Source organism: Colossoma macropomum, unplaced genomic scaffold, assembly GCF_904425465.1.
Source record: "Colossoma macropomum unplaced genomic scaffold, Colossoma_macropomum, whole genome shotgun sequence".
Taxonomy (NCBI): Eukaryota; Metazoa; Chordata; class Actinopteri; order Characiformes; family Serrasalmidae; genus Colossoma; species Colossoma macropomum.
The window spans coordinates 1,109,670-1,181,758 of record NW_023494810.1 but is presented as its reverse complement, the minus strand read 5'-3'; the positions used below and the strand labels follow the sequence as shown (position 1 = coordinate 1,181,758).

General features: G+C 38.3%; 1 protein-coding gene across 1 annotated transcript; it reads right to left on the bottom strand.

The window, feature by feature from the left end:
* Positions 1-12,894: 12,894 nt before the first annotated feature.
* lrrc38b (leucine rich repeat containing 38b) lies at positions 12,895-66,175 on the bottom strand. Its single transcript, XM_036559631.1, has 2 exons — positions 65,539-66,175; positions 12,895-13,455 (listed from the first exon to the last, which is right to left on the bottom strand). Exons 1-2 carry the CDS (start codon positions 66,164-66,166, stop codon positions 13,208-13,210), a joined length of 876 nt encoding a protein of 291 aa, XP_036415524.1. The 5' UTR covers positions 66,167-66,175; the 3' UTR covers positions 12,895-13,207.
* Between the last annotated feature and the right edge of the window lie 5,914 nt (positions 66,176-72,089).

Sequence of the window (72,089 nt, the reverse complement as noted above, 5' to 3'; positions counted from 1 at the left end):
TTTGCCAATGCTTAGCTGAATTAGCCTTGCAGCTCCAGTGCAAAACGAAATAACCAAACTTCACACCCAAACATGTCTTAGCTGATCAAGTACATTTGGGGTAAAGGGGGGAGGGGGGTGGTTGTTATTTTTGGTGAACTATCACTTTAAGCCCTAGAGGATGTAGTACTGTAACCTGAGTGTCCTACATCACCTCAAATCCTGCCTGGCGCTCATAGATCTCTCCTGAGGTGTCAGCTCGCTCCCTCTCCAGCCCTCAGAGGGGTTTCTGGGTCACAGCTTACTTACAATTCACTCGCTCGCGCTGAGCCACAGGAAGAGGCCAGACGAGACGAGGAGGGAGAAAATGTAGAGTACATTCGGCTCGGTCTCATTTCACTCGGTTTAGTTTCCCTCCAGAGATCTGCAGGTGATTATTGAATATGTCATGTTCTCTGGTCATGTCACTATTTACATTCTATAATAAGCAACTAAATTGGACCGTTGCTCTTTTTTTTATTATTCTTTCCTTTTTTTTTGTGAAGCAGCCTGGGTTTGAGAAATACGTGCTATTTATTCTTATCCTCATTGTCTCATTTGTTTTGTAAATGATATAAAAGCTCCTATTTGGGATCTATATAATGGATATTTTAACATTATATAGATGGATATTTGAACTTGATGGTAAAGTCCATCAATAGCATGTACAGATTTTATTGAGGGCTTACATGTCTCAAAAGAGCATTTGGTGGTTCTGTAGAGTTCATATCAAGATTTTATCAGTATATGAAAATATTATTTCACATAAAGTTATTCTAATATTGTGGTATTCAGAATGGAGATCAGATTTTAATTATTCAAATGTGTATTTAATTCCACTTTCCTTGTTGCAAGAACCATAGACAGACCTAGTCATAATAAATGTCTTAATTACAGTGAAAATGTAATATTTTTCAAACTCTTTATGAAGAATTAGAGGGATGTTCAAATAGGTTTTTCCCACTTGGAGGTCAGAAACTACCCAGTATCAACTTGGTCTGAACGCAACACAATGCATGACGTACTGATGTCTATAAAAATGTATTAAAGTATGTGGCCCATCTATAAACAGGACTAACGGCTGTCTTGACACCCTAATTTTGTTCAGTAACAGTCAAACTGTCATAAACCACATCAGCAAGTCTATTTAAGATTACTTCACAACTTGGCACAGTTTGAGGCCAGAATGTGACGGCAAAGTCCTTCAGGCAGTTTACAGAATGCTAATTATTAGGGTGCTCCATTGCTTAGCTGAGTTAGCCTTGCAGCTGCAGTGCAGAATGAAAGAAGCAAACTTCACACAAACGTGTCTTAGCTGATCAACTATGTGTCACTGTTTTCATTCCATGTAATTTGTTTGTTTATTCTCTTCTTGTTACTCTTTTCTTGAGTGCCCTGCTGTCCCTCCGCTGTAGCACTGTGAATTTTCCCATTGGGGGACAAAAAAAGGATTTTATGTTATGATACTCATGTTTCACTCATCAGCAAAATAAATTATTATTATTATTATTATTATTATTATTATTATTATTAAAATGAAAAAAAAGCAATGTGTTTTGACTTTTCTTGATGGATTGATATCACAATGTAAAGAATCTTAACAGTTTAACATCCCTGCTGAAAAAAAATACCATTTCAACCATTAGGATTAAAACCTGATGGTTTTACTTCCTAATGGGAATTGGCTTAATGGTTACCATTAAAGACCACTAGTTTCCTGTTGGTCACCTTTAGATCCCATTAAGAAACAAATATATCTGAACACCTTTTACACCATAAGAATCATTTACACCGTGATATCAACCCATAAGGAAACCACTAAATACCATTAGTGATTACTGGACACCACCAGGAACCAGCAGTAACTTGTAATGACCTCTATGATTTTTTTCAGCAAGGATGTGACCCGTGACTAATTCCAGATGACATTTGATGGGTCTCTAATAAGATTTAAAGGTGTTCTAAAGGGAACCAGTGGTCTATAATGGTAACTATTAAGCCAATCCCTGGTAGGAAACAAAACCTCATAATAGTTCATTTTTGTTTTTTCAGCAGGGCACTCAACCGTCTTCTTTTCCATCTGATTTTTGCAGCCAGGTTGTAAAAGAAGCTGGCAACTCAACCGTCAATATCAAAACTTTCTCAATAAACCTAAATATATGTGTTAAATTTGAAAAGTCAGATTTAAAAAATATTCAAATGCACCTAACAGCTATATAAACTCTAGCACTTTTTTCAATTTGTCTTTTGAGCTTTTATTTTCTGGTACAGGTGAATTTTAAATCAATGTATTGCAGAAGCAATTTGTTCAGCCAGCAGTGAATATGGTAACTTTGGTGATAAATGTGTTTGTGAAGTAGAAATTTGGCCATCAAAATGAACATTTTCACAGTATAGCACTGTGGCTATGACAGACAAAAAATCTTGTTGGGGTCTATTCTTGGCAGTCTGTGAAATCATGCACATATGACAAAAATATACTGCAAAGCTGCTCACTGAACACCGGGATAATAAAATATGATCAATATGTTTGGCTCCTCTTTTGTATCTTTGTGTGTTTTGTAACAGTGAAAGAGTGGAGGAGAGAGAAAAGAGAACGAAGAGAAAGAGAAATGGAGGCCACAACCTCATGACAGTTTAATCTGAGGTGACTGCTGCTCTCTAATGCCTTTACAATGGACATCAGCTAATGAAAGAAGACTAAACGGACCTAGTACTGAGCTCTGAGGAACGCCTCTGACCTCTCAGCTCTTCCATCACCCTCTCCCACACCAGGCAGCGCTAAATGGCAGATTAGATGAGTGTTTCTTCAGCTCAGTCAGTGAGGTCCACCAGTTGGAACACATTTTTACTCCTAACACACTCGGTCCTGACCCCCAGCATTTGCCCTCCCTGGAATTTGTGCTTTTGGGGTTTCTTGAAGCGCTCAATTGATCTCCATTTATTTATGGTCATCTATGACAAAAATAATAAAAGTCATAAAGGTAATTCTGATCCAGTTTAGATATAAATATTGTCCTATACTAGAGCAGTTTTTCTTAATCCTGCTCTTTGGGAACTACTGTTCACTATTCCCTCCCTCACTACACCTAACGGAGCACATTTGTGTGGTTTCTGTGTTCTAATACACCCATAACCCTCAAGATGGGCTCATTAATTAGTTGATTAGGTGTGTTGGGAGCAAGGAAGACACTAATACTCCAGGACCGAGGCTGGGAACTACTGAGGATTGGTTTTCAACAGTGGAGGGTCTAGAAAATTTTACCAGGGGTGGCAGAGAGCCGGAGGGGCTTGGGGTTAGGTTGGAGAGAGGTTGGACAGTTGTTCCACAGATCACCGATAACTAAACAGTTCTCCTCTTAAAAGCGCAAACACCCGCACCACAGCGAGGTGGAAGCCAATGATGTGGCAGGAATTTTGGGGTGGCATCCAGGGTGGCCAATCAGATTTCAGGAAGGTAACTGGCCACCCCTGCTACCGCTATAAAACCATGCATGGTTCTCAACCTTTTGAGCCATAAACCTGCTTTAGCTTATAATGACATGATATCACTGGTTGTGGGGGGATTTATAGAAAAGTCACTCTCAATAAAATACAGCCTATGTGCATCTTTTTCAAGCAACAACCTCAAAACCCTCAAAAAGATCTCACGACTTCCCAGGGGGTTATGACCCCCAGGTTCAGAACCACTGGGCTGGAGCACGTGCCACAGTGTGCGTCTTCCAGAATGCCAGCTCAGTTTAGCGTGAGTGGGCTGGCCTGGCCCATGCCCTCCCTCTTCCTCTTCCCTTCTCTCTCTCTCTTTCTCTCTATCCACACGCTCACGCCTCGGCATCTCAGAGCGCCAGCCTCCAGGCCTGTTCCCATGGCAACCTAATGAGGTAAATGGATGCAGGAGGATCCTCATTTCTGCTCTCTGTGTCTAGGAGTTCTCTATTTAGGCTTTTTTTTGTTGGCTATAAGTGAGTAGATAATGGAATCTACACTAATATTTCTTTAGTGAGAGATGACTGATCAGTACAGTCACCTCCTGGTCTATATTTTATTCCCCACAGGTGTCCTGTTATGTCTTGTGATCTTCATGTTTGCAGTAATCAAAATACAGCAGCATAATAAGAAGCAGAAGAAAACCCTTTTATTTATTTCTGTTTAAATATGTTGGTTTTTTTTCCTTTGAATAATTTTGCTTCACTGAAAGGTTCAGTGTCTGTCAAATTCCAGGGTAAAAAGAAGCTAATAAAAACATTTTTTCCAGCATCTTTTTGCTCATATTTATTTTTAGTGTAGTGTTTGTGTGTATTGTTTTATACCTGCTATTTAAAGTGCATATTTACCAAGGGTGTGAATAACTATAGAGGGTGTTTTAGATAAAATCAGGATAGTAATGGTTGACCAAGATCATGTCATACCCACAAAATTGCCCTAAGGTAATTAGGTAAAGTCGAAGATCACCCATTATTGGTTTCATTTCCTGCAAAAGTGGCCAATAAGTGCAAATTATTCATTTTTCAGGGCCATATTTAACAGAAAATATAACATTTAACAACTATTTTAAGTGCTATATTTACCAAGCTTCCATTCTTTTCAGGAAAGTTGCTTTGTTTTCTGCTAGGATATTTTTCCACACCCCCACAGTTCAGTCTTAGAAGTTGGTTGCATTTTCTGCTTCTTACAATCCAAGAAATCCTAAACACATTCAATAATATTGAGGTCTGGACTCTGGGGTGGTCACTCCATTGTTCTGAGATCTTTGTTTGATCTGCAATTTTTATGTTTCTTTAAGTACTGTTCATATCAAGGTGATAGTTTTGGTGTCGACCAGGTCTTGCATGGTTGTTAGGAGTCCCATTTTCCCTATAACTACTTGTTTCTCTATTAACTTCCTTACGCAATTGGATTCTCTTTTATCTAATCTCAGAAATATCTCCTGAAATTTAATAACCTGTACTATTCTGACTGGAAATTGAATAAATGAAAGGTGGTCTCTGACTTTTACACAGCACTGTGTAGCTCATAGGTGAGTGAGAATCTTAGACGGCCTTAAATTTTCACCTTCATCACATTCAGAATTAGGTTATTGCTTATTTTGTAACTATTTATATTTTGTTGGTTTTGTATTTTGCTTCCTGCTGTTAAGCAAATTACCCTTTAATGCAGCAGCTATTACACACCAATTGACTTCAATTACCAGATATGTCGGCAGCAAGGAGTAGAGGCGATGAGTGGAGTGGAATGAGAGACAGACTTGTTTAGACCTTTCCTGCCTCTGCTTGTCATTTAGTCGATGCATTAGCATAGTGCTACTGAGATAACACTGTTTACCTAGCAAACAAACAGCCCTGTCTAAACACACGGCTAGATTATTACTGAAGGGCTAAAGCCGATGAGTGGGAAAAAGCCCTTTTTTTGTCTCGACAGATAACAGAAATTGACCTTCTGGTTAATTATCACCTATAGAGGTACTTCATGAATGCTGATGGTGCTCTGTAAGTAAACACACTGTAATGGAGGCTGAGAGGTCTCGAGCTTTTTCATGTCACGTCTGATTAATAGCTCCTAATAGCAGTGTACTTGCATTACACTAAGCACTTTGATGAGCACAATAGATAAACTATCACTCTTATTTTAGCTGGAGAAGCATGATTTTAGTTATAGTACTGCGCAAAAGTCAGAGACCACCCTTTATTCATTTAATGCTTAGTCCTAATGGCCACTAAGTACAAGTTATTTATTTTTTCAGAGTCTAAAAGTAGGAGATAAACAGATAAAAACCCATATAATAATAACATAAAATTACACAGCAGCCTCAACAACTAAATATCAGAAATGTCAGTGTTAGTTCCCTCCTTTTGCCTTTATTACAACTTCCACTGTTTTCAGGAGACTTTTCAAAGAAATCTGTAGGGATGTTTTTTCCACACCTCCAAAAGTTCAGTCTAACAAGTTGGTTGCATTTTCTTCTTCTAACAATCCACATAATCCAAAAACACATTCAGTGATGTTGAGGTCTGGACTCTGGGGTGGTCAGTCCATTGTTCTGAGAACAGCAACAGCTTTTTCATTTGATTTGCAGGTGTTTTTCACTTTCTGTTTCACAGTAATGACTTCTTGACAGCTCCTTTCAGACCCACAGCGCTGAGTCGTCTTCTCACAGTGGAAGGATGGACAGAAACACCTGTGGATGTTTTCAGATCTGAAGCTGCTTGATTTTCTCAAGTGCTGTTTATCTGATGGGGGTCTTGCATGGTTGTTAGGAGCCCCATTTTCTCTGTATTTTGGAATAACTTTCTTAAGTCCAGTTTTGGATACTCCTGTATTTTCATTGATTTTCCTTTCACATTCCTCTCTTTTATTTCTCCAAAGCAAATGGATGATCTTCTGTCTAATCTCTTGTCTAAATGGCCATTTTAATGAGCAATTTAATAAATGAATGATGGTCTCTGACAGTAGAGCACATCATTGAAGCACTTCAGACTGTGGTTTCTGGGAATGTGATCTTTGTCAGGTTAACTACTACAATACAGCTTGTTTTGAAACTATATCTACTGATATTGGTTACAAATGAGCTGTATTGTAAATGTTGTGATATTGATATTTTTTTCTTTTTTTATGTATTTACTATTTATTTTATCATTTTATCAGATATTTTTCCTCACCTCCAAAGTTCAGTCTAACATGTTGGTTACATTTTCTGCTTCTCATGATCCAAGAAGTTTTCAGATCTGAAGCAAGAGTGGAGCTTGATTGTCTCTCAAAGTTAAAAGCTTCACGCTCTCTTTATCTGATGGGGACTCTTTTGGTGGTCTGCCAGGTCTTGCACCACTGGCCCAACTTGATACACTGTGAGAAAGAAAAGTTAGGTCAACTTTTTTGGCCACTTACTTCACAGCTTTTTTAAGTGAGCTCAACTTGAGGGCTTTGGTGAACTCCTATGTGCTGAAGTTAACTCAAAAAGTTGTGAAGTGAGGTTCCTTAAAATTTGACCCACCTTTTTTTCAACAGTGTAATAATTATTTGACCTCCAGTTTTGTAAATATTTGCTTTTTCAAACTTCTCCTTCTTAAACCTTATACCCTCGATATCTCCTGGAAAATAAATTACTTCTACTTAATGACTGTTTTGATTGCAATTAAATGCATGAAAGAGTGGTCTCTGCATTGTCTTTATTTTTACCCAGTTTTTGCTTCCTCCATCATACATGATGCTGCCAAGTTGGGAGGGTGAAGGCTAGCATGTGCTTCCTCTGAGTCACCACATCTTTTCAAACTTCTGCTAATGCAATGTCATTGGACTGCTCAACACGCTTGGAGACGGCTAACTGCCAACTCTGTTACATCAGACTGCTCTTACTAGCCTTGTTCTGAGTGAAGAGATGGGAGGGAGCGCCAAATACGGATGGCTGTGGCATCGCTGGGGTTTGATTTCCCGACAATAGAGCAAATGCCTCGAAGGCCGCACCACTCGAGAGCCCCAGAGAACCACCCTTTTCAACAAAATGTAGGAATGTATAATAAATAGTGATGAAAAGATTAACTCAAGAATGTTGTGTCTTTAATAAATTTTCCTTATCAATGTACTGTTCAATGAAAAAAGAAAGAAAATTTGAGTAACGTTCCCTAAGATTATGCAGGGAAAACAAAAAACAACCCAAAAATAGCAAAATAATGGTTATTTTGTTTTTTCATTTTACTGTAACTACATAGTAGTTGGATATCTACTGGTATACATGGTGGTCAATTATGATTGAGGACAAACATTTTTAACTCCATGTTATCATAGCGTTACACACGTACTACTTTACACTTTAGTGTAACAGCAATGGTACGGTACAAGATACATATGACAAAAAACACTCCTTTCTACTACCTTCAAAAGACACAATTACTGAATTCAGAGACAGGCAATAGAATATGCATATACTGTGTTTGCTTTGTTTAGATAAGCACAGAAGCCGCGAAACTAGCTAGGTGAAGCATTTCTGTAGGATTAGAATTGTAATCTAAATGCAGCCCAACAGATGCTTATTTTTTTAGGTTTGGACTGCACGCAAGCACGATTCATAAATATTGCATTCATAATTCACTGCATAGAAAGCATCAAGAAGCATCATCCTTCATCAGTTGTTTCCAAAGGAGAAAAGCATTAGGTTCTGAAATCCTTATGATTTGTCATCACGCCACCTTTGCTTTGTGCCTTGAACGTTACGTCCAGCATATTAACATCTATGGTCCGTCTCTGAACACCCATCGTGACGTTTCCACACCTCTGAGAATTTGAGAATTTATAACAGCGATGGAAGTGCCAAGCACAGATTTCATTAACATTATGAAAGATTTAGCGTGGGAGGTGATGCCACATTTCACTTTGCTAATACTCAATAGTATACACTGAATATAGTTAGACATATTGAGTATAATAAGGAATATTAGGGTATATATTTATCATGTAAGTCTTAACTCAAGTCCAACTCATCTGGAAATGGATGATTTTAGGCCTCTGTGCTTCTGTAGGCCTGAAATTAGCAGACTGTTCAAAATACAAAAGGCAGGGGAAATCTCTGACATGTAACACTGAACACTCATGAAACACAGTGTAAATGGAGTAATTTCATGTAATAAAATAGTACCAGTGGTGTTGATCTTCAGAAAAAATGAGGAGTATTTTCCTTTTTGTCGGGGAACTCAAGTTTTCTTTTTCATGCTGCTTGGATATTTTCAAAGCTGACAAACCATATGCTTCATTTCTGAGACCCAGTAAATTATTCATGCATTAATAAAACGTGGCTCTGTTTCCTGTCTACCAAAAAAATAAAAAAAAAAAATAAAAAATAATAATAATAATAATAATAATACAGAACTGCCCAGAGATGGGAATAACGCACTAAAGCATCTGCCCATGAACATCAAATCTGGGAACAGAGGACACCGACATGTAAACAATTCCTGGGTGTGTTCATCTGCTGAAAGGTTTAAAGGAAAAATGTGCAAAAAGGAAAAAAATAAATAAATAATAACATTTGAATAAACATGTAACTCTTTAGAAGATGCCATGACCTCCATGCTGAAAAAAAAAATATATCCTTTTATGCTAGACAGTCATGCAGAGACCAAAATAAAGCCCTTTGTTAGTGAATATGTAAATAAAGGGTAAAAGAGCATCATAAAACATGAAGTAAGGAAAAAAAGAAAGAATTCAGTTGCTTCCTCTCACTGGCACATTCTCAAATATACCTTCCCTTGCATAAGAGCATTGTTTATTCAATAAAACTAACAGATCTTCAACACAACTAACAGACCTTTCCTCATGTCATGTGTTGTGTGTATGTATACACATATATATATATATATACACCGATCAGGCATATCCTTGTTTCTAGACTTATTGTCCATTTTATCAGCTCCACTTACTATATAGGTGCACTTTGTAGTTCTACAGTTACAGACTGTAGTCCATCTGTTTCTCTGATACTTTGTTAGCCCCCTTTTACCCTGTTCTTCAGTGGTCAGCACCCCCTTGGACCCTCACAGAGCAGGTACTATTTGGGTGGTGGATCATTCTCAGCACTGCAGTAACACTGACGTGGTGGTGGTGTGTTAGTGTGTGTTGTGCTGGTCTGAGTGGATCAGACTCAGCAGTGCTGCTGGAGTTTTTAAACATCTCAGTGTCACTGCTGGACTGAGAATAGTCCACCAACCAAAAATATCCAGCCAACAGCGTCCTGTGACCACTGATGAAGGACTAGAGGATGACCAACACAAACTGTGCAGCAGCAGATGAGCTATCGTCTCTGACTTTACATCTACAAGGTGGACTGACAAGGTAGGAGTGTCTAATAGAGTGGACAGTGACTGGACACAGTGTTTAAAAACTCCAGCAGCACTACTGTGTCTGATCCACTCGTACCAGCGCAACACACACTAACACACCACCACGTCAGTGTTACTGCAGTGCTGAGAATGATCCACCACCCAAATAGTACCTGCTCTGTGAGGGTCCAAGGGGGTGCTGACCACTGAAGAACAGGGTAAAAGGGGGCTAACAAAGTATCAGAGAAACAGATGGACTACAGTCTGTAACTGTAGAACTACAAAGTGCACCTATATAGTAAGTGGAGCTGATAAAATGGACAATGAGCGTAGAAACAAGGAGGTGGTCATAGTGTTATGCCTGATCGGTGTGTGTATATATATATATATATATATATATATATATATATATATATATATATATAAATATAAATGTACACACACACATTCACACTATATGGCCAAAAGTATGTAGATACCTCTTTTAATTCATTGTTGAGTTCACCTGCTTCAGCCACACTAATTGCTGACAGGCGTATAAAATCAAGCACTTAATCTCCGTAGACAAACAGTGACAGTAGAATGGACTGTACTGAAGAGACGCCACATACTGGAATACATAGTGCCAAAAGTAAAGTTTGGTAGAGGGGGGATAATGGGCTCGGGCTGTTTTGGGCCCCTTAGTTCCAGTGAAGGATAATGTCGGGGAAGAATGTTTCCTGTTCCAGCATGGCTGAGCCCCTGTGCCCAAAGTGTGCTCCATTAAAACATGGTTTGACAAGTGTGGAGGAACTCCAGTGGCCTGCACAGAGCCCTGACCTCAACCCCACTGAACATGTTTGTGATGAATTGTAATGCTGATTGCAGACCAGGCCTTGTTGTCCAACATCAGTGCCTGACTTCACAAATGTACTTTTGACTGAATGGGCACAAACTCTCACAGACACACTCCAAAATCTTGTGGAAAGTGTTTCCAGATGAGTGGGGGCTGTTATGTCATATATAACTCCATATTAATGCCCATGGTTTTGGAATGGTATGTTCAACAAGCTCATATAGATGTCATGTCCACATACTTTTGGCCATATAGTGTAAATGCAATGTATACACAATCACACATACATATTTGTATATATTAAGGATGTGCACTGGTACTCAAGTACTCGGTGAACCATTCTTGGTTTGTGTAATTGCTATTTGAGTATGTGTAACATCATCATGGATAGACAGAAAATTAAATATAGGTGTTATATTACCCAACTGCCTGCGAGATGCCAAGGATGTGTTTAAGACGCAACTAAGAAGGCAGAGATAGCACACCTGTGTCGCAAACAATGCTAACTACTTGGGCTCATCTCAGTTCAGTCTAGAAACAATGAAAAGGTTCCTCTCTGATAAACTAACAGGTTAGCACATTGTCCACCGAGGAGAAAAGACCTCACCACGAGTCCTCACCAGCTCTCTTATTGGCTCATCTGAAGGGGCAACACAAACACCTTCCAATTTCCTTTTATTTTGAACAATAAAATATGTTTTCTAATGTATTCCTCAGTGAGTTACTGTGTAACTTTTTGGGCTACCAGCATTTTCAGCATCCTAACACCAGTGATATCAGTAACTGTACAGTCCTACGTTCATCTCAGCCAAGGTCCATTACTCTCCCTTCCCTGTGGTTAACTTAACCCTTTTGTTGCCATATGAGGGCTAAAGCAGAGCGCTAATAGAAGGTTTTACAGTGATCTGGCTGTGTGTTTGTGCTGTATTTCTGGGTTGTGGGATGTTAAAGCTGGTTCCTCTCACTCTGGCTAGTGATGGCAGGTTCCTCTGAGTGTTCTGATGTGTGAATCATGTCGCTAGTGTTAACCTTTTGTTTGTAATATGAAGGCTAAAAAGCAGAGATGTAGTGTAACAGTAGCGAGTGGGTTTGGGTGATTTTGGAGCTGGATTTCTGGCTGATAGACGGTCACAGGTGGATGAAATCACTCTGGATGGTGAAGCAGAGTCTGATGAGTGATCTGATGTGTGAATCATGTCACTGTTTTAACCCTTTGTTGGAATATGAAGGTCAATAATCAGACCAATAGTATCAGGATTTTAGGTGTTTTTCTGAGCCGAATTGCTCACTGATGCTGATGTCACAGCTCGATGACATCACACGAACAAGTTAGGGGCGGGTCTGCTGAATGTCCTTGTATGTGGATCTGTAGCTTAAACCGCTGTGAAGTTATGAAGACTAGAAGTGACTTCTTGTTTTGCCCGCAAATTGCGGTGTTCGGGTTTAAAATGAATCAGAATGCACATCTCTAATATATGTCATAATACAGTATGTGTGTATACATACATATCAAATACAGTAAATATATGCTGTGTATATATATATATATATATATATATATATATTTCATATTCATTTGTCACAGTAAAGATGGGCATCATGTACATCAGTACTCCATGTTCCTATCAGTTCATACAGGACAACACTTAACAGATACATGAAGTTATACCAATATTTCTTTTTGAGTAAGACATGAGCAACGATATAACGATGCATGAAAGGAAGCTCTGTTTTTTTCTGTGTCTTTTTTCTCAACGTCATCCTCTGGAAGCAAAAAATGTGAAATCACACTCAGGTAAATATGCAATATCACAATTACATTGAGTATGTAATTTGATTATACATCAGACTCTTCGAAAGCAAAAATAAATTTCTATTTCAAACACATTAGACTCTCTGTCACTGTCCCTCGTTCCTAAACATCATCTTTGGCAGGGAAAACAGTCACCACGTTAAAGTGCAGTATTTGACACAGCTACTCACTTAAACTAGAAATCTCGCCACTTTAAAGTTTGCATGATTATTTCAGAATTTAATATAAGAATCTACTGGATCTACCCAGGAAAACGACTTCAATCTTACTGCAATGGCCAAATAATGTCGAGATATTATTATAATCTTTCTTTCATGCACTTTTTCTTACGTATGTCAGCCATAATCTCTATCAACTTGCTTCAAACAAGGACTGAAGCTGCTTATTTGTGCTAATTTGGCAGAATAAAACAGTGGCATGGTTATTTTTAGGTGATTTAAAATTTTATTTTGACTATTGTTATCATTATTCAGTGAAATACTTTACTAAAGACACCGAATTGTAACACTGAATGGCAGGATAAACATAATAATGCACATAGAAATTTGAATACTATGGCTAGTTTCCATAATACCTGTCCAATGGTGATCAACCATTCTTTGTAATACCGTTGTGTTGCTTTTATCAACCAAAGATGCCACATCCTCCTTCCTTTATCCAGCATCTCAGCTCTAACTGTAGAGCTGATCATTCAGATTATCCTAACTTTAGTAGAGTTTCAGTCACAGTTCCTCTTCACTCCTCGTTCTCCTCGTCCTCTCCTTTGGTGCCTTTGCTCCAGCGCTGGAAGCAGTGGACGGTGGAGGCCAGGAAGAAGCTAGCCATGATGGCCGCCACCGACACGGAGATGCCGGAGAAAATGATAATGAGGAAGTCAGTGAGGGTCAGCGTGACTTGACACTCCCGAAAACTGTCCTGGGAGAGCTGACTGAGAGGCACGCGACGGCCGTCCATCGGTAAGGAGCACTCCATGCTCTCTATACCTGTGAGAGAAGAACACAAGTCATTGACGCTATTTGTTATATTCAGTAGTCGTGCAATGTTTCGACCGAACTGATAATCTTTTTTCTAAATGGTTCTTTGCACAGATGTACAGTCCTAGGAAAAAAATGAACTGGTACAGAACCTTTACATTATGTATTGGTTCTCCAGCCTTTTAAAGGTTCTTTACGCATCTTATTTACATTGAAACATTCGTTAGAACCTCAAAATCCTTACTTGCACTTTAACTTCTAAGATGGTACATTCTTCATAATCCTGAAGTCTTCTAAAGGTACTTCAATCAATCAGTCAACCTTTATTTAAACTCTGAATACATTAAGAGAGACCCTCATTGACAATGTAGCTGAGTAATACAGGAATCAGGGATTGAGAAGTTGTACAGTAAAAAAAATAAATCAAATGCTATAATTAAATAATAAGAATCATAAAAGTAAAATAGGGCGGCACGGTGGTGCAGTGGGTAGCGCTGTCGCCTCACAGCAAGAACGGCCTGGATTCAATTCCCGGCCGGGTGACCAGGGTCATTTCTGTGTGGAGTTTGCCTGTTCTCCCCGTGTCTGCGTGGGTTTCCTCCGGGTACTCCGGTTTCCTCCCACAGTCCAAAAACATGCAGTCAGGCCGATTGGACATGCTGAATTGCCCCTAGGTGTGAATCTGTCTGTCTGTCTGCCCTGCGATGGACTGGCGACCTGTCCAGGGTGTATCCTGCCTTCCGCCCAATGACAGCTGGGATAGGCTCAGGCACCCCACCGTGACCCAGAAGGATAAGCGGTTTAGATGATGTATGTATGTATAAAAGTAAAATTTAATAATAAGAAAGTACCAATAAACTGTTAAATCAATAAACGATTAAAATTACAATATAGTAACTAATCAAGTAAGCAGATAAGGATAAAATAAATAAAAACATGAGTTAATGAAATAAAAGAAATAGATGTTAGACAATAAATTGACAATAATAAAATAAGTTTGTACTCATTGACTCTCTCTTGTCAGATCCCTTCATGGTTGTGATTTTAAAAGTGCTAAAATCAATGTTAGAGGCTCTGGAAAACAACGTAAATTTAGTTTTCTCAACATTTAAAACTAGTTTATGGTTGTAAAAAGCTGACTGTGCTTAAATGCTTGAAATGTGCTGATGAAATCATTTTAAATGGTGAAGTTCAATTGGAAAATAGTTGCCCTCAGTTAGGTTAGACTCACTGAGTGAATTAGTTAGATATGCAAATCTGTAATGCGAAATGGTTTTTGAGAAGAAATCTGAACATAACTCTACTAAACACAAAACAACTATCCATGTAAATATCTCTCTTTTTGTTGATGCTAGCTGAGTAGCCTTTAGCTTGCTAACTAGCAAGCTAGCAGAGCACTGAAGTTGTATCAGCAGTCATGAATAACAGATGGACTAATTTGCTACTTAAATCCAAGAGCAAATATAATCTTAAAGTTTTAAAATATTAGGTCTTTTAAAATATTTTATTGTTGTTGCTCATAAAACTTGGCCCACCATTTTTAGGCGTTTGGAATCCAAACTGTCAGATCACAATGATTTTTCTGCAAGCTCTGCTGCCAAAGTCGATACTTGTGTTCACTCGATCCTTTGCCCCTCTGAAAGCTTATCTGACGAACTTCACTTGAGCTACGAAAGTAAGGGAGAGACCCTTAAGACGGCACTGGAAATTCCTCCAAAGGTAAACAGTGAGCCCTATTTGACGAGGGCATGGTAAAATGAGTATTGAAATGGGTAAAACGGGCAGCTGGGGGCCTAATTAGCCCTATTAGGAAGAAGGTTGATATTTCTGATGGAGTAATTCTTAATTTGTTGCACATATAATAGTTTTGATGCCTCAACAACAAATAAAAAAAAAAATTAAAAATTACAAAATAATACAAATAAAGAGGAAAAACCTTCCAAGAGTAGGTTTTCCCAAACTTGTGCCTGTTTTTTGCAGACTGGTACTGTGATTAGTCAGGTTTAAGCCGTTTCAGACAAAAAAATGTCATGCTATTTTTTTCTTCCTGCAAATCAACAACTGAAACTAAATTGAATGAATTATACATCTTCGTAACCTTGTCGGTGCATTTCCAGCTTGTGTGATGATGCTGCCAGCACCCTGATTAGATTTCATCAGCCAGAAATAAAAACACCAGGCTCATCATTTGCATTATTATAGAGGGGAAAAGATGTCAGAACCCAGAAATAGCCCAATTTTATGGCATTGCTAGTGGGAAACACCTTGATCAGTCATTGTATAGGGCAGAAACGTGATAAATCTGTCAGTGAGCAGGTCCTTCAGAATTTTAATTGGCTGTAAAACTAATGCAGTGACATCTTTCGTTGGAGGATCCAAAGTATAAAAGACTGTTGTTGCATGTGAATAAAGATGGGAATCAAGGTCATTAAGACTGGGGTAAATCTACAGAGATCCTCAGGGGGGAGATGGAAATCACTGGTGTAAAACGTGTAACATGGTACAATCAGGGAAAGGAAACAGCTGAGTATCATGAACAAACTGGTGTTTTGTGTACAAAGATCGTTATATAATAAATGGACTGTCCTGCCATTTATCTTCTATACACCGATCAGGCATTTTGTATGGCTGTTCCACATCATCCCATTTAATTAGCACTGCTTTTCCATAGAGATAATACAAGCTGAACACTGGTGTCAGCAATTGATCCACTTAAAAGTAGCTGAATTCACTAATTAGAATGGTTGTCTGGGTACTTTTGGACATGAAGTGTATGAAACCAACTGACCTGTATACTGTTCTTAAAAAAGCAAAATAACAGAAAATGTTTGTCTTCTGTCAGACATTAGATTAAGGCTAAGTGACCCTTATTAATCCCACAATGGGGAAATTACTCCTCCGCATTTAACCCATCTGTGTAGTGAAACACCACATACACACTAGTGAACACACACACTAGAGGAGTGAGCACACTTGCCGGAGTGCTGGGCAGCCCTATCCACAGCGCCCGGGGAGCAGTTGGGGGTTAGGTGTCTTGCTCAAGGGCACTTCAGTCACGTACTGTCGGCTCAGGGGATCGAACTGGCGAGCTTCCGATCACAAGGCTGGTTCCCTAACCTCCAGCCCACGACTAATGTCAATCTAGACAACTCATGAATCTCCATGTTTTAAATTAGTAAGGTTTTTTAAATCAAAATCCACTGATGACAGCAGTTTCAATGTTTTAAAGCAGAAAACTAAGCTGAAACAGAACAAGGTATCACTTGTTTAGCACAACTGACCAGCTAGGAGACCCTTTCTATTTTCCACTCATTTAACTTTATTTCACAATGCTTGGGCGATAAAAGCTCATGCTGCAAGTCTTATATGTTCATCTTGTAGCAGAAAGTGTCCAGAGGCGGAAATCCAGAAAAAGATCTTTAACAGCAGCTCTGGTTAATGCTAATAAGGTTAGCTATAGCAGCAGTATAAGCATTTCTCTGTAAGGCCACTATATGAAGGACTAAACGCCTGTAGCTCCATCAGAACTTCAGTGTATTATAATAGCGATGAGTGCAAACTACTAACGTTGATGGCTCAGCAGAGCGTCTCTGGTGTCAAGGTCTGATATGATTGGCTGACAGCTTACAAGGTCTGATATGATTGGCTGACAATTTACAAGGTCAGATTTAATTGACTGAACAGGGCTTTACACTTCCCCCCAGTGCAAAACAGCAAAGGACTGCCATCACCCTTTATGTTCGAAAATCTGTCTACATCATCATTTTGTCACCGAAGATGCAAATCGGAGAATCTGATCATTGACGTTGAAATGTAACTTCCAAATGAAAAAAAATTGAAAACTTCGATTGGCTCAGTCAAGTGGAAAGAGATAAAACCCAGCATTTGAACAAGGAAGGAAAAATAATAATAATAATAATAATAACAACAACAACAAATATAGTAAAAAAATAAGATAAATTAAATAAAAGGAAATAAATAAAAAGATAAATAGTAATCAGTGTTAGAATGATTACTGTATTTATTCTTCATATAAATAATATTTAAAAAAATAACTGAACATGTAGTTTATCAGTTTTTTATGATATTCTGCTTTGTGTTGTGCCTTAACCTTAGTAAAATCACTGGAATGCACAGCCTTAAATAGGTTGTGTTTTTAATAAAAAAACACCAGAGTGTCGTGACTGTTTAAAGAGATATTTTTTCTATCATGGTTGTTTATCTAGAGGTCGGATTCTAACTCATGTGAAGGCTGTGATGGAAAATGTGGAAGAATATGAGATCTTAATCTCTCTTTCTCAGAGATAAATATTCCTCAAGGTTGACAGCTTAACCTTGTAATGATACATCTCATAGGATTCTGCCATGCTGCAACCTCCGCCTGAGTCAAACAACATTTCCAGACACCTTTTTGGAAAAACAGTGCAATCAGAGCAGGTGGCACAATATGAAAAAGTCTACTGACTGAAATGATAAATTACTCGCAAACAGTCAACAACATTACCAGCACATTCTAACAGACACAGGCTTTAATACTGAATACATATTGTACCTTCTGTTGGGATGAAGTGGAGGAAAACAGTTGTTGTGGGGATATTAGTGATGGTCATTTAAATGCCCTAAAGACTGATTATGTAATTGCTGAAAGTGATAATCCTATCTAAACAAGCAGATGGGCAAATGGAGGGATGGAGAGATTGTAAGACTGTATGTTGTCTCATTATAGCTGTGCATATTTCAAGCAATGTCCGTCTGATACAGACAGGCAGGTAAGGTAAGTAGGTAGATTATATGGCCAAAAGTATGTGGACATACGACCATCACACCTATGTCAGCTTGTTGGACATCCCACTCCAAAACCATGGGCATTAATATGGAATTGACCCTTCTGCCATCCAATCCTCTGGGAAAGCTTTCTACAGCATTTTTGGGGCGATTGTGAGGTCAGGCATTGGCGCTGGACGAGAATGCCTGGTTCACAATCAATGTTCCAATTCTACCCAAATGTTTGTTTGGAAGGGTCAGGGCTCTGTGCAGGCCACTGGACTTCCTCCACAACAAACTCCATGCCTTTATGGACCAACATGGTGTTCAGAGGCACAGTCCCAGTAGAATTAACATCACCCTTCACTGGAACTAAGGGCTCAAGCCCAAACCCTGAAAAACCCTAGATCATTATCCCTCCTCCACCAAACTCTACTGTTGGGACTATGCATTCCAGTAGGTATCGCTATCCTGGCATCCTGCAGAGTCCAGCGGAGGTGTGCTTTACACCACTCGCTTCCCATATGTGAAAAAATATATGGACATATAATTTTATATATTTGAAATACATGTCAAATAAATCGCAATGCATGCTGAAATACATTCCAAACACTGAAATATATTTCACAATATATTACCATATAAACCAAATATATTTTATAATGCATTTAGTTTTAAATGTATGGGGAAATATTATACATAGAAATGTACTACAGAAAAATAACTGTATGTAAATGTGTTTATGAAATCCATTTGAAAATGTATGAAAATACCCAAAATCCTGTCTGACCCTCTTCACTGTCTGATACGTTTAGAAATGAATTTGTGTTCCAGTCTCTTCATTTTAAATATGATCAAATGATCCTTTACCATGACAGAAGCGAAAGTTGTGGGTATTGATACTCTGTGAAAATGCAGTTATGATCTGATATCTTGTTTATGTGAAGTACATTGTGTGTGAGAGTCTGACTGCAGACGTACATGGTTAATGTAAAGTACAGTGCGGATCACAGAAGTCAGAACGTTTAGTTACATCTGGAACCTTCATTACAGCAACTGAACACAGATAATAACTAATACAAACAGATATATTTTAACATTATATTTAACAAATACATTTTTGCCATTTTCATACATTGCAAATACATATTTGATAAATACATTTGGAATATATTTTCCATATGGTTTGGCATTCTCGAAGTGATCTAAGGCTTGTGTGCAGCTGCTCAGCCACAGAAACCCTTTTCATGAAGCTTCCAACACAGAGGTCTTATGCTGATGTCGCTTCCAGAGACTTTGGAACAGCCAGAGTGATAAAACAGAGGATGAGCGATTTTTGTGCACTACATACTTCATCACTTGGTGTCCTCGCTCTGAGAGTTTGTGTGATCTACTGCTTTGTGGCTGAGTTGTTGGTGCTTCTAGATGCTACCCTATGACAGTGTCATGTTTAAAGTCACTGAGCATCTTCTTATGTTAACAATAAGTGTAGAGTGCAACACCTGAACTCAGTAATTAGGAGGGGTGTCCACATACTTCTGCCCATACAGTACGTATAGACAGATAAACAGATTCTTCCAATGGAATGGAAATTACTTCAGAGATTATAAATTAACAGATAGAAAGATCAAATGCTCTTCTCTGTAACATTGTTAGCAGAATAGCTAATACACTGTTGGCTCTCTGTATGTAAAATATATAGACTCTGTGTTGAGCTGCTAGCGAGCAATGAGAAATGAAAGGGTTGGTTGGGAACCCACAATGTCTGATGACAACTAATGTAAGTAGATGCACCAAAGAAAATGGTCAACATAGCGGAGGTATTATGCCACAGACATATGTACATCACACCACAGGCATACGTCTACGCGTCCTCCATGTTGGAGCAATAAACAATCTGCTTGTAAACAAATACATGTGTATTGAGATATGATGAGCTCCCATAATAAATCAGCTGTAACACTGATGACTGGGAACTTCAACATCCAATTTACATGGTGCTAAATTTGTGATTAGTTACCAGCTGACTATACATGAACTGTTTAAAATAAAATATAGAAGCTGATAACAGACATAAGAAGGACGGGATTAAGGTATGTTAAGGTACGTTAAGGTATGTTAAATTTGTGGTGCCTTTTTTCCTAACTAATTTACACAGTGTAAATAAAACTATAGCTAACTACAGTTTGCATCAAGTTAGAATACCCTGTGTAGGTTAAAAAATGAAATAAACTATATAAAACCAGAGCAAAAAACAAATACACCAATCAGACCAGTTTTCTGTGCTTAATCAAACACAGAGTCATATCTATACATCACACAAACATGAGTGTTAATCACTACAATATGTCCTTTATATTATCCTATACAACTTTCTGAGTTCTTTATATAGTATCATCAGTACTGATTGCCTCAAGATAGCAGCACTGTTGACATGGTTGGCATGGCATCTACACCAATCAGGCATAACATTATGACCACCTCCTTGTTTCTATGCTCATTGTCCATTTTATCAGCTCCACTTACTATATAGGTGCACTTTGTAGTTCTACAGTTACAGACTGTAGTCCATCTGTTTCTCTGATACTTTGTTAGCCCCCTTTTACCCTGTTCTTCAGTGGTCAGGACCCCCTTGGACCCTCACAGAGCAGTTACTATTTGGGTGGTGGATCATTCTCAGCACTGCAGTAAGACTGACGACGTGGTGGTGTGTTAGTGTGTGTTGTGCTGGTCTGAGTGGATCAGACACAGCAGTGCTGCTGGAGTTTTTAAACACTGTGTCCACTCACTGTCCACTCTATTAGACACTCCTACCTTGTCAGTCCACCTTGTAGATGTAAAGTCAGAGACGATAGCTCATCTGCTGCTGCACAGTTTGTGTTGGTCATCCTCTAGTCCTTCATCAGTGGTCACAGGACGCTGCCCACAGGACACTGTTGGCTGGATATTTTTGGTTGGTGGACTATTCTCAGTCCAGAAGTGACACTGAGGTGTTTAAAAACTCCAGCAGCACTGCTGTGTCTGATCCACTCAGACCAACTAACACACCACCACCACATCAGTGTTACTGCAGTGCTGAGAATGATCCACCACCCAAATAGTACCTGCTCTGTGAGGGTCCATGGGGGTCCTGACCACCGAAGAACAGGGTAAAAGGGGGCTAACAAAGTATCAGAGAAACAGATGGACTACAGTCTGTAACTGTAGAACTACAAAGTGCACCTATATAGTAAGTGGAGCTGATTAAATGGACAATGAGCGTAGAAACAAGGAGGTGGTCAGAATGTTATGCCTGTATGGTGTATGTATGTATACCTACGTACATGTAGTAGGTGGGAAAACCTGATCAGGATATTAATGAACCCATTAAAGTTCTGTAGCACAGATCACAAGGCAGATTTGAAGTTTCTTCATCCATCATAGAGCTGGAAATGCTGTTTCTCTCTAAAACTACTATCCAAGGGCACACAGCTCAGGACTCATTCCAAGAAAGACAGTAGCTGTTTCTCATTTATTTCAAAGGTAGGCTCTGCTCCATGGCTGCCCAGCCACGCTCCTGGAGATATACGTCCTGCAGTTTTCAGTTCTAAACTAACACTGATTCAGTCAAAGGGGAATGCCACTGGTTTTTCACATTTGAGGCATACTTGAACATGGTAGGAACCAGTGGTTGTAATGTCTATGCAAAAGTGTAGTCATTTTATTTGTTTTCCAAAATGCTCAGTGAACCTAACACACCTTCTGAGTTGTTAAATGTATTGTTGATAACAGTAAAATGGTGGAGAGTCTGAAAAAATAGATTTTCTCTGGGTATTTTGTGGCTTATCATGCCCTGCATGCATCACTCCACCACAATTGGATTTAAAACAAGACTAGGCAAGCCTAATTTTGCTGCCATCACCTGCATTTGTTCACCACTTATTACTACTAAATCAATTGCTATGACTAAATTACTAAATACTAAATTATACAACCACTACTGTAACCACACATAAAGCTGCTTTCCTTATTCTGTAGTCTGTTTAGATAAGAGTTGCAAAACCTGGAAGAAGCGTACTACGGCCATAGTGTTGACATTCCTTCAGCATAATGTGTATGAGCAGTTAATGCTGGCTATGGCTTAGATATTAAAGAAAAAGTCAGTTTGTTTAGAGTTATTGATCCATACCAAATCAATAAGTTATCTTTGAGTCCTAAATATGCATTATCGCCAGCGAGAACATATCCAAACTTCTATAATTGTCTTGTAAATACTGTAACAGCATACACCTCATAGGAGCAAAATGCACACAAATCACTAGATAATCATAAAATTATATAGTCTTGGGAAGAATCAGTGATATTGTCTTTGTACCATAAACTACACCATCAAATGTGATTGTGATCACAAAAGTATTAGCTGCATATCTATGTTTGATGGGGTTAATCAGTGTTAGCTTGACATCAGCTTAAATTACGTGAACCCTTATATTATTCTGGCATTAACTACCTCCATTCTCTGGCTAAAAGCACAAGAGATCTAGACTTAAACAATTCGATTCCAAAAGTCAATCATCAATGTCAGCTGTCAATCATGAACAACACTCAACACTCAAAAATGATCAAAAGTAAAACTAAAGAATTTATCCTGCACCTGTTTACCTGTGAGCAAATTCTGGTGGAGGGAGATGGTTTAAAGTGTTTCCTCTTTATTCTTACTGTTCAAAGATTGAAAATACCTGTTGTCCTTTGCATTGTGTGTGTCATGATGAATGGACTAAAGGAAATGACCCAAAATGTCTTGGAAAAAAGTCTGGTTCCACTGACTTACATTAAAACTAAAGTATGTTTTTTCCATCTCCTGTAAAGTTACCATTTTGGAGATATGAGGTTTTCTTCCAACAACAGCGATATGCAAAAAAAGGCAAGTTCCACTGCAATGAGTTCCAGTGAAATGGAAGCAGTCTATGGGCATTTTCTTATCCATCCACAGAACATCAGATGGAAGCATAGCCACAGGTTTCCACTTACAATTTTACGTGGACTTTGGACGAATGTTTTTATTGGGCATTGTGTCCAGCGGGATTTTAATTTATCGGTCTTGCAGAGTTTTTATTGGCCAAACTCTGGTATTTACCAGCTAATGGTATGTATTTATTTATGTTTGTATGTATGCATGTACGAATCTAACTATCTATCTATTAGGGGTCTAACGATACACATATGAGGGTCAAAATGCGCTGTTAATCAAATACAGTGTATGTATGTACAGATATGCAAAATCCGAAATTATTTCTTAGTCCAATTTAATACAATCCATGATATTCCTGAAAATGTTTCTGCTCTCAGAACTGGAAAAACACTGGTGTGTTTAGCCATCCTTGGACAAAGCTAGTTATCTTCTTATTCACCAGCTTTGAATTTTCCATTCTGCTTCAAATGGTGCAGCAGTTACTGTCTGGCGCCCATGTAAAATTCATAGGTCTACCTTGGATGGTTGATTAGCCAAGCTGTTTAAATTTGTGAATGGAGAGAGTTTTAGCTGGAAGAAATGATGTGCAAAGAGTGGTAGACTGAAGGGTCATAGTGCGCCAACACTGCACAAAACTAACTCCTAAACTACGCTAACTCATTCGGAAACTCAATGAAACTCAATCACTCAAGTGTGTCAGTTCCCAAAAAGAAAATGTAGCCATGGCAAACACCAAGGGCCAATTCTGAACAGACGAAACAAAACTTGACAGGCATGTTTATAAATTCCGATAGCCATTCGGTTGTTGAGTCCTGGATTCTGCAGTTTGCTAAGAGGGATTGAGCCACGTTTGAAAATCCTCTTTCATTCTCAATCCACCCAGCAGACAAGAGACTATGCTTTATATACAGGGAGATTCACTTGAAAGAGGCCCCAGATATTCTGTAATAACCAAACGAAACAACGTGCAATGAGCTCCTCAGTATATGGAGCTTCGAACAAGCCAGGACGCCCCTGCGTGGAGCGATGAGGTAGGCGCCGGACAGCTGTCGCGACGTTTAACCTCTGTTTGCAACTTCTGGGTGCATACTCCTGTACCCCTTCATGGTTTTGCCGGAAAACTGAGATCACTTCCAGCATCGCATGTAATGCAATCGATTACACATGCCTCAAGGTATGTAGTGCATTTTTTCGTTCAGATTGCTTCATCCTAACGGGAGTTACAGCAGAATATTCGGGGCCTCTTTCGAGTGAATCTCCCTGTAGGAACACAAGATCTGACTGTGAAAGCTCAGTTTGTTTATTTTTGAGATGCAGCCCTCTAGTCCACATTTTTTATTTACTTTTATTATGAGCTGCAATAACATGTTTGCCAGACACACATATGCAACATGTAATATACACCTTGCACTTTTATTTATTTAACATTGTCTAAGAAAATAACTTGTGCCAGTTAGTCCTTCAAAAAGCATGGTTGCCTTTTTGGGGAATTATCAAAAAATAAGTAAACAAATTCAAAGGTTATGTCAGCATTTCTTATACTGTATCGAAAACGCAAAAACAGCAAAACATATTGTGGAATTTGTGTATCATCGCACCCCTTCTATCTATCTGATACACCTGAATACACCGAGCTTACAGGCTCTGCTTGAAACACTGTTCGCTCTTGCTGTCTTTTACAGTCAGTGTTTCTGATGCGCAGGAGCATGAGAGTTAGCGAGAGGGCTGTGCTGGAGCTATATTCAGCTCTAGCCTGCAGTTTGTGTGGGATCGCTGCTTACTAGCACGAATGAAGTGTGAATCTTCTCATATGCTGCTGTTGCTCACTATTACAGTGCATAATTCGTACGTTGCATCTGCTCTCCATGAAAGCATGTTACACACATTTCATGTAACATTTTAAGATGCATAAATCATCAGAGGGCCCATTCAAGCTGAGGATAAAGTCTCTCAGGCATCGCTCACTCATTCTCAATTGCTCTTATAATGACTTCCGGCCTGCAAACTCCCTAACGTCACCATGGCGGTTCATGTGTCACCAGCTTTCTACATCTGGTCATAGGCCACGTCACCTTCTACGTGATGAATGTAAACGATGTTGACATTCATCTGCACTTCATATTTATTATTATACTGCACTGTCTTTAAATAGAAATACTCCTTTTCAGATATGTGCAATACCATAGCTGCTACATTCTTTTACATCCAAACTCTTTATTTGGTAACACTTTACTGTAGGGTTCTGGTCATAAGGCTTTATGACACCTACATAAGCTTGTCATGACAACTGACCTACCCTACATAGATGTTTATAAATGCTTACTCCAATAGGCGTAATTTGCTTTACAGGTTACATTTGCTAGTTTTGATCAAAGTCAGCTAAAGTAGTCTTTATGACAGATGATGCCTGTTGAAATAAGCAATTTATAAACATTTATGTAGGGTTATGTCAGTTGTCATGACAAGCCTGTGTAGGTGTCATGTAGCCTTATGAACAGCACCCTACAGTAAAGTGTTACCCATTATTTTACTTATTTTACTTTTGTAAGTTTATTTTTAATTTTATAAAATAATTTTAAATTATATAGTCTTTCTTTTCATATCTTGCATCATCTTTTTTGTTTATGCACTGTTAGGATTGCTACCCGATATCATTGTAACCTGTGCAATGACAATAAAGAATCTTGAATGACTTACAAACATGCCTCTTTGTTTAAGCCCCACATTGCTCAGCAAAAACACATTCAATTCACATAAGACCAAACCTGAATAAATCTCCTCCACTTTTGAAGACATGAAGGTGAAACACATTGATAGAAATGTTAACTTGCAGGTTTGCCCACAGAGACGAAGCTCGGTTCAGAGTGGGTGGGTGGATGGTTGCAGTAGCCACATATAACAGAGACTAATGGAGAAAATGGAGAGTGTTCCAAATATTCCTTAGATGGATAATAAAGAGTGGAGTACATGTATAAACGCAATTTAATGACTGAGTATAATTTTATTACTATTGGAAAAGTTAAACAGCTGCCAGCAGTTGTAATTGTGGTTGTAAAGCAAAGATTTCATAAATATATCAGGGCCTGACTACAAGGGTGCAAACAGGGGCCATGCAGCATCGTCACTGTCCAAAGAAAAACAAGCATCTCCAAAATAGCAACTTCACAGGAAAAGGCAAAAACGCTCTTAACTTTTATTGTAAGTTAACCCTTGGGACTGAGAGAACAGTAGGTCATTTCTAGCCTTCATAACTTGAATGGTTTAACATACAAACATGATTCACACATCAGGATATTCAGCAGACCCGCCCCTAACTAGCAAGCATGATGTCATTGAGCTGTGATGTCAGCATCAGTGAGTAATTCGGCTCAGAAAAACACCCAAAATCCTGATATTATTGCTCTGATGTTTGACCTTCATATTCCAACAAAGGGTTAAAACAACATGATTCACACATCACACTCTGCTTGTCCATCCAGAGTGATTTCATCCACCTGTGACCGTCCATCAGCCAGAAATCCAGCTCCAAAATCACCCAAACCAACTCACTACTGTTACACTACGTCTTTTAGCCTTCATATTATAAACAAAGGGCTTTCAGTTTACATTGATTTTGAGTATTAAAAATATCTGATATTAAATATGTAACTCAATTTGTAATTAAAAATAAAGCCTGTCTATCAGAGTTTTAGGTCTCAGTCTGAATCCAAGAGGACAGAAAATCAATAAAAACCATGTCCGCCTTATGCTAATTGTTTATTTTTACTCATAATAACCAACAGAATTAATCACCATCAAAATTATTGCACTTTCAGCTTACAGACACTCCAGAACAGCAGTCTCTGAAAAGATAACTACAACTGCACTTGTTTTCAAGATCTCTATAACTAAAAAATTATGTATGTTTTATTACTAAAAAAATGTAATTGACCCAAAATACATCCCCAAAATTTTAGGTTTCTAAGGGTTAAAAGTGTAAAGTGATTTTATTCCAAGCAATTTCATGCAAGAGCATTTCTCCTGGTTCATTTATGACTAAATCTTCACACAATGTAAAGTGAAGTTGCTGAGTTCAAATTATGCAGAAAACTAAAAATCACAAAAAAAAAAAAAAATAATAATAATAAGATACCTTGCCAATGGTATGTGATGTAGAGCCAAACCAGCTGGTTTCAATGAAGAGAAGTTCAATAAATAAATAAAATAGACAGTTCATAAATAACTCTTAAATACTGATAAATGAAAGGAAGGATAAATATAAATAGTTAAACTTCACTGTAGGGCAGTGTTCATAGGACTACAGGACACTAGGGCTGCAACTAACAACGGTTTCCATAATTAATTGATCAGTTCATTATGTCTTTGTTTAATCAAGCAATCAGGAAAAGAGTAAATGTAACCAGTAGTCTGTCAATAATAAATATTTCATATCATACTCAACGGGCCTCATTTTTTAATATGTTCCTAAGTTTGTTCTTAAGTGTGTTCTTGAGAAAGGTCCCAAGAATAAGACTCTATCAGGCTCATGACGTGTTCTTAAAGCGCAGAACTTCTTACCTAAGAACAAATCCCAAACAAGAAAACATTGGTGAGTCAGAGTCTTGGTAAAACTGTGTAAGTGGGTTTTAAGAAGAACATTCTTCTTAAGAATGGCTGGTGAATGAGGCCCAAAGTTTCGTTAAACAATTTTTCCTTATTTTTGTGCAATGCTCTTTCAAACACTAAACACTTACCCTGTCTTCTAAATCATACTTTAATGAAGGCCAAAAATGCCACAAGATGCTTTCTGCATTGCCCTCAAAAGGAAAAACGCATGAAAACATCTCACACGGCAGCTCATGGCAGAATTATTAAGAAGATAATTTGATTTTTACAAGAACTTTGCACTGATATTCAACTTATTTCTCCCCTAATGATAAAACTAAGATGCGGTTGGTAACATCATGTAAACAAACCTGTTTATACTGAGCACCTAGAAGCAGCCATGTCGGACATGCATGACCATAAAGCATGTTCACCACTCAACAAACAGCGGTAAGTGTGTGATGTCAACATTTTGAATAATATCCATCCATGAAAGCACATTTTTAAAATCTCCACACCGTTTCTATGGGGGTGGGAGGCCAAAAACGCAGGACATGAAAAAATACCCATATCTGTGTGGACAAGCAGGTCTATGTCCATCAGCACACGTGCAACAAATATGAATAGGTATAATTTAGACATGCAGTTTAGACAGAAATGCAGCTCATCTCTTCAGCCAACAGTGTTTATTTTGCTAAACCAAAACAAAGCTGAAAAGCAGACAACGACATGCTGACTGCAGTTTTACTGTGATTTATTCACCGTGCTGAGCTTTTGTCATTTCCTGCTGGGAGTACAGTACTGAAGAAGAATGTGAGGTATTTTATACATGAAAAAAAGTCACTAAGTGGATTTTTTCTTCATTTTACCTTTTGGGGCTTCTGTACGATTGTGACGTTAATGAAAAATGTTGCCTCCTGGAATAAGTGTTAGTAAATATTCATGTAGGTTTATGCCAGTTGTCATGATGAGCTTATGTAGCCTTATGAACACTGCCCAACAGTAAAGTGTTACCTTATAAGTTTAAAAGCTGTTTATTTCATCACTGTTATTTTCTTCTTTATTGACTTTGGTGAATCAGATGGCAAAAACGCCAACAACAGAAAAGATTTACTGATCAACATGACTGAGCACGTGAACTGCAATTTTAAGTCCATTTCTCGCTGCTTGCCATGAGCAATATGTTCCTTTAACCCTTGTGTGGCGTTGGGGTCTGTAGGACCCATTTTCAATGTTTAACCAAATAAAAAATGATGCGATTTAATATAATTTCAACCTCAGATTCTTGTCCTTTGCTCATTTTCTGTGAAGAACATATAAAATAACCCATTTTCAGTGTCTTCACTCTGTTCACCCCCCACACATTTATATTACACATGTGGTGTTGGGCTGAACCCGCGGGGAGTAAAAAGTGTGGAGATGCTGTGTCCTTCACTCTGTTCTCCTCCTACATGGCCTGCTGGTAGTGTGTGTGTGTGTCTGTGTGTGTCTGTGTTTGTATATGTGTGTGTATGTGTGTGTGTGACAACATGGACAGGCTGCTGACTGGCTACAGCTGCTAAAGTAGAACCCTATGCTGGCCACTTGAGATATTTTAAATATCTGGTATTTTTTACATAAATTGTTATGGCTGTATTGATTTAAAAAACAATAATGTGGTGGGTCCACTAGACCACTGAGTAACAAACATATCAACGCCATACAAGAGTTTAAAAAATCCTCAAAAATCTGGCCAAAATTACACACAACCATGTCTACATGAAATGATAAAGGGCTCAGATGGTGATTACAAGTCGCTAAATGTCAGTAGAAGCTAGATTATCAGCAAAAGCCATAATGAGGTCTACAGGGAGCGCCAACCACCCTGTTTCCCTTCTATTTTGAAGACGCTGCTTTGCAATCGCTAAGTATGGTCTTAAAGATTTCCTCCACACGTTTTAAGAAGAGTGTTAGGGAAGCAGCGCTCGTGTGATGGTCTACACTTAAGTGTCATCCAAACTCACAGGAGGCAAAAAAGATAAATGGTTTCTATTTATATTCACAGAGCTCTCTCCAGTGCAAGCTCATCCCCTTTACTAGGCTCAGGCAGAGGCCTCTGGGCCCTTCTGGGGCTGTTTGGTCTGTCCATGTGTCTCAAACCTGTCTCTGCAGGTTGATTAATGACACTTATGACCCAAAGTTTGCCTGTTTAACATATGGCTTATATTTGGGTCATTAACTTCCTCCTGCTTTCAAGAGGCAGCAGTGACATGCTAGGCTCTTATGGAGCCGAACGCATCAATATTTTCGGGATATTTTCGATCTCCAAGGATTATAACCTGGGAACGGCTGCCTCCTGATTTATTTCATAAGCTGTGTACTGTACTTGAAGCCCTAGTCTGGATAGCTGTATGTGACCCAGGATGTAAATGTTGCAAAAAGAGCTGGTTCTTGAAATTTCAATCATGCCTTCACCTTCGAGAGGCACAACTCATATATCAGGCCTCAAGGACATGCCTGATGTTGACAATCTGGGAAAAATGCATTATAAAGGGGGGTGAATTAAGCTGGTAGGTGCACATTTTAAAGGGCCTGTCTCACTGAAAACTGAAAAAGTTTGACGTAAACATTAATACAATATCAGAAAGTACTGTTCACTCCCCATTCCATACTGGATACTACAGTGCAAAAATGGCCTGTTTTTGATTGATCATATTTGTGATGTCACAACAACCAGTGCATTTATATATACCACCTATTCAGTCAGCAGCTTACAGCTTAGCCCTGCCCTTTGAAGCTAGCGTTGTTTCAGCCATGCCTTCTTTTGTGAATGAGGCATAATGCAGGACAGCCAATCAGAACAAAGATCAATTACATACAGCTGTACACAAAAGTTTGTGCACCCCGATCAAATTCTGTTTTGTTGATTTTCTAAGTGAAAATAAGTTTACGCATCTACAGAGGACAAACCTCTGCACCTTGTAATGCACAATTACTGTTTATCTGCTGAGTTTAACATGTTGGGGGAAAAAAAAAAATCAAATATAGCTTGTGCAAAAGTTATGGCACATTTTGTATTTTTGTTATATTTTTTCCAACATGTTATAAATAGATATAATGCAATAAAATTGCACTAAAAATTATTATATATGTGTTTTAAAGGCAACATAACAAAAAAAAAATAAAGTTTACATACATCCACCCATTCAGTCTGCTGGAGTTTAGCCCCACAGAGTCATGTTTAAGTTACAAATAGTGTTTCAGCCTTGACTGCTTTTTGATTGAGGCACATCGCAGGGCAGCCAATCAAAACAGAGATCATTTACATATATTTGTATTTAAAGGCACTGTAAAAAAAAAAACAGAGCAAGAATGAACTATGACTTTTTTTTGGTTACATAAAATATCACAAACATCACAAGCAGACCTTCAGAGCTAATGTAGGATATGGGCCCTTTAAAACACAGTGAACCTACAAACCTGTACTGTCTTAAAAAAATGAAGAAAGTCCCTGTTCCCTGTTCCCTGGTGCAGTTTAAAGTATTTTATTAGGCATCCCTTTAAAGGACCCTTAATAATATCTAATATGAGGCGAAAGATCTAATTGATGCTGACACATCTGTCTGTCCCGTTCCCAGAAGAAAGTAGAGCAGCTAATATTATTCAGAACATATAAAAGGAAGTGTTTAAATTGGCACCCTAATTGGGATGTAACAAGTGCAGTGCGTACCGCTGGCTGAAATGTGCGACACTGGAAATAGTTCCAGTCCTTTTTGGAGGTTTGATTTAATTTCATTTTCTTTATAGAGTCATTAGTGCACAAGTGTAAAATCTGACTGCTTGGAAAAGAGAATAATTTGGATTTGGATATTAATGCCTGTTACAGCACAGCTGGATTGCTGGTAATATTTTTTGTTTGAGATTTTCGTTACAGGCATTAGAAAGAAAAAAAAAAACGTTTAAAGTTTAAAAATGACATTAAGGTAGGTGTTATACTGTCTGACTCAACCTGTGAATTAAGTATTTGACCTGTACCCACATGCAATCATATAAAAGAAGCTTTCTGTGGAAGCTGAGGGATTAGTGTCTGTGTCCATCCTGTTGTAGATTAGCATGATTTCCAAAGACTTAGCTGGGCCAGTTATGCAAATGATAACCATTATGTAATTCTGAGGTAAGAATTAGGCTGGGATGTTCTTCAAATCACGATTTCTCACAGCAACACCATACCGGCTGCATTCCTACCTATGGGCATACATTTACTTGAATGAGTTGTTTTGAGCAATTCTATAAGATAACTCTCAGTATAAGGAGAAAAATCTTGGGAAGTGGAAAATGAAACTGAATTTTTTAAAAAACATTAAACAGAAAGTGACATAATAAGCTATAATGTGGCAAGAGATGACAGCACACAACAACCATCTGGACCTTGAATCCATTTTCTAGGTGGCCAGTCAGGCCTGTTTCCCCATTGTAGGGATAAATGGTTCTGAGCCTGGACAGTAACCTTTCCAGGGGCTTTTCCACACGAACGGAATGCTTATAAACTGTGCTCGGCGCAGTTTCTTCTAAACAGTCAGCTAACTGTGCTCACAGCCACAGAACCATTCAGTAGGACAACTTAATGACTTAGTTACCTGTGGATTGTTTCGACATTTACATCACTATTGTGCCAGCTCGAGCTGCATTATTCCACAACCAAAAACAAAAAATCAAATAAGTTCAGTTCGCTTACACAGTCATGAAATATACACCGATCAGACATAACATTATGACCACCTCCTTGTTTCTACGCTCATTGTCCATTTTATCAGCTCCACTTACTATATAGGTGCACTTTGTAGTTCTACAGTTACAGACTGTAGTCCATCTGTTTCTCTGATACTTTGTTAGCCCCCTTTTACCCTGTTCTTCAGTGGTCAGGACCCCCATGGACCCTTACAGAGCAGGTACTATTTGGGTGGTGGATCATTCTCAGCACTGCAGTAACACTGACATGGTGATGGTGTGTTAGTGTGTGTTGTGCTGGTCTGAGTGGATCAGACACAGCAGTGCTGCTGGAGTTTTTAAACACTGCGTCCACTCACTGTCCACTCTATTAGACACTCCTACCTTGTCGGTCCAACTTGTAGATGTAAAGTCAGAGACGATAGCTCATCTGCTGCTGCACAGTTTGTGTTGGTCATCCTCTAGTCCTTCATCAGTGGTCACAGGACGCTGCCCACAGGACGCTGTTGGCTGGATATTTTTGGTTGGTGGACTATTCTCAGTCCAGCAGTGACACTGAGGTGTTTAAAAACTCCAGCAGCACTGCTGTGTCTGATCCACTCATACCAGCACAACACACACTAACAAACCACCACCACGTCAGTGTTACTGCAGTGCTGAGAATGATCCACCACCCAAATAGTACCTGTTCTGTGAGGGTAGAAAGGAGGTGGTCATAGTGTTTTTCCTGATCGGTGTATGAAAGCTGTTCATTATTTTCAATTCATCATTCCAGAAATGTCAAACCATCAATCTAACAAGAATTGCTAAATGTGAAACAGTGCTGCTAACTCAGAGAGAAAAGCTGGTTAGCATTAGCAAACAGCTCTGCTCAGCACAGAGCAGGCTTGATACTAGCTAACAGAAGTGAAGTTAATAATGACTCAAATTAGAGGAAGCAAAGTTGAGGGGCTGGTGTTGGAATGACAGAAAGCCAGAATTAAACCTGTTCCATAGTGTAGTCATGCCTGTAAGGCAAATGCTAGCTGGCTCCTCTCTCCTAGATAGCAGTACGCCTAGTTAACTTAGATCTTGGGCTACAGATCCAATCAGTTCTAGTCAAGTCAAAATTTCTTTTTAAAGCACTTTCTGCTTTTCTGCTGTTAGAAATGATGACTCATGTCTGAGAGAGCAAAGTCAAGTGACTGGTGTGGTAGTGACAGAAAGCTGAAGTCACACCTGTTCAGTGGTGTTTTGAGCTGTAGCCTGCTGGGCTACATTAACGCAGGCTTAGTTAGCAGGCTAAGTGTGCCACCCACCATAGTACATGCTCAGCTTCAGCTAAGTGATGCTAAAATATCACAAGTTCAGGGGATACAGACTCATCTGAGGGTACAACGTTGAGTTACTGGTGTTGGAGAGAGAGAGACGCTGAGGCACTGTCGTGTGTAGTTTTCCTCTGTATTTCTTGGTTCTGTTTTAGCAGCACAGCAGATGGGAAAAGAAACCATAATCGGATCTCACCAGTCTCTATCAGCAATGAAACGGCATAATAAAGCTGTGTGAACCTTTTGGTGCTACAGTGGAAAAAAGACCACAAGGCCCAGATTCGAAGACCTCTGATATAATGTTACACATATAAGTCCTGTTTCCCTCATAGTTTACAGTGACCTCTCTGAATATCACTGCTGCAGCCTATAGTTTGGTGACCAGGTCAATCTGCACTAATGTCATATTCTGTTCATGTTGTAGTAAAAGTGAAACACTATTGTGAAACATAGCACCATTGTCCTGTTAGCTAGTTATCATTGCTAGGTTTGCTAAGTTGTGCCCCTACCTGGTCAGCGTATGCACGTGTCTGTCATTACTACGGCAACCAAGGTGAATATGCAAGGGAATATCTGACTAAAGTCTGACCATACAGATCAGATTTGGGCACTTGTAACTTGAAATCTAAACAGCCGGTTTAAAAAGTCAGATACAAGAAACAAATCCACTTTGCCATGTAGTGTGAACAAAGCCTATCAGACACATCCCATCACTCTGCTCTCTCCCTCTCTCGCTCTCCTTCTGGATAAACTTTATGCAAGTTTATATAAGCTGATCACACTGGAACACACAAGTCAGAGGAAAAAAAAACTAATATGTTCAAAACAATGGTACATTATTATACCATAATTGATTATACTGTTCACAAATATTCTTAGGCTGTTAATATTATTTGTATATTATGAGACTCAAGCCTGTGGTAATGAAAATGCGACATTAACTTAAACAGTGCATGGCTACTGAAGACTGACAATAGATAAATGAAATACAAACCCACCCAAGAGCCCAAATATCAAATATTTTCACTCTGAAATATGACATTGAAACTCAAGTATTCTATATTCTATGGGGTATTCTCCTACCTTGTCAGTCCACCTTGTAGATGTAAAGTCAGAGATGAGAGCTCATCTGCTGCTGCCCAGTTTGTGTTGGTCATCCTCTAGTCCTTCATCAGTGGTCACAGGACGCTGCCCACAGGACGCTGTTGGCTGGATATTTTTGGTTGGTGGACTATTCTCAGTCCAGCAGTGACACTGAGGTGTTTAAAAACTCCAGCAGCACTGCTGTGTCTGATCCACTCAGACCAGCACAACACACACTAACACACACCACCACGTCAGTGTTACTGCAGTGCTGAGAATGATCCACCACTTCATTACCCCACTTATCTGACTGTTACCTCACTGATCCCTTTCTTTGCCATTATACACCCTTTAATTTAAGACACATACTTGCACAATGTAATGTTTACAGGTATGACTCTGTGTGTGTGTGTGTGTGTGTGTGTGTATGAATGAATGAGTGATGGTAGGAATGCATGTTTTATTTTATTTTCTTCACTACATGTAAATGTTTGTCTGATACTGTGCACTGTGAGCTCCTGTTACAAAAGCTTGATTCTGATTCTGATTTTGATGATGAAATTTAAATTGCATATCTGGCCTAAAACTACAGTTTAAAAGTCATTTGACAGGTTATGCAGTATTGGCGGGTGAGGGTTGTCGACCTTATTGAGCCAGAAGACCAATATACGTTTGCTATCTGGGCTGTCATATGTAGTTTTTCCTCTGTACATCCTTCAGCCTCATCAGCTTGACAGAATTCACAGTTTTAGCGTTTTCATGTTTTCATTCATCAAAATTCTCCCAACACAACAACAAACATGCATTCATTACACAAATGGCATTTAACCATTTGGAACCCCTGTGGCATCAACCAATCCTGACTGCTAGCCTAGTCACTGATCTATAGGCTAACAAATACAACCAAGCTAGCATTAGCATTACTGTTCCCTTCATGATCATCAGTAGGGGACTTTCCTAGAGGTTAAACTAGATAATCTCACTTTATAGACTATTTTACTGTTGTAGGATGCAACTAAGCATGTTTGTAACAGACGTAAACATTTCATTTCTGGACAGTCCTTTTAATTACAATACTACTAATGAACATCACTGGTAAACAATGATTTCAGGGCAAGTAGCACACAATGCTAATAGGGGAGATCAGGATCTGGAGCAGTAAGAAACGTATTTGGATTGCACTTGGCTTTAAAGCCAATATCATTGCCTCTAATTGTAGCTCATTTATTCAATTCATAAAGTGGTAACAATTAATCAAACAATTTTTAGCATTTTTGAATATATTAATTGTTGAATGTAGCAAGTTTTCTTGAATATTTGTTGCAGCCGTAAGTGCCAGAACCTGATCTCAGTGTGTTGGGTGTAAAAGGTGATCTCTGTTGAAACATGTGTTGGGTCTTGTGTGTCCTGCCAAGTTAAGCTATCAGTTTAGTGCAGTAAATCAGGTTACAGGCAGATGCTGGAGAGATTAGCATGCGTGTTTTCTTGTGTCCAGTTTCTTAAATGCTTGTTGCAAAGTGGGTAATGCCACTGCAACATTAGGCAGGGTTGGGATATAACCGAATACTAATCCTGGGAATATGTGTTCAGAAATGTGTTCAGAAATTAAATATCTGTATTTAGATCTCTCTGCTTGTTTTTTTACTATTTTAAAATCAATGCACAATGTGTAGCAAACAAGCTACATGTTGGAGGACTCTAGAGAGAACTGAGTCTAGGTAGGAATTATTTCTTTGCAAGGTCAGAAGTTCCCAGTACAGCCAGAGAAGAATGATAAGTCAATGTGATAGTACAGTTATTTATCTCAGTGTTACTGAGCTCTTTTGAAGGACGATGGAACTGAACAGTCTCCCCACATACTGGAATACGTGGCTGCACCACTTTACGGTAAAATTTTCAAGATGTCGTTGTGATGTGGCTAATCATTCACAGAAAATATGTATAGATTTTTTTAATTGTCTGATTAGAAATAATTAATGTTGTAAGGATGTGTCAGACAACAAATTCTCTAACTCTTCAAACTTTGTACTAACAATCAGCAACCATGGGCTCCTCAAAGCACCTGGCTAAAGATCTGAAAATAAAGCTAATTTTCAGATCCACAAAGCACCTGAAGAATATAAAAAGATATCAAAGTGATTCCAGCTTGAAATATCAGTTAATTGGAACTGTGACAAGATCAGGAAGACCAAAAAAAACTCCCAGATAGAGTCGGAAAGGCAAAACAAAACCCCCATGACAGCAAATTTTAGCTGACAAAGGAGTGGTGATGCTCTGTTCTATTGTGCAGCACTATATATAATCTGCATAGAAGAGCCATCAGAGGAAAACCTTACCTGGGACTTCATCACAAAAGTCAATGTCTGAAGTCTGCAAAACATCATTTTTTGCACTATATATCATTTCATTTTGCACTAGTATGTTGTATATACTATCTTATTGTGTTTATATTTATGTCTTTGGCCTTATTTATCTTTATTTCTTTTTGTTTATGTCTTTGCTGTCAATTTGAGAGGTGCTAAATGGTCTAATCATCCATCCATCCATCCATCCATCCAAATATCTATCTTTGGAAACCAGAGCTGAGGACTAATGAAATTACAATGGAACCTTTGGCTCTCCATTAACAAAGGTGTATTTGGAGAAAAAAAGGAGCAGCATCTGATGAAAGGAACACCTTGTCAGCTGTTCAGCATGAGGGTGGACCTATTTTGCTGTGGAGATGTGTGGCAGCCAATAGCACAGGAAACAACCCCCCAGATAGATGGATGAATAGATTCTAGTAAATATCAGCAAATTTGGGAAGCAAATGTGACAAAATCATTCAAGAAACTGAGGCTGAATAGGGGCTGGCTTCTAAAAACAGGACAATGATCCAAAACATACCTCAAAATTCAATATTCAAGAAATGCAAGCTGAAGCTTTTAGAATGGACTCCAGAATCTCTTGACTTAAACATCAATGGTAATCTGTGGGTAGATCTTAACTATGCTGTACCGATACTGATACCTGATCCTCTAATACGTGCCAATACTGAGGTCTCTAACCTAAGTAGCCTATAAGCCCTGATATTTATACAATTACATTTTTAAAATATTTCATTTTGGTCAAATCTATGTTCTGCTTGACTATTTGGCGCTTACTTGATGGATTATACATATTAGCTGCTTAAGAAACAATGATTTTGTTGATTTCCTATACATGTTTAGTATTAACTAATATAGATTAGTCAGAAGAACCATGTTTAACAACTTGTAAGTAAATGTAAACTAAAAGTCTTATGTAAAATAGTTAAAAACAGAAATCAACAGTATATAAATAAACCTGTAATGTTGTTCCATCACCACATTCACTGCGTCAGTAGCAGCAGCTTTCAGCTTTTTTTAAGGCTTGGTTGAAGCATATGGCCGCAAGACCCCACTGCTGAGTGATATAGGAGACCACCAGAAGCGCATCACAGATGGCGCTAGTGGACACATGCAGGCGTCAGCGCATGTGCACGTCAGAAATTGCTTCGTGGTGTTGGTCATTGGTATCTGCAACCCCATCACTGATACTGATACTGAGTTTAGGCGCCAGTATTGGTGCCGATACCAATACAGTACCAGTGCAACACTACAAAGAACATCATAGAACATCATAGAACTGAAAGTGTTCTGTAAGGAAGAGTCTGAAACAAGTATAGAAAGCTTCAGCTACAAAAAGCATTTTCAAGTTTTCTTCCAAAGGATGTGTTACTAAGCAAAGACTTAGTAGGGTGCCAAATTTTTGTACATATAATTTAATTTTTTTGCGTGTGCTTCTGTTTTTTATCATCACTGTTGTTGCTGCAGAGGTTGATTTTACCTTTTTCAGTTCACAAATCAATTAAATATGTAATTTGCAAACAACTATATCTACAGAACAATTACATGAAGAAAACTGCCGACCAGTAACAGTAAGGAATGGAGTAAATTGAGTAAAAATTCCAACAACAGAGCTTTCCACACAAGCTTCGTCAAGATGTTTTCTAAATGTATTTTAAACATTATTTTTATTAATGTAATGCGTTACTGCATGACCCTGTACTGGCATTTTTTTCCAAAATATTCTGCCCAACTCTGTTTAGGGCAGCAGTAAGAGGTGCACTGTGTAACTGTGAGAGATAGCGGAGTTTATGAGGCAGAGCCTGCGACTTCTCTCTGCAGTCTGTACGTAATGAGTCATGCAGAAGACCATCATGCTGCCCTTTCGCAGAACTCACACTGAAGGACATAGCGAAAGGGCACAGAAATGCTGCCCCCGTATGTAAATCCACAGCGCCCTCCAGATTCCTATTTTCTAATGCCAAAACTATTGTTTTAGCTGACGCACAAACACTTCTGCTCCAAAAAAGAACTTTATAGGAAGAAAAACGTTCTGAACTTGAATGAATGTGAATACAATGTGATTATATTCTGTAAACAATTCTAACTATAAGTATTTTTTAACCATTTGTGTTGGTCTATTCATCAAATGATGAGTGGTATTTTCAAATCATGTAAAAAAATTAACTTAAAAGTTTACAATTGTCTTCTATGACAGCAATGATGTCAGAGTCAAGAATATAAGTCTGAATATTTTAATGGATTAAACCACAGAGGCTTGAGGCAATGAAGTACTCATTTACTTTCTGTGAACAATTCTTATTGGCTTTTCGACACACTGGCTGCACTGGAAACTGCAGAAAACTTATTATGCTCTAAATGCCCGCCGGCATGTCCGTGCTTCCATTCCTCACTCCTATAATTTAAGAATAGCTCAGCCAGCTTTAATGGTTTTTCATGTGATTACTGAATAATCTCAGGTGTGGCCAGATAATTTTCAGAGCTTTATATAAATAGAGCTGCTGAGTCAAAAACAGCACTGCAAACTATAACAACAACAACAACAACAACAAACCTTATAATTAGATGGTTTTTTAAATTACCAATCATGACACTCTCTGTAAGCAATTCCATGTCATCTTGGTAGTAATATAGGCTACAGTCAAAAAAGGCAACTATTCTGCATTTGTTTTCTGCAAATTCTGCAAATGAAATTATTTTTTATTTTTTTTGTTTATTTTAGTATTATTTTCATATAGTATAAGTAAAAAATAAATGTCATGTTTAGGACATAACACTGTAAAATAAATAAATATATTTTACTAATTTATGCATTTCCTTAAGTCTACGTTTATTTATTTATTTATTTATTTATTTACGTATGTATTCATTTTTAGATTAGAACGACTATATTTTCTGTTTCGGGTAGATGGATTAATTGCAGACTTAGGAGACCTGAGTAAAGATGGTTCTTTTAATTGTTCTATCATCACAAGCTTGACATTAAAACAATAGAAGGACCTTTTTGGTGCTATTCTCATAAAGGCTCTTTACCAAAACCCATATAAAACACATTCTTCATCAATCTGAAGAACTATTTCACCATGCAAAGAACCCTTTAAGCATGAAATGGTTCTATATAACAGACCAATTCCCTTTCCTAAAGAACCCTTAAAGAACTGTTTTAATGCGTAGATGTGTAGATGTCAGTGTTGGAGACCATGGCGCTGCTCATCAACTTCAACATGTGTTTTTGTCAGAGGTGGCAGACAGACATTTTATGAAAGGTCAGAGCGGTGGCCGAGCTGGACTGAGCACTGCTGATGTCCATGCTGTCGAGATAGAGAGCGCTCCGACAGGCCACCTGTAGGTCATTTTCTTAATTAAATGTAAATGATATGATTATGCTGTATAATTACATTATCTGTCATTTAACAGAAACGAATGAACACATAAAGCTAACACTGGTGGAGCTGGTCTGCGAAATCTCAGACAACCTGACAAATTCTGTCACTTTGAAATTCATTCTGTTGACCTGCTGTTTAGTGTTTGGTCTGCCTTGCAAGCAAACCTTGACCAAAAGTTTGCTACAATTACGTAAGTGTTGCCCACCTCATTACCATCTATCTGTCCATTTATTTATGCATTTCTAACCCATTTTTATTTATTAATACATTTATTTACTGTTTATGCCTGATACTTACTTGTTTGTTTATTTTTGCTTTTATTTATTTGTTTGCTTATTTATTCATTAATTTATGTATCTAGGCACTTTTTGTCCACAAAGCACCATCAGCAGATTATTTCTATCATTTAAAAGACTTTTCTCATAATTTTCCAAAATCCAAAAAAGACTTTTGGCTGCATCTAAACTGTTTTCTGATCTTTGATTACACCTCATAGATATACATACCCAGATGCCGCGTTGTCTGTTGTTCTCTATTTGAGGCGATACATGTTGGAGAGGTCAAGATCCGCTTGTGAACAGATTCACTTGTATTGAGAGACGATGAGTCTCAGGATTAAATCAGCCACAACTTCCTTATTGCTCAACCGATTTTCACCAAATTTGTTTTGTTATAATCCTCAGTCACAGATTAATCCAGGCTGCATGGATCTGCTCTCTGTAACTTTTATTACTTTAATAACTGATTGTGATAATTAGCGTCCAGACCAGCAGGACAGTATTCAGACTGCACCTGACGATAAAAACTGAGTTTAGCGTGAGAAACACAATCAGACACATCAGCAAATCCATCAATGTGTGAATCACTTCTAATCTTAATACACATAAAAATAAAATAAACCCCCAAAACACAGTGAGAAGGACGGAGCTGAAGTCGGCTTCCTATTCGCAGCTTCTTGTTCGAGTTTTCCCGTTCCACCTTAAATGGTGCGGCAGTCACTTTCTTGTGCCTGAAGCTGCACCATTTAAGGTGGAACAGGAAAATTTAAACAAGATTCTGGCAAATAAGAAGGTGACTTAAGTTTTGTGTAAGAAGGTTCTAACATTAATCTATTATGAACATCTACACAGATTAAGGAATGCGATAACTTACCAGCTACAAAGCTTTAACCATCACTGTAAATAAATAACTACTACATAAAGTTAAGATCCTGAATAGACTATTAAATGAAATAATCTTAATATAAAACCAGAGGAAAAACAATCACATCAGCAGGTTCTCTGTGCTTCACCAACCACACAGCCATATCTACACAAACATCACACAGACATGAGTGTGGATCACTGCGTTCCCTCCGTTATATAATCCTATCCCACTTTCTGAGTGTATTATTCTTTAAATAGTGTAATTTTGGACAGTATCTTTCTTAAACTGCCACTCTGTAATGGTACTGAATGCAGTCCAGCAGCAATGTTGACCGCCCCAAAATGGCCGTTGACATGCCTGGCTGGACCCAACGCAGCATCTATGTTACACCCCCATGCACCAATCATTAGTACCCTTTAGTAACCATTAGTTGGAAATTGGGATGGAGCAAATATGTGGAACAGCCTCTGATGACTAGTTTGAGGAACACAGCTTTAAAGAACCATGTATTTAAAGGTTGTTTAGAAAAAAAAGTGGTTCTTCCATGGTATTTGTTTTCCAAAGAACCAAACTTTGCACCTTATTTTTAATAGTGTATCAAAATTTTGTTGCACAGTCCATACTCCACATCAGCAGCAATCTCATCACTTCCCTGTTGAAGCCGAAAACTTGCCTTGAAAATGACAAAGCTGCTCTGTTGTTTGTACCTGAGTGAAGCTTAGCATGGGCTGGAGTTAATGAGATGAAGCGATCGAGAGTTTTCCGCGAACAGACACCCATCAGCCCCGGAGCGGTGGAACAGACGGCCAGGTTACAGCAAGCGTCGCCACTTGATGGATTACAGGCAGGATTATCAGGCAGTACGGGGGATGGATAGCTAGCTGTGTGTAACGTGCTCCCTCTCTCAGTGATTGATCTACCTGGCCACCACTGGCTGATATTGGAATCCAATGTCTTCTCGCCCCCTCTCCTCAACAGCCAGACAAAAGACCACTGCCTGAAAAGTCATGCATGTATTGCATACAAAACAATAATGTATAACCTTGTCTGAGTTACATGAATCATGTGACCATTCATTTGACTCAGGGATACAGAAAAACCACAGATAATGGTCAACGATCTATAAGGAATCAGCATTAGGTTTCATACTGCAGCTTCAGACTGTATTTACCATCCTGCTTCTGTTGCTTTAAACACTATCACTCTCAAATAAACTCACACTGCAGTCCATCTTGCTCCACAGAAACAACTATCATTAAACATGCATGATTTATTCCTGATCTACTGTTATGTATTTAACCTATTGAACATTGCTGTTCATTGAAGATCTGCTGCTGGGAAGCTGGAGAAGCCAAACCACCAGAGTGTAGCAAAACACAATTTAATACATTTGCTGTAGTTTCCAGTAATTATGCTCTCATGCACACCAATGTGGTTCAGCATTAGTCTAATTAAGACTGCTAGTCTTACAAGATATGATCATGTAAAACAGCACAGTTGAGATGACACGGCCCAACTCCTTCAGCCTAAATTAGCACTATTAAAATATGTGGTCCAGGCCATTGTAGAGCCATAAAACAAAAGGCTTCGTGCCTCATATTTCAATAATTGCATTGCTGATTCTCATCTCAATCTCTATTTCTCATTTGTTACTCTGATATTAGTCATTGGTTCTCATTGGTTAATCTAAATACCTCTGTCCAATGACAGGCTCATTTCTTTTCATTATTCCCTATTCAATATTGTATATTAATTGTCAGATCTTATTCTTTTATCATTGTGTTATTGTTTTGTGAACCAGAGGAGGATGGGTTCCACTTTTGATTCTTGGTTCCTCTCAAGGTTTCTTCCTCTTGCTCTTAGGGAGTTTTTCCTTGTCACTGTCTTGCTCATCTGGGGCTTGGGCCCAAGAAAGCTAAAGTGTTATAGAAATCTTGACAACTACTAATGTAGGAATATAATTCCAGTCAGCTTACTGCCAGAAAACCTTTTTTAAAAAGTAGGGAATCTCATACGGGAGAAAACTTCATGAAGCAATCTCAAGGGGGTGCCTCATGTTGAATTTAGGTTACACTATGCTGTCATGCATGTAAACAGAACTATAAAACGTCTATTCAAATGTCTTAGTTTGGTTCACATTATTAGACCAAGTCAGGCTATTATGATCATATAAGCTATTGTGGCCACCATACTGAAAACCCTAAAACAAATATATGTGCCATTATGCACCTTTTTCAGCATTGAAAATAAAGTATAAAACAAATGTAACACTATATATATATAATGTAGTAGAGGTCTGAGCTGTAAAGTGGTCAGTCCATTGTTTTAAACTTAATTTTGCTCATTTCTGGTTTATTTTCTTTTCTCAGTAAGGCTTCTTGAGAGCTACACATCCTTTCAGACCCATGGCGCTGAGTCGTCTTCTCACAGTTAAAGGATGGGTTTTTACAGATCTGAAGCGAAAGTAGAGACTGATTTTCTCATCTTTCTCAAAGATGAAAGTACTAAGTGCTGTTTATCTGAGGTTAAACTGCTACAACAGTCACCAGGTTTTACACGGTTGTTAAGAGTATGATTTTCTCTAAATCTACTAATGATTTTTCTCCAGTTTTGGAAACTCCATACTCAACACAAGTAAATGCAAATGACATTGCTTGGCTGGTGCACTGCAAACCTTTGCATTGCAAAAGTCCTTCTGTCCAAACTCAATGTGCTTTTTTACGTTTCTGTGGTGGTTAAAACCCTGTACTCAAGGGGGCGATAGAAGACAAATCAGGACAGAATTTACTGCTATCTAAACAGCAACATGTGGGTACTGAACATGTGGGTAGAGGAGAGTGAGCTGTTTTACCTGTTCTATCAAAATGAGGAGGTGATACATCATATATGTTTATGTGAGCAAACAATTTTTACAAGACCCTCGTCTGACTGCTCGTCTGCTATGACAGTTGATCGAGGAAAAACACACTGGCAATACAAGACAACTAGGTCAGGCTCTGCTGTCGATATAGCACATGCTCATTTATGTGTTGCTTTATGAATTAAATCATAATTTGAAATTCTTTTTGGAAATTGTGGTCACTGCGTCCTCCAGCCTAAAGAGGAGATAGGTCATGGGTGACTTCATACATCTGTGAAGGCACCTTTAATGCTGAATGATATTTGCAGGTTTTGGAGCAACATTTGCTGCCATCCAGACCACGTCTTTTTCAGGGAAGGCCTTGATTACTTCAGCAAGACAATGTCAAACCACATTCTGTATGTATTATAACAGCATGGCTCTGTAGTAAAAGAGTCCAGGTGCTAAACTGGCCTGCATGCAGTCCAGACATGTCACCCATTGAAAAAGTTTGGTGAATTATGAAAGGAAAAATATGACAAATGAGCCCCAGAACTGTTGAGCAGCTGAAATCCTGCATCAAACAAGCATAGAAAAATATTTTACTTTCAAAACAGCAGTGTCTCCTCAGCTCCTAAATAAAATTAGCATCCAGGAAAGGCCATTGGTAAAAGAAGAGGTGAAACACAGTGGTAAACTTTTTTGAAATGTGGTACTGGCATTAAATTCAAAACGGGCAAATATTTTTTAAAAAATAATAAAATTTCTAAGTTTCAACATTTGGTGTGTTGTCTTTGTACTATTTTTTTTTACTAAATATAGGGTTTAAATGATTTGCACCTCACTGCATTTTGTTTTTATTTACATTTTGCACAGCATCCTAACTTTTTTGGAAACAGGGTTGTATCTCCTAAAAGCATTGCCATGGTAACCTTAGGCTCATGTGCAGCTGCTCCAGAGCATCTCATTCTATTTTTCAATGTTTTTCCTGTGGTGTGCGCAATTGTACACCTGCATCAGCAATGGGTGCACCTTAAAGCAGCTAAATCCACACAAAAACCCAAAAAGAATTCCAATGTTTTCTCTATTGTAACTAAATAACAGACTGTAGAATTTAGGATGTGTGCATACAAAGAATCTTAAGCAGACTATCCTTAAAGCAGAGAGACAAATGAAGGGGGCAACAGTAAATAGAAAGAGAGCATAGAGACTGAGAGACTGAGAGAAGAAAGACGGATAATGTAGGCAGAGCACTGAAAGAGAATATAAAGCACCGGAGAGGGGAGTGGCTGTGACGTGATCGTCTGTGTGTGTGAGGGCTGTGCGTGACTCACTCAGGATCAGGAGGGGTTTCCCTCATGTGAGCGACTCTGAGACGTCACCAGCATGTGTCTCTTTCCAAAAGCAATGGCTAAACGGTCTGCACGCCAATTACAGCGCAGAGCAAAACACACAGCGGATTACTGATGCTGAAACCTTGTGGCAGCTATCCAGCCTAGCTGTTTATTTCAGCTGTATTTTCACAATGATAACAATAATTTACAAACCTAATTCCAAAATAATTGGTAAAATCCGGATAAAAACAGAAACTAAGGATTTATAAATCTGCCTTGACCTTTATTTGAACAAAACAGTACAAGGACAAGATGTGTTATGTTTTACCTTATTAACGTCATTTTTTTTTTTATGGAAATATATGCTTATTCTAAAATTTATGCCTGCAAAAATGTTGGAACAGGAGAAATTTAAGACTAGGAACATTGTGAAATGTTCACAACACATTTAAAATAGGTAGTGCAATTATGCTTGGATGTAAAATTAGCATCCAGGAAAGGTCTAGTCTAGCAAAGATAGGTTGAGGTTTGCCACTTTGCCAAAAAACTAAAATAAAAATGCATCGGCTAATAAAATCCAGCAGTTTAAAAGTAACACTCTTCAGCAAGGGATTGCAAGGATTTTAGGTATGTCACACCCCACAGTATATATCATCACCAAAAGCTTCAGGAAATCCAGATAAATCTCAGTGTGTAAAGGAAAAGACCAAAAACTACAAATGAATACCTGTGACATTCGATCCCTCAGATGGCACTGCATGAAAAACAGCACGTTTCTGTGATGCATATCACCACATGGGCTATTACAAACCATTGTTAATAAACTGTGTCCATTTCTGCATCAATAGATGCGAGTTAAGACTGTACTATGCACTGTGGAAGCCACAGGTCAACAGGAACTACCTTCTTCTTTGAGGTTAAGCTCATCTGAAATGGACTGATGCACAGTTTATTGTGGTCGGACGAATCAACCTTTCAGATTGTTTTATGGAAAAAATGGATGATGTTTTCTCTTGGCCAAAGAAGAAAGGATCACGCAGACTGTTACCAATGTAAAGTTCAAAAGCCAAGGTCTCTCATAGTACATGGGTGGCGTTATTAGTGGGTAACACAAGCATGTGAAAGCACCATTAACACTGAACACATTTTGGAGCAGCTGCCTTCTTCCTTCTTGTCTTTTTCAGGAACATCCATGCTTATCTATGCTATGATAACACCAAGTCACATTCTGCATGCGATACAACAGCATGGCTACATAATCAGAGAGAGTCCAGACCTGTCTCCCATTCAAAATATATAGCATATTAATCTCAAAATATGACAACAAAGGCCTTGTATGGCTGCATGGCTGAAGTCTTATATAATCAAAGAAACAAAAAATGCTTTCATAAGTGGAACAGTTTGTGTTTTCAGTCCCCAAACGATTGTTAAGTGTTATGAAAAGGAAAGATGATGTAACACAGTGGTAAACATCCTCCTGTCCCAGTTTTCTGTAGGCAACAAATTTGGAATCAGTGTATAGTAAAAAACAACAAAAAGATTCATAAGGTAAAACGTAAAATATTGTGTTTTTTGTATGGTTTTCAATTTAATATAGATCAAATATAATTAATTGTTCATTGCTTTCTGTGTTTATTAGCATTTAATATACTGTCCCAACCTTTTTGGAACTGGGTCAGGGTGCAGAGCACTTCACTATACAAGATTTCTTGAGTGAGGAATGTTCAAAAGGAAGAGCTGTACACTGTAAAATATTCTATCTTGGCAAGTGAAAACACCTGAAGTGTAGGCAATACACCTAATATCTCATATAATATAACACCTAATACGAGACTTTTACTTTCTAAAGTGATCTTATTTGCAGAAATGATTCTGCTGCCTAGGCAGGTCATTTTACTTCCTTCAGTTGCAGTAAAACAACTGACAGCTAGGGGTGCTGCAGCTCCTTTAGTAGCTTTCAATGACATCAGCTCTAAAGCCAGGGCTCTTTACTGAAAGAGTCACTGTAAAACTGTTAGATGGTAAAATATACATCAATATCAGTTACAAGCTCCAAATAAAACATGGAATGCCAATCTTTCCAATCTTTAAATGTCCATGTTTAATCTAGAATGACCCAAAAATGTTCATGTGAATTGCTGTTAACTTAGCGCCAACATAGAACTAGAGTCCTATAGGGCCCCTAGCAGAAATGAGTTATTATAGAAATGTATTTTCCTCGATTCGAATTTTAACATTCATGGCCTGAATCAAAGGCTCAGCTCTAATAGTCACAGTTTGCCAGCGGATTTAATTTTACTTAAACAAAAGCTGCATTACAGAGAAAAAGCTCTCAAGGTTACTGTATTGAGATCCAGGGTTGGGTAGCAACGAAATACAGGTAACATTGTTACGTAACTGGGAAAAAAGGCGGCACGAAAGGCAGTAAGCAGATTACAGACACATTCTAAAAATAGGGTGATCACCAGCTCAGTTACATTAAATCCACTTCTGCACACTAAACATGATTTTTCAGATGACGCAGAAGCAACATGAATTTCTTCATTCTGTGCTCAATTTTTACAAACTTTCGCAGGTGATCTGAACTCACACCCCAAATGTTTGCTGACTCTGTGATTGGCATAGCAACATCCAAGAGTGCCAGCAAATACAACTTTTAAACATCAAAAGGATTAGTTTGTCCTCTGCTTATTCATGTATGGTGTTCCATCTCCAAAAGCAGTGAGTGTCAAAGAAGATCTCTGTCGTTTGAAGATTTTGGCGTGAACAAGACCAAATGAAAAGTTTTACGTCCTCGTGCCTTTTTTCCACCTTAAACAAACAGGGACTGCCAAATCAAATCTCCACGTGGGGGTGGCCGACATTTTCACGATACACAATATGTTTCACAATATTTCATTTTCATGAGGTTTGATGAAGTTGGAGTTTGTTGAAGTTAGAATAAAAAAATTTGAAAAACTATGAAAACTATGAAAACAATGACTTTCATTCACACACTGTCCTGCACTACTTCCACTTAGACAAGACTAATTATGCACATTCATAATGAGATATGAAGTCGTTCAGTGTTCTTTAAGACCTGACGATATCCATGCTATACTCAGAAAAGCATATTGTGAGGTAATTTATCACGATGACAATAATATATCATTGTACCACCCACTACTATCTCTATGGCAACATTCATATGTTTGCCATTGTTGAGGCATGAAACTACACTTTTTTCAATGGCAACGTGTAAATACAGCACTGCTCTGCTCGACTGCTAGGAACGTAGCTGAGATGTGCTACTTCTTAGTGGCCATAGTGAGCTAGACAAGCCGTAGTAAAGAAAACAGTTCAATGACAAGACAATGGCAACGTCTCGAAACCCTTGACATCTACGACTATTCCTGTTCTAGATAGGACTGCAGTTAAAGTAGCCTTTACCCTCCGTGGTGTGCTGCGAGGTCAAGTTTTACATATTCATTTTTATTCTACTCTGCTACAATGAACAGGCTAGCTGGCTAGTTTTTGGTTGTCAACCTCACTTTAAACAATTTATCTACGACATAATGATCCCTTGCAATTATATGCAACCCATAATATATCATTTTGTTTCATAAAACAGTGCAGTTTTCCTTCTTGCATTGTTTAAAGATGTCTTATTACAATTAGTTTGAATTCACGTAATCAAAATATAACAAAAAAAGGATATATTACTTCAAGCAGTAATATCATAGTAGATATCACTTTTTTACCATTCCTCCTGGACAGGCTTGACTGTAGTTTTTTGGCTATGTGAGAATTCCTGCGAATGTGAAATATCCACCTGTTTCAGTATTCCAGAACATAAAAAAAGGTAGGAGCATTGTTGTAACAGTAGTCGTATGTCAATCCAGTGGTTATTTCTACACACTCAACATTATATAATCTGTTTATAGTAACATGAAACGCATTGTGACACAAGTTATTCTGCCAAGGCAAGGTCAACTTGTGCAGTTGTGCAAGTGACTTTGTTTAGACTTTCATGCTACATCATAAAACAGACAAGGTTTATTTCCGATCTATTACTTAACACAGATTTATAACCTCTGTCTTAACACAGATTTATAACCTACTGACTGCTGCTTCATTAAAAATCTGCCGCTGGGAATCAAGACGCAAAAGCAGCTGTAAGATTGCTGCCACTGTGGTGAATGTCATCGCCCCTTTCTGATTGCTGATAATACAATAATCAGTGGCTGTAACTGGATAGACTCCATGGAGAAATGCACAGACTGACTCTGTCACATGAACCTTCCTTTTATGCAAGCTGAGGCTTGTATGCGGTCTGGCTTGCAGTGCCACAGGGGAGCTGTGACGCAAATGCCAAACCCAGCCAGCCTCGCTTAGGGACTGGCAAAATCTACATGTTAATACTGATCATCAGCATGGCGATAATAATATTATATTTATTTATACAGTATGTTTAATTTTACACACTAAAAATAAAGGTTTCTGAATGCTTTATGGTTTGTATATACAGTTCTAGGAAAACCCTTGAATTGGTATAGAACTTTGCACATGTGAAACTTTAAAAAGGTGTCTGCACATTTGCAAGTCACATTTACAAAAAATGGTTCTTTAATAGGAGCATCCATTAAAGGTTCTTTAGGGAAGCAAAAGTGTTCTTATGGCACCCGTCCAAAGAACCTTTTTCGGCACTTTTCATTTTAAGAATTCTCAAAAAGATAAGCAAAAACATTGTGAAGATAATTTGTAGGTTGCAAGTTCCTTTATAACTAAGAGGTACATGATGATCATCCTAGATTTGTGCTAGCCCATTCCTTGACCCTCCATAGGCAGGCTCGGCATCAGGGGGTCATTTAGTGGGGCAACACCCCACCAACCGGTCATCATGCCCCATTAAACCCACAAATTTAAGTATATACTTCTATAGATACAGGCAGCAAATATAATTAAAGTGAAACTAAACTACACTCTTAGAAATGGTTCTTCAAGGGCTCTTTAGTAAAGAAAATGGTTCTATATAGAACCATGAACACTCAAAGAACCCTTTGCATGATTAAAGGATTCTTTGCATCGTGAAAGCGTTCTTCAGAATGTGCTGTTGATAGTTTGACATAGAACCTTTTAGAAAAACACCAAAAAAGGTCCTTCTATTGTTACGATGTCAAGCTTGAAACAACAGAAGAACCCTTTTTGGTGCTATATGGAACCCTTTTTTTAAAGGGTTCTTCATAAAACCATCCACAGCACATTCTCCATCAATCTGAAGAACACTTTTTAATCATGGCAAAAGGTTCTTTAAGTGTTTATGGTTCTACATGGAACTATTTTCTTTACTAAAGAACCCTTTAAAGAACCCTTACGTGTTTGTGTTTATGCTATATAAACTGTATGTTTTATGCTGTATTCTGTCCTGCATGTGTGGTTATTTATTCTGGACAGATCTTCTGTTCATTTCTTGCTCTATATTTTTCTTAGCTGTCATTATTTTATGAGGCAGACGTGCCAGTTTCTGTAAATGTTTAAAAAATACAACCTGACCAATAATATGACCACACACAGGCCATCTCACAGGCCATCTTCATTACCCAGGCCATTGCAGGACATGTCCTTCTCTGAATTATACATGCACACTGTTCATGCTTAACCCAAAAGCAGTGCCAAGAGCACTGGATCATGTTTACACTCATTTTCCTGCTAAAAGATTCATGGTGGTGGCTGCTAGTAGACTGGGGGCCAGTGGGACTCTCAGCTCTATGGCTTTTAGTCAGCAAATGAGTGAATGTAGTGGTGAAACCACACAACACAGAGGCTTTACATACAGCTGTATGTGTTTACAGTCAGGGAGTTCAAACCTGATCAGTTAAACTTTACTGAAAAAAAAAGTTTGTTTCTTTAGTTTGGCAGGTAGCAATATAAAGTGGACAAAAGTACAGCTTAATTCAGTCTTTAAGTACAGAAAAATTGAGCCTTTAAAAGCTCTGCTATTACCTTTTAGCTGTTTGAGCCTATTTTTATTTATCTTTTTTTATAGATACAGTACGTCATACCAGAGACACGGGAAGTTATATTATTAAAGATTGTTTAAATGCAAATACTAAGATAATAATAACAGAAAATAATAAAAGAATAGATATTTGAAGTATTGAACATAGCAAAGGCCAAAGTGTGCTTGTTGTATGGTACAGTTTTTTCAGTATATTGATTCATTTATGCATTTATAGATTCGAGTGAAGCATAGAATCTTTAAAATGTTTTATCTGAATTCCAGAAATTCTTAGTATTTAATAATAGTAATAATAATAATAATAATAATAATAATAATAATAATAATAATTTTTATTTATATCACACTTTTCATGGCAGTGGCAGCTCAAACAGCTTTACAGACAGGAGATAAAGTTAAACAGTAATACAAGAACTTATAAGTATTAATTTAGAATCATATAAGAAAATGACACAGATCTTATTAAAAGATAAACACCATGAAAAGTAGAGTTTTAATTGAATGCTAAGTTAAAGACATACATTTTTAGATGCTTCTTAAAAGTGAGCTCTGAGCTTGACTGTCTAATTAAAGGTGAACAGAGCTCCACAGCTTAGAAGCAGAATAACAGAAGGAGTCTCTCCATGTTTCCTGTGTTTTACTGAGGGTATCTGTAGAAGGCCACTATCTGCAGTTCTTGGATTACATGCTGGATCATAAACAGACAGACACTCTGTGATGTAAGAGGTGCTTTAAGGTCATTTAGAGCTTTAAAACCTAGTAGCAGAACTTTAAAATCTATCCTGAATGATCCAGGCAGCCAGTGCAGTTCTTTTAAAATGGGAGTGATCTGATCTCTGTGATGTTTTTGATAGGATGTGTGCATTTGCTGTGTCCTGCCTTTGCTTTAACGACAGTTTGCACTTCAACATCCACAAGTTGTGCAAAAGCATCAGATGAGCAGATCAAACCCACTTGAGAGTCGTTTAAACACAACCTTCAATGCAAGATTCCAAAAAATTAGACCTTTTTTGTACAAAGGCCTTAAAGAGGTCAGTGTCACAAATCTGCATAAATTTTGAATAGAAATATTGAGTTTTAGTTTCTAAGTCGATGTGACTTACGCTGTAAAAAATTACTTCATGTGATAACAATGAACTAGTTTTATTCAACCTAAATGAATACTTTGAATGAACGATTCTTTCAATCAACTAGTTTATTAAGTTGAATGAAACTAGTTCAATCAAAGGTAAATCTGACGAGCCACTTTTTACAGAGTAGAAATAGTACAGAATCTTGAATATTTCTCTCTTATTTTAGCTCTATAAGTTTTAAGATTGTAAAACATTCTGTGTTTTGTTTCCAGGTTTAAATGAAAAGAAAAAAATCCCAGATTTTTAATGTGGTTTCAGACTCTCGGAACCAAATTTCAGCACCCACTAAAACTTAAAACACCTTCCCCCTCTGACATAGAGCATGGAAACCGTGTAAGCAAGTCTATCTGAGATTGTTTAACAGGTTGCAATGGTTTAAAGCAAGTTAGCAGGATGCTAATTGATGGTGCACAAACTCAACTACATTCGTAGCTTCAATGCAACACTAAAGAAGCAAAAATCAAACGTCTTGGCTGATCAACTACATTTGGTGTGAGGTGAAAAAAACTGATTTGTAAATTTGATTCCTATCCAAACTATTTCTTGAATAAACTGCAGATGAGTTGTAAAGATGATTACATTTCCACAAAACAGAGCATACATTAATTAGTATGCATATTTGAACTCAGAAATGAAGCATTCTTTTAATCCATTTCCTCAATCCTCTTGATTCAGAGGCTATTTTAGGCTACGCTTGAATACGCTGCTCTTCTTAAATCCTTGGATGTGGCATTAATAGTACTTTAAGTTTTAATGGAAAATTCGACTTAACATACCTTGTGTGGAGAGAAGTGGCAGGGTTCATCATTTCTAATTGGATTTAGTTGGACACAGGGTATATTTTGGCCCACCAAATGACCTGCACTTCACTGCTACTGCAGCAGTCGTACAGTTAAGGAGCTTTTTAATCCATTAAATCCCTGGATTCTCTGCATTTACGAGCCACTGTGCAAAGAAACCTCATTTAAGAAAGTAAATGCATGCAACCCCAGAAGCCAAGAGAGCTGAAGGTTCACAGTCAGGGGCACATGGGAGATAAGGCAGTGAGGGTGTGTGCGAGTGAGAGAATGAGCACAAATCGTATAGACCTAGTTGCACAAAACAAAGACCCAGATTCAGGACTGTATTATATCCTATCCTAGTACTGTGCAAAAGTCAGAGACCACCTTTCATTTATGTAACCCTCTATTACACGATGTTGCCTCAGGGCAACAAACGTATTTTTCTCACTTTGCAATAACGTTATACATATTTAAAGACAACCAAAAGGTTAACAATAAAAGGAAGAGTTTGAGTAAGTCAATGAAAAGCATGTGCTTGGTCATACTCTCTCTTAGTGGGCACATTTAAACCTCATTTTTTAACGTTCAGTTTCATTTTTTTTTGTAACGAGAATTTTCAGAAATATGTTTGTTGCCTAGAAGCAACACTACCCGACAGTGGAATGCATTTAGCCAGTCACAAGCCAGGTCTCAGCACTTCAGGGAACACAGCTCTATATCATGTCTTCTTATTGTCGCACAATGCTGCCTCAAGGCAACATACTCCAAAAGGACCTCACCACACATCTTTTGTTTATTTATTTTTTAATGTTTTTTAATTTAATAATCGGTCCGAAAAAATAAATCAAGGATCATTTTATGCAAGAAAAGTGAATTAAATATGTTTTTTTCAAATTGCTCTCATAATGCGTGCAGTAGAGGGTTCATTTCCAGTCAAAATGGCCATTAAGTACAATAAAGTTATTTTATTTTTTCAGGAGGTATTTCTGAGGAGGATGTGTAGCTGTCAAGAAGCTCTTACTGAGGAAAGGAAAGATGCACAACAAAATTGAAGATCTGATATTTAGAAAATTTAACCAACTTCTAAGACTAAACTGTGCAGATTTCTAAAAGCAAATCTCCTGGAAAAGACTTTCACCGGAAGTTGAAATATAGGCAAATGGCGGTAGTTGTTGAGGCTTCTGTGTAACTTTCTGTTGATTATATGATTTCAGTTGCAGAAAAATGAATAGCTTGTACTTAATGACTATGCTGACTGGAAATTAAAGTAATTAAGAGTGATCTCTTTTGCACAGTGCTGTAACTACATTAGTGCAGGTCAGAGAAATGACCACAGTGTTTCTGGGATCAAATTTAACTACAGACACAGTTAAAGGGACAATATTCTTGTACGTCTGTATCTATTTTTTTTTTTTTTACATGACCATTTTCCAATCGCAATTTCGCTGCTGTTGGAAAAAAAACCTCAAAAATCTCCATTTTTGACATTTTTCTGTTTTTGACATAATTTGAAAATGTCTGTTGCTCTTTACATTGTGTGTATATTTCATGAATAATGGACCAAAAGAAACGACCCAAAACAACTTGGAAAAAAGTCTGGTTCCATTGACTTACATTAAAGGTAAAGTCTTCTACCGTAAATTTACCATTTTGGGGATACAAGGTTTTTTTCTGACATTTATTCCTGAGAATTAAACAGGCTGTTTCTGATACTGCGCCAAATTAGTTCTCTTCTGTTTGACTGTCCTATATTCAAAAAGCAGACCAGGCTGAAACACTAATAACTTCACCATCAATGGGCGGGGCTACATTTTCTGTACAGATAGGTCTATCATTTGTACTCATTCATTTTGTAACATCAAATTTTTTAACATGAAAAAACAATGGTTCTGCTGGATGAGTAACGGTCGGGGATGTTGAAGCAGTGACAATTCATGTTCGGCACTGCGCCAGTGTCTAATAAAACTCAATATCTTATGAAAAAAAAAGATAAAATACTCAAGAAAAGTATGTAATAATCTATGAAACTGATGAATACATATCTATATACTGTTTTTTAATAACTAAAAATTATATGTTTTGTGTCTTTTCTCAGACATTAGCTCAGACGATTATAATTACCTTAACGGCAAACTCCTGAAACAACTGACTTAAAAAAGATCGTTCTTCAAGGGTTCTTTAGTAAAGGCAATGGTTCTATTTAGAACCATGAGTTCTGCTTAAATGATTCTTTGTTTGGTGAAATGGTTCTTCAGATCTCTGGCAAAAGCTACGTTTAGCTACAGAAGCAGTACAAACATTTCTTTGCTACATTAATGCAACTACATGTGGGCTAAACAGCTGTAGTTTGTAACCATCAATATTTCACTGTATTAGTGTTTACTTACTGTAAACAAACATTAATGGCTCAGTGGGTGCTACATTTTCAACGATGCTGAAAGGAACTGATGTAAAACATGGAGGAGCTTCACTCTTGTCAATGTCTGATGTGATTGGCTTACAATTTACAAGGTCTGATTTGATTATTAGCTGAATTAAGTGTTACACTTCCCCCCAGTGCTAAAGAGGATGTCCAGAGTCCAGCGGCATGCTTTACACCACTCCAGCCGACACTTGGCATTGTGCATAGTGATCTTAGGCTTGAATGCTCAGCCATGCAAACTCATTTCATGAAGTTCCTGACACACAGTTCCTGTTGCTGATGTTGCTTTTGGAGGCAGTTCGGAACTATGGCAGTGATTTTATACACTACACACTTCAGCACTCAGTGGCCTGCTCTGTAAGTTTGCAGGGTCTACCACTTTTTGGTTGAGCTGTTGTTGCTCCTAGACATATCTGTTTTACAATCATAGTACTTACAGTTGACCAGGGTAGATCTAGCAGGGAAAATGCACACACTAGCTTGTGGTAAAGGCATCTTATGAGAGTGCCACGTTTAGTTACTGAGATCTTCAGTATGAACCATTCTGCTGCCAATGTTTGTATATGGAGATTGCATTGGTGTCCACATACTTTTGGCCATATAGTGTATGGTGGACTAACAGAACACTCAACCTTACACACCTTCGACATACAATTGCTTTAGCGTGTCATTAGTTATTATATGTTGCATGTATTTTGGCTTTACCGTTCAGTACTGTGAATAGATTAAGACTGTTTGGCACACAATGGCAGTAACAGTGGGTAGTGATGGTCTTTTTTTCGGTCTCATGATAGGAGATAATCCAGAGACCCTCATTGTCCAAATGAGCTTCCATCTGTCATACATGCCGGTGGTCCCCACTACTGGGGTTTAAATCCTGCCCCTTGTGGGGTTCTGTTTGATTATATATTCTGTTTGATAAATATGTCCTATTCCTATTTTGTTTTCAATTAGTAAATTAGTGCTCATTTTGTCTCAGACCCATGTTTGCTGGCTATAGCCCCTATTAATCTAATTATTAACATGAATTATTTAAATTCATGTTAAGATGAGAAATATTTTCTGATTATTTCTTTTGCCAAATGTGTTTGGAGTGACTCTGCACCATGCAAGGGGTCCAAATAATATGATTTTTTAAAGTCTGAAGAATGCAACAACTCAAGTTTATTGTACCCTCAAGGTCTGGGATTATCAAGCAGCAGCCCACAGGACAGAACCAGCCTGTAAGCAAGGAATCTATAAAAAGTATGAAGTATTGAACACTGTTCTACACCAACACCTACCAAAATGTTTTAGCACATATAGGGGACGTTCCAGCACTAATTTGTTTTACTAGACATGGATGTGGTGCAGAGTGCATTAAGAAGGCTGCATGAGCCATGCTTGGCTATTGCATTTTGCAATTGTGGCATAATGAAAACTTATTAAAAATCAGTTCTTTACTGCTTCTCTGCATCAGTTTTACTGCTGTAAAACAATACTAGTTTCTATGGGATTTGCAATGTTATGTTAGCCACAAACAGGCAGTGGTGAATATTCACTAATCCACGGGGTTTAATGCCACTTAACTCAACCTTAGACATGATATCTGAACCTTGTAAGGTAACATTCAGGAAACACTCTTCACTTTGTATCATGTAGTTTCAGTGTAAATCCCTCAGTATATCCTTTAGCTTAGCCTGGTGTGGATCCATGACAGTTTCTTCTCTCACTCAGTGATGCACACAAAAACTACCTGAGTGCTAAAGCCACTGTGGAGAATCTTCAGACTGCTAAAGGTGAGGGAGTGAATTAACCAGCCCAGGAGCTGCTTCACACGCTTGTTTGACTGATTGTGAACAGGAGTTAGTAATGCTTATAAGAGTGACTTGAATAAAAAAGTGTCTTTAACCAGGTATGTTTTTTGGCTCTGTCAGCTACAACTGCAGTGCAAATGTATACATTTAGAGTCTATTATTAATTTCATAACATTTCATATGGAAATGGTTGTGTATGCATGTGAAATGTCAAATTCAACCTAATAGACTATTTATTTATTTATTTATTAAGTTGAATTTTTTTTTCTTTTTCATCTTCTGTAAAGTTTGCAGAATCTACAAACAGTTCCTACAAAAGGATGCATTTGTGGACACAGCATGGACGGGTCATCTGATGCATTCTTAACTGTCTCTAAGAGAATAAAGTTACTATTGTGGCACATTTATGATTTGATCTTACCAAAAATCTCTCTCTCTTTCTCTTTTCTCCCTCAGTTTTCCTCTTTGTCTGTCTATCTATCTATATTTCCCTGTCAGGACAAATCCTTGTATGTCTGTTTGTTTGAAAAGACCAGGTAACCAGGTCTTCACATTGGGTTAAAATTTTATGATGAATGAACCGACAGAATCGCCTCAAAATTTCTTGGAAAAAAGTCTGGTTCCATTAACATTCATTGAAGGTTCTTCCTTCCCCTGTAAAGCTACCTTTTTGGAGATTCTTTATTAAATTCGCATCACGTCATGTATACACATGTATATTTTGCATTTATGTCTATGTGCATTTTATATCTTAAATACGTTTAGTGTTATCAAAGCTTTTAATTGCTTATTTCAGTTAATAAACTGTGCTGGTCTGGTTGTACCCTTTGACTTGCTGGTTGTGCTGCCTGACTATTTAGAATAATTTGAAATTAAACAGGCATGTACTCAGACCCCCGTAGAAATCTTTGTCCTTGGACTTGAGTTTATACTTAAATATTGTCAAATAAATAAAATTATTATAATAATTACACATTTTAATAATTTTCCAGAGGTCAGACCACCTGACATAGTATACTGAACTAACCCGACTCAAACTTCACATTTTTTAAATTAGTAAAAGGGCTTCTGACCTTGGCATTGCACCATGAAGGTCACTTGGGGTCATCTTTATGATGCAATACCTGGCCCCTCTTTTGTAAAAGCATGTCAAAATAAAAGTCCTTTGCCTGATATTGCAACATGTTTTTATTTTAAAGTGTTCAAACATAAAATCATGCCTTTTAGAATTTCACATAAAGAAATTAGATTTGTAGGTAGATCACAATCATATATGATTGGACGGTTGCACCGCCTAACGTTTTTAAGACTTTTGGAGGCAAAATGAACCTAAAATGAATTTTATTAAATGCATTGAAAATTGTTTCACATTAAAATGTCAGGAATTTATTTATTTTATTTAAAAAAACAATTATGGATTTGGACACAGAAAATGCTCTCACACACACACACACACACACACACACACACACCAGGCTATCATCTCAAGGAATTTTGTTCTAATGCGCTTATTAAATGTTTTAGAACACCAGTATCATCCTGTAAAGCTCAAAAAGAAAAGGAAAATCGAGAGGAGACATATAGGAGCTCTATGGGGTTGCTTTCCTTGCATTCATCTTTATTCTCAGAAATACGATGATAGAAGAATCGCCAATTCTCGCCAGTCAGAAAATCCATCCTCTCATTTAGCGGGATAATCTATCACTGGCTGCAGGCCTCCTGAAATCTAATGGAAAATGTGCAGTCTTCTGAGGCGAGCTATCTGAAGTTAGATCAGCTGCTCAACTGTTGGGTTCAAGAGGGTAATAAACCTTCCCAACAACATGAGAGCCAATGTCATTAGCACAATTTGATTTAAAACCCCATCTTCCTCAATGCTGAAGGCAGCATATTGGTTTCTCTCACTGTATTTTATTTCATAGATACAAGCATATTTAGAATAATTGGTCCAGTCTGGCATTATCTCAGTCTAAAACTCAGTTTAGCAAAATGAGGAATTTATTAAGCCGCCTGAAAACAAAGCAATTCTTTATGACTATTTTTAACCCTGTAAACTCTAAGTGCCTCTATGGCTCCAACACTTCAATTCCTCACTCTCATGACTACATATAGAGGTGGAAAGTACCAAATGTATTGCAAGTGCCTGGAAACTTTAGCTACTTTTAAGCTGACGTTCAAGAAGCTAATAAGTAGTAGTGCTGTCACCAAAAAATTAGATGGGGTCATCTACCTGTTATTTTGACTCTTAAATCAAATAATCTGATTTGTTTAGGCCAAACCAAAAAACATAGACTTAATTTAACAGCAACAAACTATACACAGCATTTCAGGGCTTCTAAACTACTTTGTTGGAAACAGATAAACTAGGAAAGCTAATAATATAAGGATCATTTCTTTTATTACTATTTTTACTTTTACTCAAAAAATGATCACCACCAAGTACTTATACATTAACAGGAATTTTCAGTACTCTTTCCGCTCCTGCTTATATTAGTTTTGGTGTAGTTACCAAAAATTTATAGTAGTTTCTGAATAATACGTCTTAACTCCTTAAACATTAAGGGACCATATGTGGACCCACATTTCAATAAATATAAAAATGTAGGCTATTCACTTCATGAGAGTTATACCAAATAATCAATAACAGTTAATGAAAGTCTTAAATGTTTTTAATGTTACTCATTATATTTGCTATCCACAATGACCAATAAAACCAACTCATGTCTGCTGGCTGTTTATATATGATGTTAATTATGGTAAAATAGTGGCAAATCAGTCAGTCAGTCAGTCAGTCAGTAAGTTAGTTAGTTAGTTCCGGGTGCTATTTAAGCAACAGAACACGAGAGGGAGTGTGTTATCTCCGTGATTTGAGCCGTGATGTTATTGGCGATAACACACTCCTCGAGTGTTCTATTGCTTTAATACAACAGTTAAATAAATTAAGTAATAAATTAATAAACTGGGCCGTGAACGCGGCGTTTAATATGTTTTAATGTTCGCAGTTCCTTCACCAAATTATAGTTCCTTAACAAGCAGCTTGTTGCTACGTCAGAGTAACGAGCTCCGCCCACTCGCTGCACAACCGGCAGTTCGTTCTCCAGCTCCTTACACTAAATTCCCAAACTGTCATCACCACTGAGCAGCTTTTCAGTCGGCAGCTGTGACAGAAGAACAGCTGAACAACCTGGAATCAGCCAGAAATGAACCCAACACCATTCGCCAAACTAAATGGGCTGTAAGATGATTTACAGACTGGCTGGAACAAAACAATATTAATATTGATCTGACAAAGACTGACAAACCTGAGCTAAACCTGATATTGCGACAGTTTTATGGCTCAGTCTGATTTGGTCAGACTCTGAAGATCAGACTACACGTTTGGCGAATGGTATTGGGTTCATTTCTGGCTGATTCCAGGTTGTTCAGCTGTTCTTCTGTCACAGCTGCCGACTGAAAAGCTGCTCAGTGGTGATGACAGTTTGGGAATTTAGTGTCGTCTCATCTTCAGAGTCTGACCAAATCGGCTGTCGGTCAAATGTGATCTTAAAAGTGTCCATTTTCTGTTTGTGGCAAAATAAGAAGTAAAAACGTTGAAATGGCTTGAGCGTCTCCTACAGCTGTCAAATTCATTGCTTAGCAACAGCATCTCAGCGGAGTGATAGTGTTTGTGGAAAAATTAGAACAATTCTCTACCAATCAGCTTGCGTGGGCAGAACTAACTGTTGTATAATCTTCCTTACAACACCCTACTTGTAACCCTCCATCTTGTATAGATATTAAAATGTATGTTATACCAAACCCATATCTCTAAGCTATCGTGAAGAAATGTCCCACAATGTTTCAGGCATCAGGCAGCATATTTGTAACCATTTCATGTAATAACTTTTTGTGATGCAGCTTTTAGAACAATTTTCTCTTTTAACCAGTCTGAATGACCTTGTTCACATCTTTAGGACAGAATAATGCAGAAATTACAAATAAATTAGTGGAACTCCTGTCTAAGATTACTAACGAAATAATATCTAAGGTTAAAGGGGGGAGATTTCAGATTTATAAGTAAAAAATAAGCCTGCAAAATTAAGGGTTGAAAAAGCTTCCTTCCTTCCATCCTCTTGCTAATGAACCTCTGCAAATCTAAATATATTCCAATCCAACCCTTGACAAACCCCCCCATGCTTTCAGAGCCAGTTCAGTTGGAAAAACCCTTCGGCAGGGCCAGTCTCCCACCTCCTCTTATGTGTGTTTAAAAAGGTCACTCTGGTCTATTCATGGCTTTGACCAGCCACAGTCCATCCTCCCTCAAGTCATAAGGAGCCAGTGATGCAGAAATAAGCGGTGAACATGAGGTGAGGATGCACGCTCCTAACTCAGTTTGGGAAGTACACACACGCTGGGCCAGTTGGCAGGTACGCCAGAGGCTTGGCCCCCGTTACGCTGCTGCTGATGTGTGCTTGGCTCTTTTTCTCTAATGTACTTTATTATGCCCAGGCAGAGACCGCACTGAGCGTCCATGATAAATGCATTTGCAGTCCCGACCGGAGGTAATATTTCTGCTACTGCACCACTGCCTGACTGCAAGTGTGCCAGGGTCCTGAGCCCAAACTTTGCACAAAGGAGGCAGATACACGTGGTCATGACATGCATAGCCTTCAGGCATAACTCAAAAGTGCATAATAAAGTATTATCAAGTAGATTCACCACACTTGACCACGTTTATGGCATTACGGTAGTACTTTGGATGGTCCTCTGAAGATGCTTTGTATAGGCTCCTCATCTTTAAGAGCGTGTTTATATGAGTAGTTTGGTTCGGTTGGTCTGAACAAGTAGGAAATGATACATTGGCTGCTCGTAAACCTGGTTCAACTGCTAAAGTCCACACCAGTGTTTGGGTTTCTGTGCCATTGGATCTCTCATTTGGTTTGGTTGGTTTCACACTGCATCAGCTAAAGTGTACCAAATTATACACGTGGGTGTTTATTTATTGGTCAGGAATCTGGAGATATTTTCTTCTTTGCCTCCATTAGTGCCAGAAATCCATTCTTTTAGTTTCATTATCAAATGATCCAGGTCTATACTTCAAATACAGCAATGTGCAAAAGCGCCACACATTGTTATAAACCCATTGACTCTGGCGATAAGTGTGCTTGTACTCACTAAAAACACAACAGATAATATTTAGACGCAAACAGATTTGCATCTATTCTTATTATCATTAGAATAAACGCAAAAAAAAACTTTTGTACTTTTTTTTTAAAGTAGCTAATGACTCATGAGCAAGTCTGAAGAACAAAGCTTCATTTCTAGATTTCTCCGCAATATTCCCAGCCATTGCATGGATTAGATAAATTCCATCACCAGCTCACATGATTTCAGATAATGAGGCATTGATTAGTCAAATCAGGTATTGGAGTATAACTACAGTTAATACGGGGCTTCCATTTGGAGAGGTTTGGAAATAGTTAAACAAACATACTGACATACATAAAATCACTACTTATTGTATTAATGTTATTTGGATTTATAGTACTAAAGGTGTTTTTTCTGAGCAAATACTTGTTTACAGAGAAATATTTTTTTAAATCTAATTCTCTCAGATGCCTAAAACATTTGCGCTGTACTGTATATGCACACAGCCTTAGGTGGCTTACTGCTTTTATTTTATGCTTTTTATAATGGCTTCGAATGTGCCTCAGTCTGGTTTTAAAACTGCAACTATCCATTTTATAATTCATGATTTAGAATTCATCAAGAGATTATAAAACAAAGGTAAAACATCAGAAATTTGTCTGTTACAGGTACTAAAGAAGGTCTGCAGAGAAGAGGCGATGGTTCATTTTGTGTTTCGTCCGTTTAGACGTCTTTGGTCCTGATTACTTTCATAATTAAACCAAATCGCACTACAGTTTTTTGGAAGGTGAAACCGAGACACCCCAAAATGTTTCATTTGAACTGAACCAAACCAGCCAAGTCTGAATAAGCAATTACATCCAAATAAATATCTATTAAATTCATCTTAACTTTTCTTTAACACTTAAACATCTAAACTTAATCCTAATCCATGAGCTTCATCAGACAGATTGTTAACGATTTCAGCATTTGTACATAAGCTATCAGTGAGCATCCAAATAAAGTGAGACCGGAATTGCTCTGGGAATAGATTACCACTGTACAAACAGCCGTCTCTCTTTATGACATGGTTAGCCTCTTATCCATCCTAGGATTAAAACACGCTAGGGAATAACAAACAAAGACAGCACAAGGTCATGTTCGAATGTAAACACGCCGGGAGAGGGGCTCGTCTGCTTGTTCTCAAAGACACACAGTGGAGCGTGGGGGCAGCACCAACTGTACACCGTTTGCTCATCTGATACTATGTTTATCCAAAGGAATCTATTATTTTCATCTATTTAAACCTAATATAATAGTGAAGGACGTACCCAAACAGAGTCCTTATTCTTGCAGACGTGATCATCACAAAGTCTAACTCTGAGTGAGCATCCTGGCATTGTAAACGTCTGTCCCTTCATGTTAAATGACCTTGGCTCAGGGAATGTGACAGCTGGGATTGTTTTTTTTTTATTTATTTTCTAATTTGCGTTTTTGCAATTTGAATTTGCGTATGAACTTTCGGTGTTTCGATGGATTGCGTATAGAGACACCATATGGAACATTAAACAGATCAAGTGAGCAGGTGCCATCCAACTGACCCCAGATGAATAATCTGTGTCTGTTTTATAATGTGGGATTGCCAGTAATTTGTTTCCAATTTAAACTACTTCATTTGTGTTCTAATCACTGAATCACATCTCTATGTAAGCACATTTTGAGGCTCTTTTCTTAGTCCTTTTCTCTCATGAAGGCATTTATCTCCAGCTCTGTTTCCACCTCAAACATAAAGAAGAAAAAGGATCAGCTCACTCTATATAAGCTTCTACTATCATTCTCCATTATTAAGCCCAGCTAAGTGAGAACACAGCTTCAAACAGCTTCTCAACAGCAGGAGGTTCTAATAAAACTGGTCATATGCACAACATATAATAAGCAGATTTATTTAACATGCATACAAAGACCCTCACGTAGGCTTGGAGGGGAGAGGCAGGTGCTTATGTGAAAGTGTGACGTTGACGGAGCACATACCCATGAGAAATGATAAACGTGAGCTCAGCCACACATAAGGGGGCCATCCTGTACCCAATGCAACCTGATGAGGTCCTCACAAGGCTCCCCTCTGGAACAATGCCCTTGATTGTCTGTCATTAGTCTGGAAATCCCTTCTTGTTGGGGGGTGGGAGAGAGGGAGCTATATTTAGCCCACAGGAAGGGGTCCCTTTGTAACTGGGGTATTATTAATAGCATAGATTACTGTACTGACATGAATGAAAAGATGCTAACATAAAGATGGAATAACAGCATTAATAGAATGATTTGTTGTACTGGTATATAAAAAAAGATGCTATTGAAAAGTAGGTGACCTGCAGAATCTCAAGAACTTACCATTTGGAAGCTTGTGACTGTTCTCAATAAGCCAAGTGAAGAGGTTAGCAAAGGTGCAATTACACACCCAAGGATTGCCCTCTAACCTCACCACACGCAGTGAAGGCAACTGGCTCAGTGCCCCCACCTGTAGGCCAGACAGGGCATTGCGCTCCAGTTCAAGTTCTCTCAGTGAGGTCAAACCCCTGAAGGCATCTTCGTTGACCATGCTCAGGTACGGGTTGTTGCCCAAACGCAACTTGATCAGGCTCCGTGACTCGCCAAAAGCTCCTTTGGGGATTTCGGTCAGGTTGTTGCTGCCCAGGTCCAGGAAGACCAGCCTGGAGGAGGTGCTGAGGGTCCCCGGCTCAATGTGGGAAAGCGAGTTGTTTCGCAAGTCCAGGTACACCAAGTCACTGTAGAGCACAAGGAAGTCAGAGGGTATCTGCGGGATCCAGTTGTCAGAAAGCAACAGCCGGCGAACGTCCAGCGGGATTTCGTCAGGAAGGCGAGTAAGTCCTCGGCCGCTACAGTCCACGGTGTGATGGTCCGGGCACAGGCAGGTGGCTGGACAGTTTTCCCCTTGAGTCAGCAAGGCAAACGATACAAAGGCGAGGAGAGGCTGGAGCCGGTAAACACATGGCAACATGGTCAAGAGGGTACAAAAGGAGGGAAGAGAGGGACGGGAGGGGAAGGTGGATGAGGAATAGGGGCGGTCAAGGGGAAAAGGAGGAGGGTGAGGGTCAAAGGGCAGGAGATTAGGAGAGGGGAGGGGAAGGGGAAAGGCGCAAGGAAAAAAAGGAGGGAATCAGCGCCTGCACTGAAGCATCCTGCTGTCCCGAGGATGAAATTCTAAAGGATATCTCTCGCATGGAGGCGGGAGGGCAAGACGTGAACGCAGCTTCTCCGAGAGATCATGTAGCAAGCAGCGTGTGGACTGAATTGTAGACAGACTACTGGCTTTGAGAGAGCGAGGGGAGGAGAGATAACAAGCTGTGGGAGGGAGGGAAGGAGGGAGAGTGAGAGAGAGACGATGAGACAGAGAGAGAGCGAGAGGGAGAGAGAGAGGGGAGGGGACATTCACAGACAGAGGTAAACAGACCCTAGCGAGGCACTATCAGAAGAAATTTTGGAAGCAAGACAAGAGGTTTTGAGACATGAAGTGAAAGCGTCCTTGCTCTTCTTCATTTACCCACAGTCGATTGCAGGCGATGGACAAAGGCAATCACTCGCCTGCCTGATACAAAAGGATCCGGTCCACAGCTCCAGCATGCTGAGTGAAGAATGCAATTGTTGCGTCCCTCCATTTGTCTCCCACGGACTAAGAGAGCAGCGAGCAGCTGAGATCGCAACCTCAGGCACTTCGGAGCCTGGTGTCACAAAGCTGCCCCGGTCCTGACTGGAGGAAAAGGGAAAATTCCTCCAGTTTCATGCTGAAGTGCAACTGTAAGCAAGCACTTCGCTGCTTTGTTGTCTTCTCCCACTCCCTCTGCCTGCTGTGCAAACTGAGCCTCAGCAAAGTCTTTACAGCGCCGTGTTGCAGCTCTGTTGCTATGGCAAAGACATCCAAATATCCACACAGAAGTTGCGAGCATGCAGATTACAGTCCCCCTGTGGAGATGTCCATCTGCATGCTGCACGTTCTCACACCGCTGTTCTTTTGTCTCACGTTGTCTTCCTTGCTTATTACCAAAGGTACGCATCTAGCAAACAGTCGACACATGATGTCACTTCCTAGTGAAAAAGACAGACCTAATGTATATGTTTATCATGAATAAACAATATTTAGAGCAATTCCTGCACCTTATTAAATATTACTCCCAACTCTGTATTGTTTCTATGAAGCTTTTCCTCTATATAAATGAAAAGTCTTTACTTATACATTTTAAAATATATATATATGTACGCATTATTATATTACTACACATAATGATATCCCTGATCAAATAACATGTTTTGTTGATTTTCTAAATAAAAATAAGTTCATGCTACCTCTACAAGGTACAAACTTAGCATTTTGGACAAATGTTAGTGCCCATATACTAAGTTTAACATATTGAAAAAATTAACAAATAAACAAAAAAAAACCCATAAAATATATAAAATGTACCATAAATTTTGCACAGGCTTTTTTTCTATATGTCATATTCAGCAAATAAAAGCAATAATCGTTCACTAAACTGTGCAGATGCATGTTCTCTACAGGAGATGTGGTACCTTTTTCACTTGGAAAATCAACAAAAACGTCTAATTTGACTGGGGTGTCCAAACCTTTACATACCTCTGTATTCCTCACAACATCTAGACCAATATAATAAAATCTGATCCAAGCTAAGAGAAGCAGAGCAACCCTATTCCGCATCATTTGCATTACTACTCTTATCCTCTGTAAATAGAAAGAAGTCATTGGCACAGAAAATCACAAATGTCTCTGGGAACAAAAGGAAATGTTTCGGATCATTCGGCTCTCATCCGTTTCTTCCGTTACTCCATATTCCTCAGTGAAAGACAGAAAGGAAATGCCACACACAACTCGCAGACATATTCAAACTCTCAATTACGCTTTCCCTGCAGGGATCTCCAGACAGGCAAATCAAATTACAAAAGTAGACCAAGGTTGCGCCATGAGTCAGAGCAGGACAACTGTAGTAGATTGAATTGTGACGGAAATGCGTAATGGGTCATAATAGGGCAAAATAACCATGAAGGGAATGGCTAATGGTGGATATAAATGGTTCATGACCTTGACTGGCCCAGGATGACTCTATTAGACAGGGGACCTGCAGAATTCTCTGTATGCACAAACACATGGAATGAATGCTATAAATCATTGTTGAGTCACATGTAGTTAGACAGTGGATTTGTTTATAAGGCGCCAAGCCATATCTGGTGTTCTACGTTCTTTATTACCCATAAATCAGTTCCTACTAGTGAGATAAACTAAATGAGGAATGAGAATGACATGACTTACGCCTGTATTGTTGATATAAGCACATCTTTACTTAATCATTGTATCTCTGGCATTACTGGAGCATGAAAATATATTTTTCATAGTGTGCAACAGTGTAAATATTTACCTTTAAGAGAAATGGAATGTGTCCTGTTCATACATAAAAAGAAGTGTGTTTTTTTAACTAGAATTAAAGCTACACTATGTAAGATGTGGTGATTTATAGTTTGGAGAAAATGTGTAATTGCATACAAGAACAGCCAGAAGAACATTTTGTAGCATCGGATGTGTTTCAGGCCTCTTCTCTAGAGGATACATCTAATAATTGCTGAAAGAGTATTCAGAGAGACCTGCCATTGTCATCATATCTTCAGTAATGCTGCTTCTTGCAATTAGAACAAAATATGTACTTAGTGCAGCTTTAATAACAATAATAATAATAATAGTGTTCCGGTAAAAACTGTACTTTGAATAACAAAAGAATAAATAAGGAATTGTTTGTAAGACTAAAATATACAAGTTTCTGACCACTTAATTAAATAATAGCTACTCATAAGATGAAAACATACCATTTTTGAGAGCTATAAATACTACTACTACTACTACTACTATTATTTATTTATTTTTTATTTGACCTTTATTTAAGCAGGGTGATCACATTGAGATTAAAAATCTCTTTTACAAGTGAGCTCTGGCCAAGAAGGCAGCACACGAAACAATCAACAAAGAAAACAACACGACCACAACCAACAGAATCAAATCAGGGTCAAAACCAAATAAAAAACAAGTACAAACTGAATGATACAGTTCTTTAACAATCATCTTAAATTCACTCACAAAAGCTGCTTTACCATAATCAGACCGACGGAACATCCAGCTGAATATAAGTACTGGAATGTAAACTGTATCGAGACTTATTTGTTGTATGAATGTAGACAAATATGAAGGAAGGTGATCAATTATTTGCCTATAGACAAAAAATATCCAATGAGTTTGTCTTCGCATTGTACGTAAAGGCCGTCCAACCATTTCATAAAGTTCATAGTGATGAGTTGAATATCTTAAGGCTGAACTGAGTCCAGTGGGTGCAAAGTTGTCTTTGAAGTACAACTATGAAAAATATTACTATTTTATCACTAAAATAAAATCCCAACTTCAACTTTAACTTCTTTATCAACTGTTCCACACGTGATTTAAAAGACAGGTTATCATCTAATATAAAACCCAAGTATTTATAAGATGAAGCTTATTCTATTGGTCTGCCCAGCAATGTGTAAATTACTCCTACTACTACTCCTAATCCTACTCCTACTAATACTACTACTCCTACTGCTGCTACTACGACTACTCCTACTGCTGCTACTACTACTACTCCTACTGCTGCTACTACTACTACTACTACTCCTACTAGTACTACTACTCCTACTGCTGCTACTACTACTACTACTCCTCCTACTAGTACTACTACTCCTACTGCTGCTACTACGACTACTCCTACTGCTGCTACTACTACTACTCCTACTGCTGCTACTACTACTACTACTACTCCTACTAGTACTACTACTCCTACTGCTGCTACTACTACTACTACTACTCCTACTAGTACTACTACTCCTACTGCTGCTACTACTACTACTACTCCTACTGCTGCTACTACTACTACTACTACTCCTACTAATACTACTACTCCTACTGCTGCTACTACTACTACTACTACTCCTACTAATACTACTACTCCTACTGCTGCTACTACGACTACTCCTACTGCTGCTACTACTACTACTACTACTCCTACTAGTACTACTACTCCTACTGCTGCTACTACTACTACTCCTACTGCTGCTACTACTACTACTACTACTCCTACTAGTACTACTACTCCTACTGCTGCTACTACTACTACTACTCCTACTGCTGCTACTACTACTACTACTACTCCTACTAGTACTACTATTCCTCCTACTAATACTACTGCTACTCCTCCTACTAAAACTACTACTACTACTACTACTACTCCTACTGCAACTACTACTACTTCTCCTACTAATACTACTACTCTTACTACTACTAATACTCCTACTGCTACAACTAGTACTACTACTCCTACTCCTACTACTAATACAACTACTAATACTACTACTCCTCCTACTACTCCTACTACTAATACTACTACTAATACTTCTGCTACTCCTCCTACTAAAACTACTACTACCACTACTACTACTACTACTACTCCTACTACTACTAATACTCCTACTGCTACAACTAGTACTACTACTCCTACTCTTCCTACTAATACTACTACTAATACTACTCCTACTCCTCCTACTAAAACTACTACTACTACTACTACTACTCCTACTAGTACTACTACTCCTACTGCTGCTACTACTACTACTCCTACTGCTGCTACTACTACTACTACTACTCCGACTAGTACTACTATTCCTCCTACTAATACTACTGCTACTCCTCCTACTAAAACTACTACTACTACTACTCCTACTACTCCTACTGCAACTACTACTACTTCTCCTACTAATACTACTACTCTTACTACTACTAATACTCCTACTGCTACAACTAGTACTACTACTCCTAGTACTAATACAACTACTAATACTACTACTCCTCCTACTACTCCTACTACTAATACTACTACTAATACTTCTGCTACTCCTCCTACTAAAACTACTACTACCACTACTACTACTACTACTACTACTAATACTACTACTCCTACTACTAATACTCCTACTGCTACAACTAATACTAATACTCCTACTCTTCCTACTAATACTACTACTAATACTACTGCTACTCCTCCTACTAAAACTACTAATACTACTACTACTACTCCTACTACTCCTACTAATTACTACTACTCTTACTAATACTAATACTCCTACTGCTACAACTAGTACTACTACTCCTACTCCTCCTACGAATACTACTACTAATACTACTACTCCTACTACTAATACTACTACTAATACTTCTGCTACTCCTCCTACTAAAACTACTACTACCACTACTACTACTACTACTACTACTCCTACTACTACTAATACTCCTACTGCTACAACTAGTACTACTACTCCTACTCTTCCTACTAATACTACTACTAATACTACTCCTACTCCTCCTCCTACTACTACTACTCCTACTCCTCCTACTATTACTAATACTCCTACTACTACAACTAGTACTACTACTCCTACTCTTCCTACTAATACTACTACTAATACTACTCCTACTCCTCCTCCTCCTACTACTCCTACTACTACTCCTACTCCTCCTACTATTACTAATACTCCTACTGCTACAACTAGTACTACTACTCCTACTCCTCCTATTAATACTACTACTCCTACTACTACTACTCCTACTCCTCCTACTAAAACTACTACTACTACTACTACTACTACTTCTACTACTACTACTAATAATAATAATAATAATAATTATTATTATTATTATTATTATTATTATTATTATTATTATTTTTATTTTTATAGTAATAATAGTAATAATAATAATACATGTCTTAGCATGTCTTGGCTTAGCAGCTAAAAATACAGTCCTCTGACAGATATGCAGTCCATACGCTTATGCAAATGAG

Excerpts from the sequence above, each read along its gene's own strand:
- lrrc38b (XM_036559631.1), bottom strand. The coding sequence starts at position 66,166 with ATGTTGCCATGTGTTTACCGGCTCCAGCCTCTCCTCGCCTTTGTATCG. Across the intron at positions 13,456-65,538 it reads CAGTCACAAGCTTCCAAATG|GTATAGAGAGCATGGAGTGC; the intron begins GTAAGTTCTTGA and ends CTTCTCTCACAG.